Raw genomic sequence first — 68,800 nt, forward strand, 5'->3', positions numbered from 1 at the left:
TCACAAGCTGCACAGATTTTGGTAGAATATGAAAGTGGTGTAAAGTGATTCTCAGAGTTTTTATATATATGTTTCCCAGTAATTTGAGAGTTTAAGAGGAAGCGTGCAGCTCAGAAACAGATACTGTCAAATGTCGGCTGTGTGGTAGACGGGGTCAGATCCAAGTGCAGGACAGGGAGACAGGACTGAACTCAAAACAGCTTTAATGCTGAAACTTCTTGCAAGGTTCCAAAAACACGATAAATACAATATCCCAGAGCCAAGGTAGGAAATAGTCCATAATACAAAACCCTTGGCAAACAAAAGGGAAACTCCAAAGGAATACACGCATACACACAGACTGCAGAGAACGCAGACAACACAACAAGGGACAAGGGAAAACGCACATACACAAGAGATAACGAGGACAAGTGGAAACAGCTGGGAAGAGAACACAGGATGCAAAACTAAACATAATGCGTACTGAACAGGGGACTAGGAAAATAAAACAGGAAGTGAGAGAAGAAATAAACAGAAACACAGACAAGACAACACTGGGAATAAAACTAAATATAGAACACACAAGACAAGGGACAATGACACAGAGGGACAAAACAGACACTGGAACACAGAGACGCGGGGAAGATAAGAAGAACAAACTTTAACTAATAACAGGATTCAGAAAACTATAACAAACTAAGAATCTAAACTGTAAGCAAATTTATAAAACACAACAAAAACAGAACCTCAAGGAAAAACTACAAAACACTGGGCTAACAGCCCAGGACCATGACAAATATGGCAGTTGATGAAGGCATCTGAATGGAAACCCAAAATATGGCAAGACAAAATAGCAACCAAAATAACAATTAATGACAGTTTTAATGTTTTGGGGACAAGAGTACTGGTTTTAACACACACCCCACAGTGCAACCTAGACACATCATCAGTAATGTAACCTGGGGTCATCGGTTGTTTTGGATCTTTCAACATCATACACCCTCACCCAGGCAAACCAGCCAGGGGTGATAAGTCCCCAGCTTGAGTCTAGGTAGCTTGTGGAATCCACGGGTCGCCCCTTTTGATCCACAGCTACCTTGATGTCATCTCAGCTGCATCAGTGATGTGCCTGATGGCTTTCTTGCTGTGCAGTCCCCTGATCCTCAGCAACATGAGAGCTCGGTACAGTGACTGTCCAGCAAAACCTCAGCAGAAGATCTCAGTGGGGTAGCAATGGGTCTTCCATGCCTTGTTTCAGCATTTGCCGGTGAGCTCATTGTACTTGGCTCTCTTCCTCTCAAACGCCTCTCCCATCTGGTCCTCTCAGGGAACGGTCAACTCCAGCAGGACCACCTGCCTCGATAACTCTTACATTAGAATCATGTCAGGCCTGAGGGTGGACATGGCTATGGTGAGGTCAACCTTCATCTGCCAGTCACAGATTGTTGCAAGAAGACCTCCGGCTCAGTTTGTGTGCTGATATAGCTTCTCTCTATCTTCGACAAAAGCACTTTCTTGATTGTTGCTGCCTGCTGAGAGAGATCCCTGTGCTGATAGCCTCTGCAGTAACTCTCAGCACCTGATTGTGGTGCCACCGATAACGCCCTCCTCCCAGGGCTTGTGGGGAACTGTTTAAGATGTGTTCTAGTGATCCTCTCCCTGGCACAGCGGGCATGTGGAAATTTCTGCTAGGCCCCAGAAGAAGAGATTATTTGGGCTGGGGAGGACTTTGTGGACTGACTGGATAAGGAACTTGATCCAGTGTGGCTGGGCCTTCCACAACTCTGACCACAAGATCTTCTGGCCCACTGCCTGCTCCCATCGAGTCCACGCCCCTTACTGTTGCACCCCAACCATCCTGGAGCAGGGTTCCTCCACCCCTGCTCGGATCTCTTCCTTACCCGACTGGTTTCTTTCCTTCCCCTGGGTCTTGTTATACAGAGGTCTTGGGGTACTGTCAAGTCCTGCCTGACCAACTGCAAATGTCCCCACCAACAAACTACATTAGTAATGTGCACCACATTGTTGCTCACAAACATAGGCCTATTTTTTGTCCTGCATTTAGTTTGCTGAGATCTTGTCACCTTATCAAAGAATCATGTGCAATTTCACCAATGTCTTTTCCATATTCAGCCAATTTACTGTCACAAGAAAGAAAGACAACTACCTTAACTCAAATATTCTTCACTGTAAAGTGTGGTATAGCAGACCACTGGTGATGATAAAAATTCTGTCCCTGATCAGAATAGTTATGACATACACAATTATTATAATGTCACATAATAATTGTGTATGTCATAACTATTCTGTCCCTGATCAGAATAGTTATGACATACACAATTATTATGTGACATTGGTTGCACCACAATACTTCCTGGTGCAAAATGCAATGCAAAATCCAACCTGTTCTCACACTTTGCAAAGCTATCCAGTGAATCAGACTGGAATTTTTGGCAGACCTGTCCTGGCTTGCACCCCTGCACTAGTTTTAAGTTACTGGCTTCAGATGGACAGATTAATTTTGAGGGGAAAAAAACAAAACAAAACAAAAAAAAAAAAGCTTACTAAGGTTTCAAAAAATTAAGTTAACAGTAATCTGAGCATTTGTGATTAACTTCTAATTGACCTATAATTTATTTGTAAATAAAGCTTTATAAATGGTGCCCCGGCCATTTTTATTCAGGCAAAGGTGACCAAAGAAAAACAAAAAACAAACCTGTTCAACTAAATCCATCTCTCCCCTAAAATATGACTTCAAAGCTCCCCTATTTGTGAAGGTTCCACATTTATTTGACTGCGGTTTCAACTATTTGAATCCTACTTTGACAAGCAAATATTATGCACAGACGAGAAGGAACACGGCGTTTGTTTGAAGCGAGGTACTTCTAAAAAAAGAAAGAAGCCAAATGTTGCCTGTAAGTTAGTCTGAATTGATTTTTGTGTCCCTTTAGTCAACGCCAACACCCCCGGCAGAGTCACACACTTAGTACGGACCTGTACGGTTCGCTCGTCCGCTGACGCTTTGGCGTTAACGGTTTATTTTAGGTTCAGTATTTTTCCTACTCCCTTTACGTTTCTCCGCCCCTGATGTAACGCACACTTTTGTTTTTAATTCGGGAGTATGAGCTAGCCTTCCTGTTAGCTGAGTTTGGGTATTAATGTCCGTTTTTTCCCCCTCCCGCATGCCGCTTCTTTGCTCTCTTCACTGTATCTGATGCCTCTTGTTTCCTCCAGTAACCCATGTCTGTGTGCATCCCGCCTCCCTGCGCTCTCAATAGATGGTGCAAGTCAAAATGTCCAAATCGCCCGTAGACCCTCTGTCTGCCGTGGAAACCGGCTCCCAGTCGCACTATTTCCAGGTAAATCCGCTCGCTTTACTCCCCTTCCTCGCACATCTAACTCTATCCTCACCGAGCAAAGAGGAAAATGGTTAATTAGGGTGTCAGATGCTACTTGTTGTTCAATCTGAGGCGTCGCGTTTTTTGGCAGCGAGCTACTTTTTTCTTTTTTTTTTCCACCTCCGTCTTTTCTGAAACTGCAGATTGATCCTTCAGCCACCGGACTATAAAGTATGCTCACATATTATGGCTTTAACGCACACAGAGACACAGTTTAACACCTCCTTGGGTGTCGATACATTTGCTGTTTTGATCTCAACTCGCAGATCAGGCCTTTGCATTGACGTATTATTATTTATTTCAATGCATTTTCCCCCTGCTACGCTCCATCCACTCCAGTGCAGGAAAACCAGCATACACCAGTACCATCATGGGACTTTTATGCAGGATGTTATTAGTGCAAATGTGCACTGTGGCTCTGGACTCACCTGTAGCCTGAATTTGAAAGGCTTTCTCCTCAGAAGAGGCCCCCTGCATTACCCAAACCTCTATGTGAAGCTGAATAAAGGCAGACCTGAAATGTGTGTGATTCTGGCAAAGTTACAGCTTGCTTTGGTGCAAAGCAGCTATTTTACACTTAATCTCCATAACTGTTGGCTTTTAATTTGTTAAAATGCTAAATGCAAGTCTTATAAACCAGCAGTAGATTTATATTGTATATAAACAATCAATCTGCAAAATAACTACAGTTAGCCCTGCTACAGATATCACTGCTAGAGAGGTTACACCTTGTTATCTATCTATCTGTTCACCTGTGTGCTTCTCTTTCCATCTCGCAGCTGCCCAGGAAGTTGCCTAAACGCAAGAGCCGCTTTAAACGCTCAGATGGCAGCACATCCTCTGACACAACGTCCAGCTTCATCAAACGACAGGTAAAAACTTCATTTGTTCCTGGACTGTCTCAGTGTCTCAGGCCCATTACGCTGATTATTAGTGGATGGGAAAAGCTCTAGTTTCTGTGTGCTCTAAAAGTTGGACTAGTGCAATAAGGGGCTTGAAGTTTGTCATCAGAGCAGATGTCTCTGCAGTGTTTGGCTGGCAGTAGTGCGACTCCTGCATATTTTTTTTTAGGTATAGGCTGTTTTTTGGGGGGAGGCTCAAAAATACCTTTATGGATCTGTACTTATTATGTTCATATCCAGTGTGTGATAGTTTCTGCTCTGCATCTTCATGCACCGTGCTTTCTCTTCAGTTGCAGATGTCGCTTTGCCCAATAGAGGGCAGCAAAATGCTTAATGGTGGAAATAAGTTCAACTAAAATCCCAGCACAGCACACTTTTTTTTAATTAATGTTTTCAGGTCAGGCATGTGTGGAAGACTCAGATGGAGATTTGGTGTTATTTAAGATGGTATCTGTGATTGGAAAAACAGGAGGAATCTCCTCATGATGTTACTGCATGGCTGTGAATGGATTGTAGATACAGACAAGGGGTGGGCTAGATATGACCATATTGACTTTGATAAATTAAGTGAAAGGTCACGAATTGGATGACTGAATTGAAATGTGTGACACACACACAGTGCTGAAATATGTTAAATTCAGTTTATCTGGTAGATAGGGTTTCAGAAATCAGACACTTTGCTGAAAAATTGTGTCTTTTTGTGTCAGTATGGTGTGCTCTGATATGAAAATAAAAAAATCCACCCAAAGGTTCTGTCAACTTCTTTTCATATATTTACACACTTAGATAAATTAATGAAGAAAACAGAAGTACATGGTTATACGGATGAACATGAATTAACAACATTTTCTGCTGTGTTACTACTTGTTCAGCTAACTCAAAAACTAATATTTGAATTTTGGAAAAGTAAGCTTTTTAGTATTTGTGAACGCACTGTCTTATACATAAGCTCGCTCTAATGTAGTGTGACATGCACGGTAGCTGTGTCATTCAGTTTAATGGAAACAACTGAGATGGTCACCTGTCTGCAAGACCGTCAAATACGGCATATGTGATAAATACAGATGTTTAGCTGACATCTGGGATGTGCTGCAGTTCATCACAGAAAAAAAGTTTGTTTGCACAAAATAGAGGAGCGCCCTCTGTTGGAATCAAATTTCTAGAAGTTGAATAAAGAAGTAAATAATGTAAAGTTAAGCTGTTGTTAAGTTTTGCTTTTAGGACATCGAGGGCTGGAATCACATGGTCCATGGGTTGATTCTCCCCATATATAATCAAGACAGTTGTCATTTACATGTCATTTACATTCATGTGCTGTTTCTGAATATGAACTTGATCTGCATGTCAATGTGAAACAGAGCTGGTGTAGTTTCAGTCCACCATTGGTGAGAACATGAACTCTGTAGAAATCCGGTCGTGAGGAGTGAAGAGGGACAGCTACAGAGGTTATTCCAAACTGCTAATCTTCATGGTTGCTTCAAAGAGCGCTTCAAAGAATGAAAGGCAAGAGTCAGGAAGGATTCTCCAATATCCCCTTTTAAACTAAACTACAGGGCTTTTGCTATTTCTAGCGGTTCCTTTTAGATTTAAGAGAAGCTAAAGCCTGTGATGAGAAAAGAGCACAGAATGGATAAGAACAGATAACAGGGTTATAAATTACCTTTGTCTCATCGGCAGTTCATTTAAATTTAAAAAGCAAACATAATAATACTAGTGACAACAGTTGCAGTGTGAAATAGTCAGTTGAATGCTTTAATTGACAAAACTACAACCCCAATTCCAAAAATGTCGGGACGCTGTCTAAAACGTAAATAAAAACAGAATGCAATGATTTGCAATTTTCATAAACCCGTATTTTATTCACAATAGAGCATAGAAAACATATCAAATGTTTAAACTGAGAAAATGTGCCATTATAAGAAAAATACTAGCTCATTTTGAAATTGATGACAGCAACGCTTCTCAAAAGAGTTGGGACCGGACCTTGTTTACCACTGTGTAGCATCTTGTCTTCTTTTAACAACAGCCTGTAGACATGTGGGAACTGAGGAGACCAGTTGCTGGACATTTGGGAGAGGAGAGGCTTGTCATCCCATTCTTGTCTGATAGAGGATTCTAGCTGCTCAACAATCCTGGGTCTTTGTTGTATTTTTCGGTTCATGATGTGCCAGTTGATTTCAGTTGGTGGAAGGTCTGGACTGCAGGCAGGCCAGTTCAGCGCCTTGATTCTTTTACTATAAAGCCATGCTGTTGTAATAGATGCAGTGTGTGGTTTAGCATTGTCTTGCTGAAATATGCAAGGCCTTACTTGAAAAAAGATTTCGTCTGAGTTATTACTTTAGGAGAAGTAGGAATACTTTAACAGTAAAAGTCATGCTTTCATAATCTTATTTACTGTGACCATAAATACAAAAGTATCAGCACACTTAAAATACCAAAAGCTGGTTCTCACATTTAAGAATAATTCATATTATCACGCTTTGGTTTATACACTCGTGTGTGTGTGTATTATCAATGATGTGTTGTGGATTATAAACTTAGAACAGAAAGTAAGGAAATTTGTATTTGGTTGATTATTTCTTTGTTGTAGCAATGCTTCTTGGCAATAAATCTTATACCACTGGGAAGCCTGTTTATTTCCTCTTAAGTGGTGCTGCATTTGTAAGGAAAACACATTTGTGGGTTGAACAGCAGAGCAGAGGATGTGGGTTATGCCCATGAAAAACTTTCCAAATGTTCTCTGCCAAAACAGTTTATTCAGCTATTGACTCTTGATTGGTTTGTTTGGATTGGATAATTGAAGTTTTCATTGCCAAAGAAATAATCAACCAAACACAAATTTCCTTACTTTTTGTGCTGACTTTTATTTTATTTGAACTGCCAGTCCTGACCCCCCCCACCCCCAGATAAAAATAAAATACCATTACCAATAAAACTCACCCTTATCAGAGACATTATAAAGACAGAGAAAATGCACTCAAGGAATCCTGAATAAAAATCTGTGTGTGAATTTTGCAAGATGGTCTCAGAAGATCCAAACAGCAGCTGTAACAGGAAACATATGAGCCAATCATGTTGTTGCACTCATGCAGGTTCACAACAGTTTCAGCAGTGCTGTGGCTTATCTAAAACTTATTTGTAAAGATGTAGGCAAGTGTATTTATTTTTGCTGGCTAACACATGGTCCATCTCAGAAGCCATGACAAATAGTAGGAGAGTTTCAAAACTGGTGTACAAATGTATTAATTAAAATAGGCCAACACCATACTTGGCAATATGAGGTGTGTTAGTCAGTATTATCAGTGTGTCAGCAGTGGGATGAGTGTTTGAATGATGAGTGGAAGGTGTTGTTTAGTATAAAACCTGAGCTAACAAGGCTAAAGCAGACCAAATAAGAAGCATGGGAGTGGGAACATTGTAAATGTTCCTGGGAGACTGGCCAGGCGCTCCCTGTTACACTCATTAACTCCTCCTACACATGACCTTTTAAAGGGAAGCATAACAGGCTTGGAAAAAGTCAGGTAAACTACAGTTGAAAAAAAGAGGGTTTTTAAATATTATTCTGACAAAGTCACCAAGCTTTTTAACAGTTTATTTTATCAGAATTGAGTGGTAATTCTATACTTGAAGTTTTTATGTCCTGATGAGGATTAATTTAGATGGGGGATGTAAAATATCTGCCCAGATAACTGCCTGGGGATGTCATCAAGATGGCAGCTGAGTGGCGCGATGTGTTTCTATAAGAATTTTGCATATACTCAGGTGTTTGCTCCATTCTGGATCCAGTATAACCAGCACCTTGTAGACACTAATGTTAATGAATATTGATATACACAACAAATGACTCTTTATAGTCTTGAGAATGATTGTCACAGTTTCATAGGCACATTGTGACAATATGAAGATTGACTGATTGTAATTTTCTTGGCCAATTTTAACTTCAGATTTTTTTTTTTAAGTGTGACCTGCCAATACCCTACCAATAATGTATTTTTGCCAGTTCGGATTTTCTTTCTAAGAACTATAATTGACAGCATATACAATCAAATATAAACTTTTCTTTAGTGCAAGATTTAATTTTCATAATAAAATAAATTATTATTAATCAGTGATTCCTTCCCACATTGCACTAAGTTACATGATCTTCTCTCCCCTAAATAACTGAAGATAAAGTGCTCTGCTGCTGGAAAGTAATACAAATAATTAACTGAAAACGAGTTACTGTACACCCACCTTCACCTGACTTACTGTATTTTACCTTGTCAAACAAAAGCAGGTGCAACAGATTGTGTTTTTTTTAATAAAACAAGGTCAGGTACAGACGTCATCATCATCACATCATTTCACTTATCTCCATAAATTTCCTCACAGCTGCTTTGATTCTTTGACTGCTCACACCGAGGCCACTGAGATGTGTTCAAAACAACACATAATGTGTACAGTTTTACCACATTTGCAGCATCAGCCCATGGGCTTCACATTTTGCTTTGAAATTTTGAAATTAATTTTTATGCATTTTTTTTTTACCATGTGTTAAAACTGACAAAAAAATGTGTTACACATGTAACAACACATTTTTTGTGTCATCTTTTAACACATCCTTTCTAAGTGTGTGGCTTGTGGCTGTCTCTGAGCTCTGGATGGCTTTAGCTTTAGCCACTTTCCCTTTGTTAGCTTTTTTTTTTTTATTAAATATCTATTTTTCAGCTGGGTGGAGGTGATTTAAGTGTTGTAACATTTTTGTGGCGGTTCCGCAGATTACTCTGGTGAACTTTGTCTTCCTCACTCATTGTGAATAACTTGCTAATGGCCACAACCATTATTACATGATAGTAACCTGCATCTCTTTTGTGTTTGCAGCAGGGTTTTGTGATGTTTTATAGTCAGATGATCACTGGCCAATCTTCTTCCTCAGAGCACTCTAGGTCCAGGCCATATTTCATATATAACCTTATATATTTTGAAGGTTGCCAAGCATGTTACATCCACTGCCCCATACTATTAATTTAACTGAAATGGATTTAGTATTGTGTTTAATTTCTGTTCAATCAGATTTGATAAATTTGAAGTTGAGGAATTTTAAGAATAGGGTACATAACATAAGTGTAACTCACTCATTATTTTATAGCTGTTGACTTTTACTTACAATATTAAATGAGTGGAAGTCACATTGGCAATAAAATTACACGCTGCATCAAAAGTACGGGGGGGGGGCTCATTCAAGTCTCTCTCATCTGTAGAGTCCAAAGTTGTTGTTTTGAACTTACAGTTTAGCAGCTGTAACTGACTAAACTTGGGGTAGAAATGTCAAACAATGGTCTGTCAGAGGTAAAAATACATGTTAGGTGCATGTAGAGACATTCAAAACTGCTGAGTATTTTCAGCAGTTACAAAGTGGGATGTTACAAAGGACACTTAGTCAGTGCCCAAATTCACATTCTCAAATGACCAGTTATTCCAACTATGCAAAAAATATTGCTATCATCCCGTCCATCGTCCAGTCCTTGTCTGGGTCTAGGTCATGAGGGAAGCATTCTTAACAGAGATGTCCAGACCCTCCCCTCTACAGTCACCTCCTCCAACTCTTGTGGGGCAACACCAAGGTGCTCCCAAGAAAACTGTGATACATAATTTCTCCAGCATGTCCTGGGTCTGCCCCTGGGTCTCTTTCTAATTAGACATGCCTAGAGCACCTCACTTAGGAGATGCCCATGAGGTGTCCTAGTCAGAACCACCTCAACTGGCTCGTTTTGATGTAGAGGAGCAGCAAGCTTCGCACACTTCCTCTAAGGTTGGCCCTAGACACCCTTATGTCCACAATCCTGTTCTTTTGATCACTACCCACAGCTCGTAGATAAGTGTAGGAACTTAGGCAGACCAGTAAATCGACAGCTTTGCTTTTATCCTCAGCTCTCTCTTCACATGCTTTACTATCTCGTATAATACAAATAAGCAGCATGTTCTCAGTTCGAGAGACTAGAAGCAGCAAATATTTGGTAAAGTATCTGAAGCATTTCATCAGCCACTTCTTCCTTAATTTCCACATTATATTTCACTTATAAGGTTTCAAGGACTAAAACCATGATTTTCGTTTCTTACTAGTGTGAATAATCTGCAAACATGAGACTCAGTAAAAAAAAGAAAAACCTTGATTTCACGCACAGCACCATTAGGATGAAGCAATGTGGAGCAGTGTAACTGAGAGGCGTTAGTGAGAAGAAGTAAAAAAAAAAAAAAGGGCTGAGCAGACATCTTCTTCAGGAGGGGACATTAGTTATCCTGATCGGGAGGCTTAATGACAATCTCCAGATTCCCCGAGAATATTGCATGGTTTAAAATATTCATGATTTTCATTTTGAAGGCCTCAGGCGATGTGATGTGTGGGTTCAGTGTTCACACGAGCACCTTTTTGGTTTCTTTTCGATCATTACCTTTTCTCTGCACGCACAACAGGCACCCCGCCTCCTCCTGCTCCCATTGCTGATATGACAAAGTGTTTTATGCAGAAGGAGTAAATTTCACAAACAGAGCAGATAGTTTCTTGTCTGTGATAGGGGTGGGGTGTCTATGTAGGAGCAGTGGAGTATGACTCATTTCTGCAGCAGGATACAATAAGCAGTATGGATGTATGTGTTATATGTAGGATGCGAGGCTTTGAAACGGGAGGAGAAATCTTCAGGGAGTGCATGATAATAAAAGCAGTTTCTTCTGTTTCTCCTCCGTTGAATCGGACCGTAATGGAAATGAGTAAGAGTGTGATGTCAGTTTAAAGAGGTGGTTTGATCAGGTGACGCAAAAGCTGCGTTGGTTGTTGTGTTGTGATGAGGTAAGAACAGAAAAAGAAGGTGTTGTCTGTGTCTGCTCCAGTGCAGGTTGTAGTGAGGTAAGGTGATGGGACACAGTGCGGTCTGTCTGCATGCAGCATGTAGTTTATAGAGAGGGAGGGACTGGCAGCAGCACCATCACCATAACTGAGTAAGTACCAAGACTTATAACACAGTCAGATTCTTCTTCTACTGTCTCCCTAATGTCTCTAAAGGTTCATATCATAGCTGCTTCACCTGTCTCTGATTTCCTTTGTCTTCCTCCTTCACCTTCCTTGTTGCACGCATTCGTTCACCTGTTTGACTTTAATGATTGCCTCACATGCTCTTCACACCTCTGAGTTTTGCAGTTTGACATGCAGTATGCCTGATCTTGACTTCCATATTGATGTAACCACAGACTGATTTATGATTATGATTTATACAGTGTGTTTCAGAGAGCACTGTAGCCCATGTAACTCTCTAACATTGAATTATGATTGCACAGTTAATCAAACAGTTTTTGAAACTAGATATTTGGTTGCTGGATTTCCAAATTGCTGGAGCTTCCAGGGATTTTTTTTTTCCTTTGTTTTTTTTGTTTTGTTTTGTTTTGTTTGCTTGTTTTTTGCTCTAAGGGAAACGTGTTTCTGTATCCTGAATAATGTATTCTGCTGCTCTAGATAATCTGCTTCCTGCAAATAAAACCATAGAAATTTTCATTATTAAATTTCTTTGTATTTTATGACATCTTTTCTACTTCACACAGTGTGTATGTATTACTGGGGACCCAAGAAATTGTAGTGCAGAGTTTTAAATCATTTGGATCAGTGGCTTTTCTATTCAACTCAATGTGGATGTGAAGCTTAGGATATTAATATCTACATTTTTTATTTGTAATTGTCCAAAGAATTTAGTTTTCTAGTTTGTCATTTTGTGGAAGCTTCTGACTGGTCAGAATTAAGATTTGTTAAGATTAGTTTATTATATATACCTACAGTTGTATAATGTATGCAAAAGTTATTATACAGTTGTGTGTGTGTGAATGTATGTATGTATATATATATATATATATATATATATATATATATATATATATATATATATAGCAAATAAAAAAAATAAGGCACAAGACGTGTAGTACTGTCTCAGTGAAGTGGGCAGTGAGGTTCATATATGAATCTGATGTGCAACTGTTCACTTGTCTCTACACTCAGTGTGTTTATTGTCAGTGATTTGGGACCGAGTGTCGGTTACTTTAATCACTCACTTAAAGCCGACATTTTCCACTGTGCTTACTGGCATCATGTCTTTTAGAATAAAGTAGCTTCTTGCGTTTGTGATATTACTTTGTCTCTTCGTTTTTTGTCATAAGGCATGGTACAGGAGAAAGAATCTAGGACTGTAAAGTCTTGCACTGTGCATGCATTGCATTATGCAGGTAAACTGTGAATTGTGCACTGTGTAAGGTTGGTGCTGCTTGTCTGTTCTGTTGTCATTTTCTCTTTCATCTTACTCACACTCCTAAAGTACTGGTATGTATGGCTGTGGTAACCCAAACACTCCTACACTGTGCGTCAACCTAGCCTGATGTCGCTCTAACCCTCTTGCAACCATGATTGGTTTGGTGTGGCGCTTTTCTCATTGTCATTTTGTGTTTGTCAAAACATGGATGAAGTGAGTTCTATTGACTTTATTTTAACTATGTCTCAAATCAAGGAAAAGTTATTTTGTGATAATCATCTTAAGATAATTATCATGAAATCACCCAGCCCTATTTTAGTCAGAACATGGCGTGTCATCTTTATGTGCCAACTAGCTAACTAACTTAGCTCTAACTTGTGAAACCCTATAAATCCTCTTTTTCATAGATCTGCAGCCATTAAACTTTATTGTAACACCTGGAACAGCCACACTGATCATTTTATTAGAGCTGAAAGAATTGGGATCATTTTTAACTCTTGATGGTGCCTCAGTGTTTGTTTGCTTTAGGGAAGAGAAGGAGCATTTGGATCCCTGAAATGGCTAATGATGTAAGACTTAACAAGCAAGGCGTTTAGGGAGCTTTGTTAACTTGTAAATCTCAGCCTGGGGAAAACACTGCAGTTACAGTTTGGACAGTTAAAAAAAAAATTCTCACTGTGTATGACTTGATCTTGATGTGCAGGTGTCGCAGTAACATCGTTCACAATTTTATGCGTTGTGTGACCCTTGCTGAACAGCAGTTCACAAGGTAGCACAACACGTTGATAACAGCTGGGAGTGGCTCTGTCACTATATTCAAGAACAGGAAAGACAGATGAAAGATAAAGAAAAGAGCAAAGATGCTTCAAAATGAGTTGTGATCAAGAAAGAAGCTGTTTTCTGTTTGGAAGATTTTCAGTTTTTCAGTTGACACTGGTTTTGCACACAGTAACAGGAAACCAGGCCAGGCAAGGAACTTATCGTACTCAAGACTAACAGGTGTTTTTTAATGGAGACAGTCATTTGTGTCACAAAGCTTGAAAGTCTGTTAATAGTAAAAAAACAAAAAGTAACATCAAATCAAACCTAAAAACATAACAAGCAGGCATTTAATTTGTTTTTTAAATTTTTTATGATGACCTTAAAATGTTTTTATAGTCGATACACTCCTGACAGAAGTATGAGTCAATAGAAACCCATAAATAAAAGCCCACTCAAATAAATATTGATAGTATTATGATTTACTGTGAAAGTACTGTTGTCAGCAAAAACAGAGGGTTGGCATGCATTGTTTTTTGCTGTGCAAGCCACATTTCACCAGGGATAGATGCCAGTCTGCTGATTTCCTGGATTTACTCAATAGCTATTCAATGGATTTTGCCCACACTTTAAGAGGATGAGCACTACTAACCCATTAATCAGATCAAATTTTCAGCTTGTCTAATACTTATTACCAAGTAACTACAAAATTAAATCTCAGCTGCAGTCTTTGTTTTCGATGTTCAGGCTGAAAAGGACATGTGAGTGGTTCTCCATGTTGATGCTTTTAATGTAACAGTGAGTGTGTATCTACTGATTTACTGGTTGACTCATAACCTTAAGCAGGTGAAATCACATTGGAGAAAAGGATTTCCCAAAGTGTGACATTGCTGCTGGTGAAATATGAACCTTCATGTCTGCAGTTTCACATTGAAATCAAACTTAGGAAAGCAAGTGAATGATAAATTACGTCAACCCAAACATGTCAGTGGAGTGGGAAAAGGGTCACATTTAATTCAGGAGGGTTGATGCTTTCTTTGAATGTCCAGTCAATAACTTTGCATCTGATTTTTGGAGATGAATTCAGGTGTTCCAATCACTTCTATGGTCACAGGTTTATAAAATCAAGCACCTTGGCATGCAGACTCCTTCTACAGACATTTTTGACAGAATGGGTCGCTCTCAGGAGCTCCATAAATTCCAGCGTGTCACCGTGATAGGAAGCTACCTGTGCAACAAGCCCAGTTGGGAAATTTCCTCTTTACTAAATATTTCACTGTCAACTGTTAGTGGTGTTATAAGTGGAAGCAACTGGCAACTCAGCCACGATGTGGTAGGCCATGTAAAATCAGAACCAAAACATTTTGGACAATTTCATGCTCCCAACTATATGGGTACATTTTGAGGATGGCCCCTTCCTGTTCCAAGATGACAGCTCACCAGTGCACAAAGCAAGGTCTATAAAGACATGGATGAACGAGTGATGTCACTCAAGTTCATATGCGTGTGAAGGCAGACGAGCGAATACCTTTGGCAATATAGTGTACAAGCCCCATTTTTATATTAACAGCAGGTCAAATTACTACATATAATATGAAATAAGTCACTCATAGGGATGAACTCACAGATAATTTAACCCAAAGCTGCAGCTTTCTCATGAACACCTTCCTTCTTGTGGTGTCTAATATCTAATTAACTCAGTTTATGCCATCTTCTCAGGCGCCCAGGATATTTAGTGGCCAGATTTTTCTCCTAATAAGATTTATTAACATCAGAAAGCAATATTAAACAGTTTTTTTTTGTTATGTTATGGGGTCATTCTTCTTTAAAGTTGCTCTAGTTATTTTATCCACACTACCATGGCTAAGTAGTTCATTAGTCTTGAGCCAGTGGTAAAGGAATCTCTACATTTCTTATCAGAAGGAGAAAAAAGAACAGAACAGTATCAGTGAAATCCTCCTAATCAAATTAGTGTGGAAATCCTCTGTTGTTCAGTCCCTAGCCTGTAGGATGACTTGGCCCTCTAAGGACTCGACTAGTTAGATGACACACTTCCCTGTTGGCCCCTCCCTGTGGAGTTGGGGCCATCAGTGTTGCAGTGTGTGAAGAATAATCACAGAAGCAGAGTAGGAAGGAACGGAGTTAAATTTAGTCTGCAGACAGGGACATTAGCAGCAAAAAAAAAAAAGCTGTGCGTCCTTAGAAAACACGTTAAGGATGTTCTTATATTGTTACACTCTGCAATGCAGCTAAGCTTCATCTAAAAGACGTTGGTGGTAAAGCTGCTCTTTGGAGAATTTAACAGTTGGTAAGTTAGTGTGTGTGCAGAAAAGGTGCACACTTCCTTGTCTAAACATTATTAACGAATAGCTCTCCATGTTCTAACATCATTAAAAGGCACTCTGACATAACACCTTTCCTCTGCGCCCACCACCATATTTTTTCCGCTTTTATGTCTCTGTGTGTTTGTGAGCGTTCCCAGTGAAGACAGGGATGCCGTTAGAGTGAGAAAATTCACATTCATGTCTTTATCAGACTCTAGCGCCGTCCTCCTAATCAGCCAGGTATGCAACTCTCTCCGGTATATCTGTGTGTGTCTGTCTCGTGTGGTCACGGTCCCCCCACCACTACCACCCTCTGTTTCCCATCTTTTCTTGTATCTGCAGTAAGGAAAAATATGTGGGTCTCACTCCAGTCCTTCACAGCATTTTATTCTGTCCTAATCTCATCTTCCCTTTTAGATAGCCTCTCTTTGTCGTTGCATAAAACCCCTCTCATCTCCATCACTCACTCATAAACATCCTCTTTTCAGTATATCTTGTCAACAGTATTCGCCCCCCTTCTCTCTCTTCCTCCCCTTTCTCTCTCTCTCTCTTTTTCTACCCGTTCCTTCTCACCCTCCTTTTTTCTGTCGGTGCTGCTCTCTGGCACTGGTGCAGTGTTGCCTTGCAGAGCTTGTGAGTGCTAGAAATCAGATCTAGTTATCTAACAGACACCACCACACCAAAAAAAGAAACGAGGAGAGGTGTTCGCGTGCAGTGGTACTGTAGATGATGATTTATTTTGGATTGCATGCATGCATTTTGAAGTGCAGAGAAAGCAAAGGTGCTGGTTGTTCTTTATGTCTGGGCACTTTTGTGTGTGTGTGTGTGTGTGTCTGTATTATGTGGCTGTACTTCTTTTTGTTTTGCTGTTGCTAATTGGTCCTCCAGAGGATCTGTTTGTATATGTGGGCAAGATGGATGGTCGGGACTGAGTCGCTGCACTGTGGAGGAGAGGAAAACCAAAGTGAACTGCATTACTGCTGTTTTTTTTGTTTTTTTGTTTGTTTGTTTTTTTTAGTTTCTTAACATTTTTGTTTTATTCACGAGAATATGGCTGATCATGTCAGTTTGACTCCTGCAGATACCTGTGAGAGGTTTACCTGAGCATTTTCCTGTCCATCACACCTGATTTTTCTCTCTGTTTTTTTACCCCTTTTGTATTTTGTCTCATCTGACTTGGTTTTGTTTTTGCTGGCAGATTCAGGACTGAGTTCCTTCAGAGAAGCCAAATATAGGAGAACTCACACACACACACACACACACACACGGACACGCAGTTACCAAACTATCGCTTTAGAAGTCAATTTGCACATTATATACAAGCTGCAACAATTATTATTATTATTGATTGACTCTGTGGTGTTATTTTGGAAAGCATTTTTTCCATTAACAGTTCAGAACCTGTATATTAACTTTACTCCCACAAAAGATCAAGAAAAAGAGGAAAACGTCGCACTTGAGATACTGGAATCAGATTTAAATGATTACTTAAATAGTTGCTTGTTCATTTTCAGTTGATTGACTGATTGATTAATTGACTAATGGTTACAGCTTTTTTTAGAAAAGGAGAGGTTTCTGTTTCTGAATAAAAAAGCAATTATGAAGCTGTTTTCACTATTTTACTTATTGTGTAAAATGTCTTTGTTTGCTTTATCTCTTGCCCTCAGCATAAAATGCTAGCCATCCTTGGGATGTGTCCTTAAAGCACTTACAATGAAAAATGATAACCAGCATATATTTTGCTAATGAGGAGATGTCCTTGGAGAATAAACAGGGGAATAAAGGATGTATATGTGCTGCACTGTGGGGGATGATGGAATGGATTGGGGCCAAGCAGGAGAGAAGAGGAAGCTCTTGCCTCCTTTGTGCTATATTTGGCCTCTCAGAAGATGGCTGGTGTGGGAGAGCAATGCATTGTGTTGTAGATGCACACACATGAATGTGTCCACGTTAATACAGGCACATATTTGCATGCACACCTGCGCTCAAACAGAGGCTAGAAGAGAGTAACAGATGAAAGAATACACAAACAGTAATACAGACTAAGTAATCTTAACATGAATGGATGATCTTCATGTGAGTCATGAAATTATTAAACACCCGGTCACCAATATTTTGCCACTCTCTCCCGTCAGGGGTCGGCTGATTCGTACACCAGTAGACCGTCTGATTCAGACCTGTCAGCAGAGGAGGACCGCGAGGCGTATCGGCGTGAAGCCGAGCGCCAGGCACAACAGCAGCTCGACAGAGCTAAGGTATGCCATACAGTCATTATTGTAGCTACATACTGATGTGTTTATACTCTTTATGAACTCAAATATGTAAGAATCATTTGACTCTATTGCTCCTGGTGAATTTTGTTGTAGAAGAGTCTGGGTTGCAGGTGCAAGTCGGCGAAAGCTTTATGAATGTGGGCATTATTGCAAAGAAATCCCAAAATAGAGTCATTTGCCATGCAAAATCAAGTTTTAATATACAAAACTCACGCCTTTAAACTGGGACGGTACAAGTTCGGATATTTGTTTATTTGGCTGACACAGACTGTCCAGGTAGCAGACAAGTGAGAAAGGGACAGGCAAAAGGCTGAGTCTAAAAACACTCCAAATATCCAAAAAGTCACAGGGATAAAGCAAAAACTGTTGTCACAAAATTGGCAGGATGTCATACATGAGAGATTCACTAAAACACTGGAAAAAGCTCAACAAAGTGCTTGCTTTTGCCTCGTTTGCTTGCTTGTTTGTTTGCTGCTTTAGCTTTGTTTGGTGTTGATTACCACTGAAGCTTCTGAGCCCTAAAAATGGCATCAGGGTCAGCTGTCTTCAACAAGTGTAGTGGTATTTTAACAGACATCTGCTCTCTTGCTCTTATCGGCTGCTCGAGCAGGAAACTTTAACTTTGAAAAAGCTGATAGTAAAAAAAAATTGTAAATCTCTAGTAAATCATGTCTCAAGGCCTTTCTAGTCCTTATTCTGAGGAACCATTAAAGATGGAGCAATCTGGTTAGAGAGGGTTTCCTAAAAAAAAACAAAAAAAAAAAAAAACCCTGTAATTCCTGTTGTATTCAGTAACATACCATTGTTCTATACAGTACTTGTTATTTTCACCAAGCCAACATCAGGATCAATGCCAGTCAAGTGCTCTTTAGAGAAGAGAACACCAACTGGGATTAACTGAAACATCTCTGCCTCCGAGGTCAGCATAAATATGTTCGGTGACACACTGTTTTTGGGGTAATATAAAAATATAACCCCCAGATATTTGTTACCAGACCACACATCATCAGATCCTCCAAAAGAAAAAAAAGAAAGTTCATTTTCACTCCACAGGATTGGAAGGTTTAACAGCCACAGACGACTGACAGATATCAGATATTTCTGATTGTTTAGACCACAAAATTTAGGCTTCAAAGATTTCATTACCACAGTGCTTCTGCTGAGGGATCCTTAATTTCCTGGTCTTAAGGTCCCATTATTAGTAGACTATCACTGCACAAAGAGTGGTTACACTGCTCTCAACCTCTTTGTAAACTCAAATTTTAAACAAAGTTTGCCGTGTCTCCATCTGCGATATTGTAACCTAGGATGCACTGATCCAAAATTTTCCATGTCTGATGTGATGGTGATGCCTTGGCTTGCGGTCTCTGTTGATACCAATTACGGATCCAATACACTGTTAAGTTATCAAGCTTTATTCCTCACTATGAGGAAGATCTGTCATGTGTAAGGAAGCATCAGAATTGATTTTAAACATTGTTTCCCTAACTTTGTCACAAATAAATCAATCCAGGAATTTACTTTTACTGAGTAGGTATTTATTAGTAAAATAATAAACAACAATAAGCCCAAGATAAATACAGTATTCACCAAATTTAATTAGAGTAGTCGAGTACCTTTGTCCTTTACAGTTGCACTAGTTTACTTTTCAGGAGAAAGGTGAAGTGAAATAATATTAATTGACATGTTATGTTACCATAAGCATGATAAAAGCTTTCCAATAGGTTTTGCACCAAACCAGTGTCCTTTTAGCTCCTACCTTATGTCTTTCTGACTGAACATAAGTGAAAGCGAGAAAGCATTGTGCTGTCTGAGCCTTGCTTTAAGTAAACAACTTTATCTTTTATTACAAAGTAGTGCTGTTGAGACATAAAATACCTCCAAACTGCTGACCCTTTGCTGTTAGCTCTCCTGCTGTCTGCCGCTGTTGTGTGGTGAAGCAAATACAGAGCAACATAGAACTTACAGTGAATGAGCCGGCTACCCGTGAAAGGTGACAATGTGCCGACAGATCTGCACATTGTCACAGATACCCAATCTAGATTTCTGAATCAGGATCTGACCGTTATCCAGTTTAAATACTGGATTTGTGTGTTCCTATTTGAGCCGCATGTTTGGCATATTACCGCGCAGTCACACGCTCCGATAATCTGCTACTCTGGGCAGCTTCTTTTTGTGCTGTATGATTGGCTGCTGATTGAATCGAGGTAAGTTTGTTGTCTGGTAACAAGGGGTTGATCTGTTGCACTCTTTTCTTAACCTCAAGTCTCCGCTGTTGGCAGAGCATTTCCATCACTGACAAGTCTCCGTGTTGTTCTTCTTTGTCGATGCCACAGTCCAAACCTGTAGCGTTTGCAGTAAAGACGAATGTGAGTTACTGTGGAGCTCTGGATGAGGACTGTCCTGTCCAAGGAGCTGCAGTCAACTTTGATGCCAAAGACTTCTTGCACATCAAAGAAGTGAGATTATCTGTTTTAAATAATAATACACCCTTTCATTACATAAAAACAAGACATGCTGTATGTAACCTAGTGCTGCTGTGGTACTGAATTTAACAGAAGTACAATAATGACTGGTGGATCGGCCGGCTAGTAAAAGAGGGAGCAGACATCACTTTTATCCCCAGCCCTCTACGACTGGAGGCAATGCGACTCAAACAGGAGCAGAAACAAAGGTAAGCTATTTAATTTAATCTCAGGTGATCCACTTCCACAACACAGCTGTGGTAATTCAGTGTGTTTTTGCTGCTGCAGGAAAACAGGAGGTAACTCCTCGAGTCTGGGCGACATGGTGACAGGGAGCTGGAGGACCACACCACCATCTGCAGGTGAATGTAAGTACTACAAACCTTCTTCTGGTCCTGGAACAGAAAGCAGCTTCTGCTGCCTTTAATCATTTTCCTTCACTGAATGTTATTTTCTTGTTTTCACAAGCTAAACAGAAGCAAAAACAGGTAGGTTTTGATACAAAATTTGCTCATAATTCATGTTTTTCTTTTTTTGTTTTGTTTTTTTCACTCTAAGCAGCAGAGTGTTTGTAGAAGTTAACTTTGAATTCCCTAAAATAAAAGAGGCTTAGGAAAATAGGTTATACAATTAGAAACTAAGTGGGACTGGTGTAGTATTGTCTGTGTGGGAGGCTGTTCAATTGTTTTTTTTTTTGGAGTTAATATTAAAATAATCATTGCAATAGTACATTGGAAGCTCCTCAACTTATAATGGTTGATTTTAGCAAAACCTTTAAATATTTTACATGTAGTTAACCCATCTATTTTCTACCACCTGCCTGAGTTTCGGGTTAATTAACTCGTAATGCACAGCTCTAAAATAAAAATGGTTTAAGTGCCTTTAAGTGACTCTCCCTAAATAGCTTCAGGTCTTCTTGCTGTTTTTTTCTGTCATTCTTTGGCTGAACTGGGGGGGGGGGCTTTTTCTTTTTATTGTTTCACAACAAACAGGCCCAACCCCCATCAATTCTCACCCTTGTTTTCTCTGTTCTTTCTCCCTTTATTCCATCGTCCTCCCCTGTTTCTGGTAGGAACATGTCCCTCCCTATGATGTGGTGCCCTCTATGAGGCCGGTGGTTCTCGTGGGACCGTCACTGAAGGGCTATGAGGTCAGCCTCTCCCCATTTCACCTCCAGCAGACAGAACAACTGCTTTACTCTGCACTATTTGCTTTGTTCACACTGCTTCTGCACTGCTGCATTCATTATTAGCTCGTGTGAATTTATCCTTTGAATAACTTTAATAGACAAGTACGTTTAAATTTACAGGAAGGTATTCAAGCGTTAAATGATTTTAACTGGATATAGTGCTACTTAGTCTACTTCCATAATGATTAAGTGGCACCATGATTTCACATTTACAAAAATACTCAGATCCTGAATTTATACTTTGTTGAAGACCCTTTGGCAGCCATTACAGCTTTTGGAAATGTGGATGAACTTGCAGTCTGTAATTAACACTACTGACTACTATTAGCAAATTGTGATAGAGAATTTCAATATTGACTATTAATACAGCTGTAGGTTTACTTTGCTTTTTTTACTCAATTTATTTTTCACTACACAGTTTCATGCTCTTGCACAAGTAAATGTTTTCATGACTCCTGTACTGGAGCTCTTGTCTTCGTGAAGTAACTGTACTTTCACTCAAGTGGACTTTCTGCCTGCTTTAACCGCATGGCATATCCAACAAAAGCTCTGAAAAATGTGTATATACTGGCATTTTAACATCCATATGTCATTTTCATGGTTATAAAAATGACATATGAATAGACTTTGTCTAAAAAATTTTACATTTTCAAGAACATACACTCATGGACATGGTCAGCAGCAATACTCAGCTAGGTTGTGGTGTTTTAAGTCATGTTCAGCTGGTTCTAAGAGGCCCAAAGTGTTCTAAAAAAAAAAAATTATCCTACAGCCATTACACAACCACCAGCAGCCTGAGCTGTTGTTATAAGGCACAATGGATCCATGTTTTTATGTTGTTTATGCCAAATTCTGACCCTGCCATTCGAAAGTTGCGGCAGAAATCAAGACTCATCAGACCGGGCAACATTTTTCAATCTTGTGTTGTCCAATTTTGGTGAGCCTGTGTGAACTGTAACCTCAGCTTCCTGTTCTTAGCTGAAGAGAGTGGCACCCAATGTGTTTTTTCTGCTGCTACTGTATAGCCCATTTGCATCAAGCTTTGATTTGTTGTGCATAAATCACCTTTCTTCCTCATTCTGATACTTGGTTTGAACTTCAGCAGGTTATCTCGACCAATGCTTACATGTACTGAGTTTCTGCCATCTGATTGGCTGATACATCAATAGTTGAACAGTTGAACAGGTGTAATTCTGCAGATATGAGTACAATAATACAGCTCTGCCATGCATAGTTCACAATTCATAAAGGTAGAAAAACCTTTTCTTGTGTCTGTTTGTTTTGATATACACTCTACTAGCCTATGTACTTTTCATTGTATGCTTGTGTACAATGATAATAAAGTTGAATCTAATCTAATCTAATCTAACCTACTGTATTGTACCAAATCATAATACATTTTTTAAACTATTTTGCTCATTTCCAGACCCTTACTGATTACTTACTTATTATTCTTTGACTTCACTAAAAGAGCTTTGTGTGATTCACAGATTAAAATAATCCTTATTTGTGTTTCTCTGTTAGTGCTAAGTATAGTTTATTCATTGCCTGAAACAAGCTATTTTAGGTCCTCCCTTCAAAACAGCTTTCTTCTGATTGGCTGATTTGGAGATGAATGGGTGGGAATCCACTTTCACTTACATCATAACAAGCCAAGAATTGAAAAAACTGTCTAAAACCAAGTGTTTAAAGCAGTCTAATGCATGACATTTTGGCTGATAGGGATTACTTGTGCATATTCTGACTCATTATTTGATACTTTGACCATATTTAATACAAGCATGAACAACTGTAGCAGTATAAAGATGATAAACAATAAGGAAATTATCTTTTAGCCCTTTAGTTTTATAATGTATGTATAATTGTTTTTGGTTTTTTTCTCATCCTCTCAAATGTGACAGGTGACAGATATGATGCAGAAAGCTCTGTTTGACTTTCTGAAACACAGATTTGAAGGAAGGTCAGTAAAATGGAGAGATTGTGTAATAAATTGAGTAGTTGTTGAAAGTCAGACCTTTAATAGATCTGGACAAAAAGTTAACTTTGCATTTTTCCCCTCTGTATTTTGTAACTTTGTCCACAGAATCTCAATCACCCGCGTAACTGCCGACCTGTCCTTAGCCAAGAGATCTGTCCTCAACAAAAGGCCCATAATGGAGCGATCCAACACTCGCTCCAGCCTAGGTAACTGTGCTAATTCCACAGTCTTTCTATGGAAGCACCTTTAATCTTAAAATGTGTCTTGTTTGTGCAGCTGAGGTTCAGAGTGAGATTGAGAGGATATTTGAGCTTGCCAAAACACTGCAGCTGGTTGTTCTGGACGCAGACACCATCAACCATCCCACACAGCTCGCCAAAACTTCCCTGGCACCCATCATTGTCTATGTTAAAGTTTCCTCACCAAAGGTACACCTTGCTCATGAACACTGGATTTGGGCAGCCTTATCTTTCTTGATCTCTTACACCATCTTTTTCTTTTTGTCAGGTGCTCCAGAGGCTGATCAAATCCAGGGGAAAGTCTCAGAGCAAGCACCTGAATGTGCAGATGATGGCTGCAGACAAACTCTCTCAGTGCCCCCCTGTGAGTGCTACGATCTGTAATCAGTCCATACAGTCTGAACATTTTATATGATAAAGTTGTTGTACAGTTTAAAAAAAAAAAACACGCCAATTTGTGGCACTCTGTCCTTCAGTACTAACAATCCCCGACTCTGTGATTTATCCCCACATTAAATGTGCAACTGTTTTAATACTCATTTGTTTGAACTATAGCTACTACAAACAACTACAGCAACAGCTGTTCTGCTTAACCTCTTAACATCCACCAGGCTACAGGAAACCCAACTAACCATCCATTTTTTTCCACTTATCCAGTGGTACAGCGTGGACAAGTCGCCAGTCTGTCGCAGGGCTAACTTATTAAGACAGAATACCATTCACACTTATGGTCAGTTTCAAATCACCAGTTAACCTAACCTGTGGGTGGAAGCCAGAATACCCGGAGAGAACACATCCAAACATGGGAAGATAGAAAGACCCCAGGCTGGATTCGAACCCAGGACCTTCTTGCTTTGAGGCAACTGTGTTAACCACTGGGCAGGGCAAAAAAACTCCTGCTCCTATTGTATAACCTGGGCCAATTTGATTGATAGGCATGTTGGCTTTGGCAGCTGTAGTGCCAGTTGTCTGAAACAGTAGTACCCATTAGACCAATCACAGCTAATGTGGGCTAGGGAGGCGCGAGTCAGGTCACAGCGTAAGTCACAGTGTAGGGTAACTAATGTAGCGTAAGTGTGACTCTTGTGTAAGTCAGATTTATCATGTTTTTCACTTGCAGGATATGTTTGATGTCATTTTGGATGAGAACCAGCTGGAAGATGCTTGTGAGCATTTGGCCGAATACTTGGAGGTCTACTGGCGTGCCACCCACCTCCCAGGAAACACCCCTCTTAATCCACTATTGGAGCAGAGCCTGATGACCCCACCTTCTGCCATCTCTAGCCTACAGGTAAGTTTGTCTTCATGCGTGTGTAAATCAGGAGAGCGTAAAAAATACGCTTTTAAAACTATTCTAAGACTTTTGAGAAGGAGTCTTGTTTTTTGAACACATTGTATGTTGTCACTGTCTTTACCAGCTCTTCCCATCTCAGGCTTCACTCCTGTGTTTTGTTTACTGGTCTCCAGTTGTCTTGTCTGTCCTCTCACTCATCCATGCTTAACATCTTTGCAGTTTTCTGAAACACAGGAATTAATTGAATGATCGCTTACAAACTGGGGTGAGTAGTAGGGTTTATATAATATGTATATATATTTGCACTCTCCCCTCTCTTGCGCACCTCCGACACCCGAACACGACGCTGCGGCTGAGACAGTGAATGAAAAGCATTCAGACTTATTCATTCAAATCTCAGAAAAGATGAGACCTGGTGTGTTTTGTTTATTTATTTATTTATTTATTTATTTTTATTTACTGCATCCTGCCTCCTTTCTTTTACTTGATGATCTCAGGTGAAGTGCTGCTCCACAAGCTTTATCCACAAAGCAGTTAAGCTCCATCTTCATTTTAACACTACAATTGAAATACATTGGTTGTGTTAAATCTAACTTTCCCTACTGCGTTCAGTTTTATTCCAAGCATGCTTTGTGAATGCTGTTCCTGCTCACTGTGGCACATGAAGCTGCCTGAATGATGCTAATTAAAGGCAAATGATGGGTGCTTAAATGATGCTTTCACCTGAACTAAATGCAAATTTACACAAAAGACCACGGCATCAGCACAAGAACTTCTCACATCCAAGAGTAACCTCCTGAACATCCATTCAGCCGTTTCACATGCATTTTTTTTTTTTGGTTAAGTGTCTGTTGTATTAATCTACACACACCGACAAAACAAAGGACTTTGAAGATACCAAAACTGCTGCACTTCTGCATGCCACTTATTAACACTATCAGCCTTTTATATCGCTCAGCTCTGTCTTATTTCTGCTGTTTATTTACCTGCAGATTATGACAACAAATGCAGTTTGATTGTAGAACCAACTGTCCCAATTTTCTACAACTTGATATTTTGGAAACTGTCAGTTCCTCGGCTCACGTTTGCTGTTTTTTGCAACTTTGAAAACTGGAAGTAAAAATAGGATTTTATTGTCAGTATAAAGTCTTTTTTAATGTTACGTACAGTTGTGGTCATAAGTTTACATACGCTCATCGTGGGCGTGACTTTCATGGTAATTTTTGGCCACAATGACAAGAGGTATGTTTGGAGGAGTAAATAAATCATTAAAAGCTCCAAATCACCATAACCTTCACGCCCATAATGAGTGGATGTAAAATTCTGACCACAGCTGTATTTCTGGAGATCTGTTTCACACAATTAAGCTATTGAGTTATGGTAGTATTTAGCTTATTTTACATGAGAATATCCATCCATTCATCCATTTTTTTTTTTTTTAGCACTTATCCATTTCAGGGTGGTGGGGGTGGGGGTGGGGTGTCTGGAGTTACATGAGAATATATAAACATTATCCAGCATCACAACAGCTACGCATTACCAGCAGTGAAGGATGTGCTTAGATCTTTTATCTCTAGTGCACTGTAATGGTTACATTTTATATGACGTTCTATCTGACAAAATACTAATATTCATAATTACTTTCTATGATAAATTCATAAAAACTCAGGAGTTCCCAGGGTGCAAAGAGACACCATCCAATGCTTGTTTTGTTAAAATAATAGTCCTAATTAATACTATTACTGCAGGATTAATTTTCTGTGTTTATTCCGCTCATGCTGTTTGGTGTGGTTTTGTGCCACAATCAAAATCAAAACAAATCAAAACCTGTACTTCTTTTATTATATTTTTTATTATAAGTTAGTGGTCATTTCCACGTATAGCCTCAGTCAGACAGGTGCTGAAGCAAAGATTTATTATTACTAAGACCTGATTTATAGTTGACCTATAAATAAAAATTTTTTTTCAGTGTTTATAATCATGACGGCTGTTTAAGGGTCAAAGGACAGGTTCAGGGTTTTTTTTTTATCAGGTGTGTTTTCAGACAGTAATCAACTAGTGTTGGTCCCTCTGGTTTTACTCTCTGTAAAGAGATTTGTTCTTAATGTGATTCCAGTGTAGGAGAGGGGTTACAGAGTCTACAGTCTCTGTTCTGGAGAAAGACTCATTGCAGGGGTGTCCCACATATGGCGTGGGAATCAGAACTGGCCCACCAAATGGTCCAATCTGGCCCGCTAGATGGCTGTGCACACTGTGAAAACTGCAGACAAACAGAGCATCATTTTTGTGACTTTTGTGTTTTGTACCGTGAACTCTAGTAGGGTTATGAATTTCATCTGAGCGAGAGGTCTGAACTGTCATCAGTTTTACAGCGTTTTTACTGACACGGCTACACCAAATGGCCCATTTGCTTGATTTACACTATTTTTTTTTTTTGCACCTCTTTTTCTTAAAACATCTGAGGCCTTTTCTCATCTGATTGTAAATGGATGGTTTATTAAAAGTGAATGTTTTCAAGCACTAAAACAAAGCAAAAACATTGACATGTTGTTTTATTGGTAATTATTCAATGGTTTTATTGACCCGGCCCATTTTTAGATCAAATCAGAATAGACACGACTTTTCAGCTAAAATAAGTTTGACACCCTTGCCCTTTTTACTCATTTACTACTCACCCTTATAAGCGCATAGCTGCACAGAAGAAAGACTGTGGACTCATCTGTACCTAATCTCTTATATTAGGCATTACTTTGTGTTCAGTGCAGAACTGATTAGACCAACAACCACTAGCTTTTAAAGGCACATGTGGGTACTGTATGTGAGTTATCTGCCATATTTTCTTTTAATGTTTCTATTGTGTCTCTGAGGGTCATGCTAACTTTGCTAACGTTCAGTGAACAACAACAAACAAAAAAAGCTTTTTACCGGAATCATTTTAAAGTCTTATTTTCAAATATGCCAAAAATAAGCACAAAAATTGCCCATTGAGAACAACTGTTGTGTAGGGATCTGATTACATTGCATATTGATCTATTTCCCTTGATGTGAGGACAGAGATGGATAACTCAATGCCGCCTATAGGTACACAATAGTCAGTGGGAAATAAATCAGAATTATCCTTTCAGGCAGACTTCCACAATTCCTTCAAAGTCCTTCTTGATGTACTCTTTGCATTATTTTGTGTTTTTCCTTTGAGATGATGTCCTGAGCCCAAGCTTTCATATGACTCTGTCTTTTCCATGACTCGTCCAATCATCCAGAACAAGAACCAACCGCAGCCTCGCGAAGCAGCAGGCTTGGAGGGTGATGAGGAAGAGGAGGTCGGCGAGGAAGCCCACTCCCCCCTGGAGCAGGACAGCCTTATGCCATCTGATGAGGCCAGCGACTCCCTGTCTCGTGGCCGGAGGGGGAGCCCCTGCCTCAGGGGGGGCGAAGAGGATGAAGAGGAGGAAGAGGAAGAAGAAGAGGAGGAGGAGGAGGAGGATGAATACGCGTCTCCCTGCCATGCTCGCACATACAGGGACATGTACCCTTCCCACCGCGGGCATGCACGCGGTGCCCACAGTGCCAATGGGCACGAGTCACAAGACAGGCTGCTCCAGCGCGAAGCTCAGCAAGGTCACAACCAGAGGAACCGTCAGCGCAGCCGCCCCTGGCCCCGAGACACCTACTGAGACGAGGGGCCCCCTCCCAGCCTCCAGCCCCACCCCGAGCCCTCCGCCTACCGCGTAGTCCCAAAATAACAACTTAGAGATGAAAAAAATGTTCCCAGATTCACATCAAACTTTAGTGTCAATTGGAAATAAACTCAGACAGATGCACAGTTTATCGACCAATCACAATCTTCCAGACTCTTGCTCAGAGGGGATCACCCTTAGATTGAGTCATTCAGATTAACATCAAGGGGGCTACTCACCTCTGCCACAGAAAGGTTTCAGGCTACCAGCTGTACGCAAACTCAAACTTTAGCTGCTTTGCCTAAGGTTTCTCTATTGTAGGATGTCTCGTTTACTGGCCTTAAAATTCCTAAGACTTTTAACGATCTTTACTATTGCATGTATAATTTTAAGACTATTTGCACATTAACATCAGAACAGGAAGTGAATGACCTTTACGGATAAACTAATGTAGGAATGTCTACTGTTGAATCAATTATGGAAAATAGTAATGCATTTAATTCCAATGTATATACTGAATGGGCACTGCTATTTTATTTGTTTGGTTTTGTTTATATGGATTTGTTTGTTGCCATCCATGTGTTTAGTGAATGGCATTTTTTGGGAGACATACATGTACAGTCTCTAAACAGTCACAAAGTAGTCGATATGAAGCTGCAGTACAGCATCAGCGTCACCTACAGTGCAGTACATTCTGGGCATCACTCGTCTTTGCTGTTGCACAATCACTCTCTTAAAAAAAAAAAAAAAAAAAAAAAAAAAAAAAGAATATTGTAAAATGGGCACAGAGAATGTAAACAGAACCATGAAAGGGAATGTTTTAAATCTTTTAAAGAACAAATTTCTTGCCAAAAAAAAAAAAAAGAAAACCAAAACAAACAAACAAACAAAAAAAAAAAGCTTGTTTACATCCACTCATACACATATTTCAAGCACATGCTGCAAAGCTGCAGCTCCTCTTCGAATCCAGGCTTCAGAGAATGTAAGCTTGCATGCCTTTTGCACCTCCAGCACCACTTGGTTGCACAACCAATCGCCCCGTAATTCGATTGTAGCACGTTATTGATTGTAGCATCCACAGTATCTACACTGATCTCACCTCCCCCACCCCCACCCCCTTTTTTGTGTGTGTGTGTCGAACATTTGCGTACTGCAGTTTTACGGCTGGTTTTTACCAAGGCGGATCCTCAGGTGTATGTCCTACAATACTCATCTCGTTCAGCTTCATGTAACGAACGTGTCGTGCTCCTCAAGGACTCGTAGCACTCATGACACGTCATTCTGTTCCTGCGCCATTTCTAGTCCATGAGCCGACGACGAGGTGGACACAGCGCTGATGAGCGGTGACCCGCCTCTCTGTTCGTTACACAGGGTGGATTGGTGTCACAGCCGGCTGATAGAAAAACCCTGATTTACTGCTTCCATGTCTCAAAAGTATCTCTATCTATTGTTCTGTATATTTTAAAGAGAAAAAAAATCAGCATGATTGAAGAAAAAAAAAGAAGAAAAAAATCTATGCAAGTGTTGCATGAAATCTGATTGTTTCTTTTGAAGTATTTTAGTAATGCATCGACTCTGACTCTCCTTGTTGTCTTGTAGTGATAGTCTTGTCTTTGGGGCTACTCACTCCTCACACCACTAACAACACGATTACTAAAAATTTGTTTATTTCTCCACACAACTTTAACACTGGGGACGTTCTTCCACGATAAAGTCACTCACTGAGAAAAAAAAAAGTTGCCCCAGATCAGGCCTTTGATTTTTGTTAATTTGTGATCAAATGAGAGGATTATATAAGCCCTGCATGTCTTAGCTCAACAATTAGCTCCTTTCGTTATATTTTGGCAGAGTATGTTTTTTCAAAGCGGACCAATTTAGCAACTGATAAAACAGTTGAAGGTTTTTCGATTTATGAAGCACAATTTTTACAAGAGTGATACTTCAGTTTCCTCTGTCTTATTCTGTATGCAATACAAAGCCTGACATTGAAAAACTTTAAACGCCTTAGACCATCTGGACTTCCTCTTTGTGTGAGTAGAAAAAAAATTGCACTACTTTCTTTTTTTTGGGATGGTTGCTTTGTAATGCAATAACTGCACTAAATATAACCATATATCCACCAGACTACCACAGCGTGCTAGCGTGACCTGACACGCCTCTTCCCTCTATTTATCAAAAGAGACAGCAAATGTGTAAAAAGTGAGACATTTCCTGCCTGATGCTGTATAGAATGCTTTCTATTTGAAAATAGATTTACAATGTTCAGTAAAATATGACTTAAACAAAATAAACATGACATTTTATGTACTTTTAATGGTCTCTAGTTTCTGTCTTTCACTGTCATATACTCGCTAATACATTTCTGCTCTATGTACAGCAACACCAGTCTGTCTGCCATAAAAATGAAACTTCTCCAAGTGGATTAAAAATTGTTACCGGGTGATTTTAAAAAAATTTAAATTTTATTCCCATCCTAGTGTCCTCTCTAGAGCTAGACCTTATTGCAGCATTCAATACTGATGACCATAATATTTTACTGCAGAGATTAGATCATGCTGTAGGTATTGAAGGTACTGCACTGCAGTGGTTTGAATCATATCTAACAGACTCCAATTTGATTATATAAATGGGGAATCTTCTTCACACACTAAGGTTAATTATGGAGTTCCACAGGGTTCCGTGCTAGGACCAGTTTACATTATACATGCTTCCCTTAGACAGTATTATTAGAAGGCACAGCATGCACATCTATGAAACCAGAAGACACACACACCAATTAAACTACAGGACTGTCATAAAGACACGAAGGCCGGGATGACCTCTAATTTCCTGTTTCTAAATCCAGATAAAATTTAGGCTTTTATCTGAAAATAAAACCTCACCATGTTTCTAAAAATCTTAGAAACATGATATCTAACCAGAGACTTTGGATGGCATTACCTTGGCCTCCAGTAACACTGTGAGAAATCTTGGAGTCATCTCTCTCTTTCAGTGTGCATATTAAACAAATAGGACTGCTTTTTGCACAAGAGTGATGCTGAAAAACTAGTTCATGCATTTATTATTTCTAGGCTGGATTGCTGTAATTCATTATTATCAGGTTGAACTACCAGCAGAACACTTCAGTGAGAGCACTTCACACTCAGACTACGATACTAGGATACTTAAGAGTAGAATGGGAGGCTGAGCTTTCAGCTTTCAGGACCCTCTTCCGTGGATCCACCTCCCAGTTTGGATCTGGAAGACAGACACTCTCTATTTTTAAGATTAGGCTCAAAACTTCTTTTTGATCAAGCTTATAATTATGGCTGGATCAGGTGACCCTGAACCATTCCTTAGTCAACCTGCAATAGGCCTAGGCTGCTGGGGGGGGGGGGGTTCCATCATATAATGAGCGTGCGTTTTCCACTCTCCTCTTTTCACTGTGTGTGTTTATACACCACTCTGCATTTAATCATTAGTTATTATTAATCTCTGGCTCTCTTCCATAGTGTGTCTTTTGTCTCCCTCTCCTCTCTTTTCTTTCCCTTCACCCCCAGTGATGGCTGCCCCTTCCTGGGCCTGGTTCTGCCACAGGTTTTTTCCTGTTAAAAGGGACTTTTTTTCATCCCACTGTTGCCAAGTGCTTGCTCATAGGGAGTCATTTGATTGTTGGAGTTTCTATTATCGTAGGGTCTTTACCTTACAATATAAAGCATCTTGAGGCAACAGCAAATGAAACTGAATTGAAGGCCACACTTTGAACAAAATTAAAATATGATGCACACAGCTCTGAATTATGCCAAACTACATGACTTTTGGTAAATATAACACATAAGAATAAGTCCTAGTCTTAAAAACAAAGAACTACCTACAGCACTTTAATTTACAGCTCAGTAATAGTGCAGTAGTGGTAGAACAGGTACCCTGTAATCCCATTTAATCATCATGTAATTACCAAGTTAATGATAAGGCAATAGCTTGGTATTCCTTCATTTTCAACTGTATGACATACTATTGTGAAATCTAATAGAAACAGGCAGTTTTGAATTATTGTCTATTATTATTATAACTACTACAAGTCCCAAAAGCCTGTCTCAACAGCTGGGAATCAGACCACCAGGTCTGTTAAATTCCAAATACTGAACTGAAATTTTTTTTTGCTCAGTTATTACATTACATATTGTTACCAAAATAAACTATTACAAAGTGGATTTGCCCTGTAGGTATTGTTAGTTTTCCCAACATTATTGCCCCATTACTTAAAATTTTAGCGTAACATTACTCAGCTAAAACCACAGTTGATATCAACTTGGTCATCTCGGTAATTTCATTATAATTAAAAGGATATTACAGCTCTATTATTACTTTATTCCAACACTATTACAGTGCTGTAATATCAAGTGTTACCAAACTTTCTTTTAGAAAGACTTAAGATAAAAAGAATCCTATCAAATGCAATATCAACTTTTAAATTTTTTTTTCTTTGTACCATTACAGTGAAGGTATTTTAGTTAATCACAGAAAATCTGGAGTGCAATCTGTTGAAATTTTTCATGAGAGGCTCGGGTAGATTAAGGGGAGCTGGAGATGGTTCAGCATTTTAGACAATCTGTCACAGATAAAGGAAACAATACAGATATTATAAACACAAACAGAACCTATAAAAAAATAAAATCCTATATAAAAAACTGGTAGGAAATGACAGGAGGAGAACAGAATTAAAGGAATGAAGAAAATAAGAGGCAGTCTATTGATGGTCTGTGTTGTGTTGCTAATGGCATGTTGAACTCATGAAACACTACTTGGCTTGTGAAACTCCACATTTCAAGAAAAATCACAATGGGAGGGGGAAAAAAAGAAAATCATTATGACAGTTAAGAAGCAGATGTCACTCAAATTTGCTGTATTCACATTTATTTAAAACAGCTGGTTCCATTTTAATCAAAGGATACAACTAAAGCAAAGAAAACTGGTGTCACTTGCGGTAAAGGTTTCTTACATAGAAAACTCAAATTATGACTAAAAACACAGCACTGACTGCTCATCTATGCTCGCATCCCGCCTGTTATTTGTTGATGTGGCATTTATTCAGCGTAGATCAGATTGGGGCCCTGCTCACTGATCCTGGCTCTGGTTTACAGACGCAAAACGAAGTTATCTTAAAATCCACCCACACTGTTGAGAACCAGTGTGCCGATGATTTCTGCACCACTTAATGTGTCCTTCTGTATGCACAGATGGGACGAAAATACAAAGACAAGGTGAGAAAGAACAAAAAAATGGGTGTGAATAACCTGGAGAGCAGATCTTGAATGTAAAAAGACAGAAAAATAAACAGTCAGTGCATTTTTTTTTTCCTCTTTTTTTTTTTTTTCAGTTGATGAAGGTCATTTTAGGCAAAGATGGTCTCCTCGCGTCTCTTCTTGGTCAGGATGGTTCCAGGTTTGTGCTGAGCATCTGGGTGGTTTGCCAGTTCTGGAGGGCAGGTGGAGACGGGGCTCTCGAGGATGGCCTGCTTCAGGTCGTAAAACACCGCAGAGTCCTCTTTAGTGAGGAAAGTCATGGCCACACCACTCTTGCCAGCACGACCCGTACGACCGATACGATGGATGTAGTCTGCAAGAGGAGAAAGAGTGAAACGACTCAGTGAATCCTTTTATTGAGAGATTCCTACAACAAAAATAACATTTCAGCAATAAAGAGACACTGCACACCAGATGAGGCCTCTTACCTTCAATATTCTTTGCCATGTCGTAGTTAATGACCATGGAGACGTCCTGGATATCGATACCTCGACCAGCAACGTCTGTGGCCACCAGGATATCCTTGGCTCCCGCCTTGAGATTGGAGAGCGCAAACTCTCTCTGCTCCTGGCCTTTGCCACCGTGCAGTGTGCAAGCATTGTACTGTGAGGAGGAACAGTGGAGGTTAAACTTTGCTCAAAAGTTTCACAATTTTAGGAAATCAGGTTAGGTGACAGGAAATTAAACCCTAAACCAAGATTTATTGGTCTTTTTTTTTTGTATATTTCTGATTAACGTTTACCACAGTTAAAAAAAAAAAAAAAAGACTGAAACTTGGTAGCACAATGTCATGATGTAACACTAGCACTGAACACAAAGTACAGCTGAGGCTCATGAGAATGTAATGCCAGCTCTTCATATCTTTAGAAAGCCATGTTAAAATTAACATTAAAAAGCATGTTTACAGCCTGGTCAAAAAAATATATACTTATTGAGCTATTTCACTAACAAATAACATGGCAGCATTTACATTACCTACATGATTGTTACTTTTTTCAAAGCATGAAACCAGGAAAAAAAATTGTGACGTTGAACTGAGGAAGATTGTGGTCCAGTGTACAGCGACTTACCCCCATCTTCTCCAGAGATTTGGCCAGCACGTCGCAACCCTTCTTCTGGTTGACAAAGATAATGATGGGAGGCTCAAAACCATGCGCCAAAACCTCCAGCAGCTTCTTCCTGCAAAGCACACCGTACAAAACATTTAGCACTTTGATGTAAGTTAGATTTTTCATGTTTAAGTTTGGTGTTCGCATCCATCTCACCTTTTCTCTCCCTCAGACATAAGCAGGACCTTCTGTTCGACTCTCTCGTGAGGCTTTCCAGCAGACCCGATGTACACCACAGCAGGACGTCTCAGGTAGCTTCTGGCCAGTCTCTCCACAGCGGGAGGCATTGTAGCTGTGAACATGACTGTCTGCAAAGTGCAATCAGACACGCAGTCAGTGAAAACACTCATCAGATAATCATGCGGTGCATTGAGAAGAGTCCAGCTCCTAAAGATAAACATACTTGTCTGTATTTATGTTTCCCAGATTCAAAGTTCATCGTCATTTTCTCAGGGTCCTCTGCTTCCTCTGTGTCTGGTTTCTGATTGGTCACTGGGATATACTCAAGAATCTTTTGGACATCAGGCTCAAAGCCCATGTCAATCATACGATCAGCCTCATCGAGGACCACGTAGGTGCAGCGGCTCAGCACCAAGTAGCGGTTCTCCAGCACGTCGATCAGACGACCGGGTGTGGCGATCACGATCTGTTAGATGAGGTAAACAAATATAAAGGTGGTGAATGCATGTTTTTTCAGCAAGTAGAATCATAACCTCATGGATGAAATGGCAGGATGGACTTCCTGTCAAGAAACAACGTATGGAAAGTCTGTGTGTATTTACACTGCTGAGCTACCAGCATCTGAGAATCAGCCACATGGCCGCTTTGTACCACTATTTGTAACACCCCCCCAAATCCAGTTATGTATACACGTTTACAGAATCACTACACATCATAACCACACACAAAACATAAAGACTGTTTTCAGAAAAGACATCAAGACTGCACCCTGATGCCGGGTCTACTATTGCTCTGTTATTGTCAGAAATTTTCCGCTTGCACAACAAGTTCTAATAACATTTTAATGAATAAGAATAGTGTTATGCAAATTGCAGAATAATTTGACTTTTATTACATGTATAATCTCAGGTTTTCACCACAAGACAAACTGCACACTAAACGGCCAATTTGTTACGTACGCTTACCCAACACTAATACAGCCTGCTGTTTGGGTCATTCCATGAACAGGCAGAAAAATGTTTCGATACTTAAGGAATCACGGCTAGAAGAGGAGCCTGGTATCAAAGTGTAGGTAAAAAGAAGATCCTTCGTACTCTTTAACTTGCTTTGACCAGCCACCGATCTCACATGGTGATACAAATGTAAACAGATAAAACATCCAGAGTACTGATGCTCTTTTCTAGTACTCTGTTATAGACATGAAATTGATGCAGTTTTACTACTGAAACTATTACGCATCTATCCCATGATACTGATGCTCAAAATTGGTTATAGAAAATATCGTCTTGAACAAAAAAAACAAAAAAACAAAAACAAACAAATAAAAGCTTGGAAATTATAAGGGCTTAAAAAGGCTGAAAAAACAACACAAATTAAAAAATAGCCAATCAGGACCCACCCGTATGTTCTGCAAGCATGAAGATACAATATTTCATGCCTTCAAACATATTAGAGGTATTGTGCATAAAGACTAAAATAGCTAGTTTTGAGCTTTTACACAGGATGAATTTAACAGTCTGATCATTGTAAAGGACATAGTTTGTGGTGCTGTCGATACATGCGGGAAAATAACTCTTAAATTTTATGTTCTACATTTCTGAAGCACAATCCCGATCACACTTAAGGGAAATACACTCCGTTACTTGGGGTTAATGAGGTCGAATGGCAGATTTGCATCACGAATGTGCAGCCTACAAATCTGCAGCAACTGTGTGACGCTATCATGTCAATATGGACCAAAATATGGAATCTATGGCACAAAAAATATCATAGAAGACAACAGGGGGTCCAGCAAGGTGTGTCTAATGAAGTGGCTGATACATGTTTCCATGGATTCAGTGAGTTAGCACACAGCCAGCTGTACTTTTCATCTCTTTTTTTTATTTTAATTTATTTACAATTTGGCAAAAGTGCAAAGTTTAAGTCCTGTTGAATTTGCTCAGTAGCATGTTCTGTTTTCAGTCGGTGTCTTGCACATGCACAAAACTATCGAGAGTTTACACTGAAAACAAAGAAAGCAGCTTCTAAACACAAAGTATGTGTGTATTATATCTGCGTTCCCACTTAGGTCTTAATGTCGGAAACACCATCACTTTCCCCAATTTTTTTTTTTTCTCCCGTTCATTGGTTACATTCAACTTCCTCATTGTTTTACCTCACAACCCATCCTGAGTCGGAAGCCTTGGTCCTCCCTGGAGATTCCTCCAATCACAGCCACTGTTCGAATGCCGAGTGGTTTACCAAACTTGATGGTTTCTTCCTCAATCTGCTGGGCCAACTCACGAGTCGGAGCCAAGATCACAGCATAAGGACCCTGGTCTGAGTCTTCAATCCTACATCCAGCCATACAGAGAGCAAAATAATATGAGACACAGTAGAAGTACAGTAAGACAGAGTGAGATATTACTACTGAAATTATTAGAGATTACTGAAGTGCTAACCTGTCGATCTTTGGCAGCGTGGTGATCCAGACCAGCAGCGGAATCAGGAAAGCAGCAGTTTTACCGCTACCGGTCTCGGCCACACCAATAATGTCACGGTTCTGTAAACCAATGGGAATGGCCTGCCTCTGAATCGGTGTTGGATCCTGGAGAGGAAAAAAGTCATTACTAGAGACTGAATTCAACACAGTGAATAAAAAAAAAGATAAAAACAAAATAATTTCAGCTCTTTAATGACAAATTACAAACATGGACCCAAATAACTTGAACACCATCTGACCTTGTAGCCACATTTGTCGATGACCTCCAGAATGTGTGCAGGCAGTGGGTACTCCTTCCAGTTCCTGATGGGATTAGGGATTTTTCCTCCCTTGGTGGTAATGCTGTAATCCTCTCTGAAGATTCGCCAGTCTCTGTCCGTCATCTCGTCCAGCTTCTTCTGAGACCAGTGTCTGTCGTCCCAGCGCTGCTTGGCTTCCTTCTTACGCATCTTCTTCAGTCTTGTCCTGAGTTAAAGAGCAAAGATTAAAAGAGGCAAGAAGCTGAAGGTCAAACTATGGATACTGTATAAATTTCCATTATACATACACAAGATTTTAGACTGACTGCGCTGTTACTTTTTTAAATAAAAGTAGACAAAAATAAATACAGACTAACCAACTAAAAGTAAAAAACGGTATAAATTGAGGAAAATCCAACAGACAAGGTCACACACTGTATTATAATGGCTGTGTGTGTATTTAAGAGCCATTTGAAACTGATAATCACATTCTTCAGTAGTTAAAATCATATTTTAGATGTTATTTAAATGTGTGACACTGTGTAGCATGCATAGCATTGCACTCCTAAGATGCCAAATTAGTTTGTCTTAGAGTCTGAGTTAAGTAAGGTTACAGACTCTTTTCTCAACTACATGCACCCCAATCATGCTTAGGCCTCAGTCAGGCAAGCCTAGAGAGCAGTTGGTGGCCCCGTCAACCACTGGCCGCTAAGGAAAAATTTGCATTCCCTGTCAGCAAGCAATTACTGTGAAATCAGTCGCTAAAGCCCCAATCATTCAGGCCTAGAGAACTGTCAGCGAAAAAAAAAAAAAAACAGATTTTGTGTAGAATGTTATTTGCAGCTTACACTGAACTTAGGTATTAAATTTTGACTATTTTCTGAGTGCTTTATTCTAATCAACTTATTTTTTCTCCGGTTTAACTGATTATAATGAAGTGATTTTAAATTGAAATCATGCAAAGCTACTCTAGTAAAGTATAAAAATACTGAGCTGGAAATGAGAGTGTCCCCTTTATTATAACCTGAGCTATATGCTTTAGATTAGACTATATGCTTTTACACAGCACTGATCAGTTCACAGCTGTACTCACTCCTCCTGCTCCTTCTCTTCCAGTGTGCGCCTTTTCTCCATCAGGTCACCATAGAAGCGTGACTGTTCCCTTTTCTGCTGCTTTAAGTCGATGCCAGCGATGAAGCCTCGTCCGTACAGCTGCACCTGATGCTTCTCTTTGTAACTGGACAGACAGATCATAGAGTTCAGCCAGGACATGCAAAGACCTGATCCGAGGGTATATTTTGTGCTCACGGTCCACTTACATTGGGTTGTAGTCGACTGAAGTGTCTTCAGAAGCATCCCACTCAAACACAAACTTCCTGTCATTCAGGTGGCGAGTTCGTCGCCGTTTTTTGATCCCACCAAGATAACGCTCCTGTAAATTACATCATTCGTAAACATCAGTGCAAATATCTTTATCAAATTCTGCCTCCCATTTTCTCCTGGGAAACTCAGAATTTGCAAGACCCTCAAAACAATAACTGGAATACAACAATTATTAAGTCTATTGTTACCCAAGTTGACAGATTGTCTATGAAAAACAGTGCACACTCACAGACCACACACTAACTAAAGTTTCTACCTGTCAGCCCAACCTAGCAACACAGAAATGATGCAATGGTAGTCGAGAAACAGATTTTTTCATGCAGCAGAAAAATGTAACAACTTTTTATCCCAATGAAATGTACCGAAATCTCTATGAAAACAAAAAGGACAATTTATACACCAGTCTGCTTGGACTGTGTTTCAAACTGTACACAACTGTAATCTTAACTCTTTCTCGTGAGACTAACCTTGATGGCCTGGAGTTCTTTGCTTTTATCTTTCTCCTCTCTGAGCTTCTGTCGTTCATCGTCATCTTCATTCCCATTGTTCTCTCGCTCCATTCGTTCCCTTCGCTCCCGTCTCTCCCTTTCCTGAGGGTCCTCTGTAACAAACAATCTTAGTCACTATCAACGTGTTTCTATCGTTTCATAAAATGCAAACTATTTAGAGATTAGAGGCTGAAACACACCCAGCATTTTTCTCCCCATGTCCTGAAACATCCTTCTCTTCTTTCTCTCCTCTTCCACAAACCTCCTTCTCTCTTCTGTCTCTTGCTCTCTGCGCTTCAGAGCCTCGGCTTCTCGCTCTGCTTTTGACAGAAACTTGGGCTGAAAAAGACAAATCAAACAAAGAATTTAAGGAAAAGAACAATCTTACGTTGGAAAGAGAAAAGAAAGAGAAATTCTCCCAGATGAACAGCGATTCACAAAACCCAGATCAAGCAAACACTAAAGGATTAGTTCACCCTGTGCAGGACAGGGTTATCAGGGCCTTGGGAGGGAGTTCAAGGGAGAACACCTGATAGCTGGGCCTTAATGGGGCTCGGTCAGAGCCCCATTAAGGCCAAAGAGGCGATATGGCCCTGCCCTCCTGGGCACTCACCACCTACAAGAGATGCCATAGAGGTTGAGTGCAATATGTGCTGGGGAGCAGTCAAGGGGAAACAGTTTCCTGGAAAGGGGCTGAATTCTGTTCCAAACCTGTTACCCTCAGTGACAGGCAGTGGACAACGGTAGGTATACTTTTACCCTACACCTAGTGACTCCATTGTCCTACCGGGAGACTTCAACACTCACGTGGGCAACGAAGGCGAGACCTGGAGAGGTGTGACTGGGAGGAATGGCCTGCCTGATCTGAACCAGAGTGGTGTTTGCTGAGGTGTCTGCACAGAGCTGCGCCCACAAGGTGGTTGGGGAAAGTGGTGCTCTACTCATGCTGTGTACAGTGGGATTAAACTACCCGGCCTCCCTGTTAAGGTCTAAGCCAGTGGAGGTGGTTCAGGGGGCATCCTCGTCAGCTGAGGTGTTCTAGGCATGTGCTACCTGGAGGAGGCCCCAGGACATGCTAGAGAGATTACATCTCTCAGCTGGCCTGGGAATGGCTTGGTCTTCCAGTGGATAAGCTGGAGGAGGTGGCTGGGGAGAGGGAGGTCTGGGCACCTCTGCTTAGACTGCAGCTCCCTGCTACTAGGCCCCAGATAAGCAGTAGTCAATAGATGGATGAATGGCTGGCTGTCTGGATAGATGGATGAATGTTCGCACCTTTGCCTCAGCATCCTCCTCTGCCTTCTTCTTGGCCAGAAGCTCCTCCAAAGACAGCGGCTGGACCTGAACAACAGCACAGGTCAAACACCCAAAATAACAACTGAAGATAGAAAGTTACACAAACACCAAACCAGATTCTTACCTTTTCTTTCTTCTTTTTTTCATCCTCCTCCTCTTCTGCTTTTATATCCTTCTCTTTCTTTATCTTGCTATCCTTTGATTTTGGAGAAGTGCTTCTGTAAATGACATAATTTTAAAATGGCAAAATAGAAATTTAGCCAAAATGTTCATTATAACAAAACCTTCCAAATGTGTGTAGGTGCTTGATAAAGAGTTTAGTTAACAAAATTGCACACATCATAACTGCCTTCTCAGAAGACCGTTGGCTTAAAGGAAGAGGAGGTAAAACAGCTTCTTTCAGACACAGGATGAACTAACAAGCTGCATCAAGGTTTACCATACGATAAACAATTCATATTTTTAAACCTTGAACTAAAAAAAAAAAAAAAACAACTCAGTACTAAAAGTTAGTCTTTGCATTTTCTAATGTGCCACAACATTAATGTCAGTGGGAGCATGGACCAGTGATGGGAAAGACAGCAAAGTGGCTGCATCATTGCAAGGTTGGTCAGGTGAGTGTCAAAAATACTGTGCACTAACAATATTTGCACTTAAATTGAGTTTAATTATTTTGAACAAAAGATTTTTGGCCAGATTTTCAGCAAAACACGGATTCCTCATATCACAAAAGTTTTATATTAATTTATGAAGGATAGTTTACTTTCAGCACATAATTACAATTAAAACAATCAGCTACAGGGGCCATTTCTAATTTAGATACCAGAATAACTCCACTATAATGGAAACTTTCATCACAACTTAAGATTACAAAAATTATGACTAAAAACCTTTGACGAAAAGAAGCTTAATCAGTCACATGATCCTTCTCAGTGTCACATACCTTGACCTCCTGCTGCGATCTTTATCGCGTCGATGGCTGTCTCTATCCTTACGGTTCCTGTCTCTGTCCTTATCTCTGTCTCGGTCCTTGTCTCTGTCCTTGTCTTTCATGCGTCGATCTCTATCATAATGACACAAATCACAAAGACACAGACAACTTTAAGCTTGGACGCATCGGAAAAAATAATCCAAGTACACAACAAGGCTCATAGCTAGAAATCAGTTTAGTGTTCCTGATGGGCTCTCTTTGTGTAGCATTTACCTTTCAGGGGATTTGGAGCGGTTTCGTTCACGGGAACGATGGCGCTTCCGTGAAGGTGAGACTTTACGATCTCTGTCTCGTGAACGGCTGCGTTTTCTCTCTCGGTCTTTGGTCCCTGAAGAGTCTGCATCCTTCTTGTCTGTGGAGTCAGCTGCCATCTGCACAAAGAGACAAAGAGCAACATGAAATTTTACTTTCACTGCATTTACAAAAGTGAAAACTGTTATGAGACTGTAATGGCAGGGCATATATTAATAATCAGCCTACAGCTATGCCACTGCAACAGGAATATTACATTATATTTGCTTCCTTTCAACAGTCAATATAGATCATGCATACTGCCATCTGATGTACTTTATCGCTGTTACTATATTGCACCATGTCAACATCCCTAAATCCACCATATTTTTTCCCTCTGATTTAACTATGCTTGAGTATATAAAAATACTTCATAGAGAAATAAAGGCATACATTTCCAGCACAAGTTAGAGAGAGAAAACTTAATGGAAAGTGGTACGATTGATTGAATGAAAGTTAATAACCATTTTTCTTTTTAGAAGAAAAATGATTACTAACTAGCACTTTATTTTTAAAGGTAAAAAAGTTCACTTTAAATGTGGATTAATTCACCAATTATCTGCATAAAATTTATATGGAAATTCTACCTTTAAAAAAAAAAAAAATGTCTGAAGTTTGGGAATTTGCCTCCTCCATTTCCACACAGCTGTAGATATGACACAGATTTTACATGACTTATGTACTCGAGTGATGCCAAGATAGAGTCTGACTGATGGAGGCATTTATCTTCTCAAATACAGGGATGTATGCGAGAACGCACGTGAAAACTACAATGCAGGAATAGCGCGAAACGCCAATGCATGAATCAATTTTGCTGATAGGATATGTGACGTTTACCTAGGGTGTCTAAAGCAGCATTTGCTCAAGCCCTAACTGGCTTTATTTCAGGAGGAGGATCATCCTCCGTAGCCGGAAATGCTCAGCAAGATCAGAGTAGGGTGGATGACTGAGAATGCTTCTTTTGAATTGTTGATCACAAACCTCCATAATTGTAGAGTCTTGCCTGCTTGCATGGGGTCAGATTTTGAATTTCATAAATGAACATGTATGGACTTATGTTTTACTTGTGTCAGTTTTATGGGCTGACTGTCTGGGTTATTGCCTAAAAATTGGTATTAGGAAGTGTCCCAGAAGTCCTGTAATTTGGAGGACAAAAAGTTAAAATAACGTATTTGACAATAATTTTCTGTAGAAAACGCGATTACACTTTCAGTGCAACAAATCACAGCAGCGTTAGGTACGAGTAACCAATAATTAAAACTAACTTGTTAAACGGTTAGAGATACTGAATTACCTTGATATCCTCTGCAGAATAAATGCAGTGAGCCAGCTAGCCCCTTACGTTAGCTACCAAAAAGGCTAATCATCTCCAAAGAAACTGCTCAAACACATCTCAATTAAACCGCATTAAAAACAGCTTCTCGCGGGGAGTTAAACACAATTAGAGGATCTGTGACTTACAAACATTTACCGCTTACCTTAATCGCTTGTCAACAAAACAGTTGCAATTTATCTACGCTTCAAGAAGACGCCATGTCGCCCACAACACGAGCTGAAGCGCGCGAGGAATTGTGGGAGCTGTAGTACTTGCTGTAACCAAAAAAAGTGGAAACTGGCGGGTGAGTGGCACTGTTTAAAACTACTTTTCCCAGAAAACAAAGGTGAATTTACGTCAGAGCCCTGATTGTTTAGAACACGAACGCCTAAATGCCTGAGCAAAATTAACTTTTTCAGTCGGACTGTATTTTTGTCATTTTGGGCACGAGGTGGCGGCAGTTTTACAAGTTAGCACGTTAAATAGATAATGTATGATTTTATGATCTATCTATCTATCTATCTATCTATCTATCTATCTATCTATCTATCTATCTATCTATCTATCTATCTATCTATCTATCTATCTATCTATCTATCTATCTAGTAGATTAAAATTCAAGAAGTGCTGTCCTATTAGTGCTAGACTATGTTCTTCCCTGTAATCTAAGTCATCCTCTTTTGTGTGAGTATATATGTATATACTCCTGCAGATAGATGAAAGACATTTTAGATGCTGTTTTGCTTGACTACAGTCTGGATTGGCTCGATGCTGATTCATATTCTGGACGTGGATTTTCTTCCAAGGCGAGATCAAAAGAGATTTATGGAGCCCTTCTGAAGGTGAACAGTTTCAGTAGGAACAGATCAAAGAATGGTATAAAAATAAAGAAAAAACACACAGATACATTAAAGGAGGAGAAAACAATAGACTAGTAAGACAGTAAAAGTCAGGCTTCATCCAGTGACCTTCTGTTCATTTAGATATGTTTTTGCTTTGCTGGTTTGCTTTGTTTGGATGGCTCTAAACAAAAACAACTTGTATCAGTGGTTGAGGATGAAAGTTGCAGTTGGGCTTTACTGTGTTTAACTGTCTCAGTCATGGCCCTTAAACCCCTGAATGTCATGTAACAGTGTTTAATATTGTTATTAGCAGTTTAACTCTTCCTGAAATCCTGCTATGACAAAAATCGGGCCCAACCTTTAAATTATCTGCTAATCTTTTCTCCTTCCTTTACCAGGAAAAACGTATTGCCTTTTGCATTCAAAACTAACATAAGAGATAAGATAAGATAAGATAAGATAAGATAAGATAATGTTTATTTGTCACATGCACAGTTATACACAGTACAATGCACAGTGAAATGTATTTTGTACCTGCAGCCGATAATAAGTAGTAAAAAATATATATAAATAAGAAGAATAAAAATAAGTAATTCACACTATACACACTATACATAGAATAATAGAATCATTTACATTGTGCATAATAGTCCAGTTAAGGGCTCAGAGTTGAGCAGACGGATGGCTTGTGGATAAAAACTTCTTCAACCTTTCAGTCTTAGGCAGCGGTAATGCCGGCCTAATGGGAGCAGGGAGAAGAGCGCGTGTCTGGGGTGGCTGGGCTGTTTTAGGATCTTCATAGCCCTTAACCTGCACTGCTTGGTATAGGGCGCCAAGCAGTGCAGGGTGGGCAGGGTGGTTCTGATGGTCCATTCAGCTGAACAAACCACCCTTTTAGGGCCATGAAGTCCTGTTTGGTGCAGTTTCCCATCCAGGTGGTGATGCTCCCACGCATGATGCTCTCAGTGGTGCAGGTGTAAAAGTTTCTGAGCACCTTGAGTGGGAGCTTGAAGTCTCAATCACCTGAGGAGGTAGAGACGCTGTCTGGACTTCTTCACAGTGATGTTAATGTGATGGGTCCAGGACAGGTCCCGTGAGATGGTCACTCCCAGGTATTTCAAAGTGTCCACTCTTTCCACCTCAGCACCACTGAGGAAAAGTGGATGGTAGTCCCTCTGCTGCTTCCTGCTGAAGTCCACGATCAGTTTCTTTGTTTTGCTGACGTTAAGCAGAAGGTGGTTCTCCCGGAACCAGTTCTCCAGGCGGGAGACCGCCCTCCTGTAGGCTGTCTCTTCATTGTGGGCGATCAGTCCCACAACAGCCGTGTCGTCAGCAAACTTTATGATGACGCTGGATTCTGATATGGCCTCGCAGTCGTGGGTGTACAGCGAGTACAGCAGAGGGCTGAGCACACAGCCCTCAGGCGATCCAGTGTTGAGGGTGAGGGAGGATGAGGCGAGGTGACCCATGCATGCCACCTGTGGTCTGCTGGGCAGGAAGCTGTAAACCCACCTGCACAGGTATGGGTCCGGGCCCAGGTCCAACAGCTTAGAGACCAGCCTGGAGGGGACTATGTTGACTGTGTCAGCCCAGAGGTGTGCTGATGTATCTCACAAAACAGCTGGAATAAACCAGTCTTCTTTTATTGAGTAACATAAAGATATACAGGCTAAGAAAACAAATCAAGTAGACCTTTTTATTCCATTAGAGTGCAAAAAGAACTGCCGAAATTAGACTCAGCAATAAGCTTAATTCTTTTTGCACAAAAGAATTCTAAACATCACAAATGAAACACTTTACATTTTGTAGTGAAATGTGAAACAGTGTTTTCTTTTTAACATGACTACACATCACTGTTACTCACGTACAAAGACACTGTTTTTCTGCACTTTGTTTGCCATTAGGAACTTGACTTCTATACATCAATCCCAGTGAGCGCTGCACAGAGTAAAGATTTAGCAGAAGAGAAAAATAAGCTTGCTATTATTTTCCTAACAAGCAGCAGTTTTGCTTTTGATGCTTCTACTGTAATGGCAGACGAGCAGTGACAAGAGGTGGGAAGATGAAAACACATGACATGAGATGAATAAATGCCTGCATGAGTAACAGACAAACAGCAGAAAAGAGAAGAAGCACTTTTAACTGTTTGGTTTTGTTGTATAAATTTGTCTTACAAAGAATTACAGTTACAGGCAGAAAAATACCCTTATTCTACATTTATATCTACAAATATCTTTACATTTTTTACACTTTGTGTGTGTCACAACTTAATAATTCTTTAAGTGAGGAAGCTGAACTGCTCTTGACCAACATTGTGTAATGTTGACTGTTACTCAGTTCTTATCACCAACAGCTGATGATTGATTAGTTAAGCTTTACTTGAGAAAAAAATCAATATCAGAGTGGTGAAGCTGTTTAGGTCAGTTTTTACAGGTATAACGTGGAAAGGGCTTCACTGATTAGTGATTATTTACCACCTTTGAAGCCCTGTAAACAGGATTCTGTCACATGATTGGATGCACATGATTGTGTTTAACTGTTCTCCAGAACATGATCATCTCCTACATCTCCCCCCAACTCCTAACTACAGTCAACCCCCATCCCAGGCACCTCATGTACCCCAGCCTTTGCTCCCTTCCCCCATATTCCCCACTGCCAGGCGCAGTTGTCTAATTAAAGTGCTAGAAAAGCATTCACTCTTGACATGCCCTAAGGGTGAGCCAAACGGGGCAGGAAGGGGGTTCAAACTGGTGAAGGTGAGCAGCATGGGTGAATGGATTAGATAAAGGGGGCAAAAGATAGTCATAGCAGGGGAGGTTATTTACCCCAAGCGGGGACACAAAGGGTCTTATCATTCCAGCAGATGAGCTGAGTGTTGTCAGTGTGAACCTCACTCACCTTTCTGCACTTGGGAAACAGAGCAGACACATTAAACTGCTTAGTATACACAGCACACCCTGACGCACATTCATACACCAGTTCACATGTACATGATCACGCATGGCTGCCTGAAGCTGCAGATATTGTGCCCACAGATAGACAAATGAACTTGCTCGCATGGGTATAATTGATAGCTGCCTAATGACATCCAGCCTATATTTATTGACCGCTGTATTTGGTTTTCATCCCATTATGCATTGCATGCAAATGCTAAAACAGCGTAATGTGGTTAATATTAAAAAGAATGAATCCTCAGGGTTTGGGGCTATAAAACAGCTGTGCTGTGTAGTGATGTTTGTATGCCTCATTAAATAGCCAAAAGCTCACTGACAAACAGGCTGAGAACTGCATGAAGCCATCACATCAGAGCAGCTCTGGTTTCAAAAATCAGACACAGAGAGACAGATTGATTACATGGAACTTCATGTCACAAAGTCCAGTACAATCAGAAAAAATCAGCTCTGATTTTTCTCATATTTGTGGCAATGTCAGGGCTTCTAGTTTGCTTTTTTGTTCAGAGTAGAGATGACAGAAATAAACATATCTGTGATGTGAATTGCTTTGGCAGGCTCACAAACTGTGTTTGAAACAGGATGAGCAAGATGTTTAAAGGAATAGTTTGCCATTTTTTGGAAGTACTGTATTTGTATTTATTCATTTTTATTTAAACAAACAATATATAATGTGCTGATTTGTTAACTTTTGCTGAGAGTGATTTTCATCTTTCCAAGCATGAAACTATTGCTTACAGTTCATGGATCATGCAGACATACAGACAGAGTAGTGTGTGTTAGTTTGAAACACAGAGTTGGTCATATAGGACAGTTGTTCCTCTTCTCCTCGTCCAGCTGAGCCTTCGACTGCAACCTCATTTTCCATCCAGAGACAGGAATTACGACACTGTCAGAGCAGCTGTGGCAAAGCTCGCTGCATAGAGAGAGCATAACCTACATGTCAGTGTGCAGATAGTTCATCAGCAAGCAGGCAGCATAGCTTTGCCAACCCCCTATTCTCTCATCAGCTTCCTTTTCTGTTGCTGCGGTGTAAGACATGTCTAATGGTTTGACTGTGTCTGTGAACCTGCAACATGTGTGTGTGTTTCATGTGAGTCTGCACTGCCATGTCTGATAGATGATGTGCTCATGTAGTAATGAGATGCACTGCACAAGCAACCATTTTCTCTAACTTCTCAAGAGGGTTTCAGATGGCAGCACTCTTCCCTCAATCATCCTCCCTCTGGATCCTGATCCCAGTCCTCAGCAGTCTCACCGTCTGTGCTGCAGGCTCCTATCCATCATAAGAGGAAGGGACAAATGTCTAGACTGCACAGATCACTTGCTGCTGACCTGTTCATTAGTTTACATCAGATATGTCAGTGCCAGATGTGTCTCTGTTGGGCTGAACAAATCTGTTTGTTTTTCTGGATTGTTTTTCAGAAGCTAGAGGACACAGTTAATTCTATCAATAAATCAGCATTTTTGTGATTTTATCCACTGCCAAGTAAAAAGAAATGAAAACGTCAATATTCTGGGACTCCACTAGAATGGCTTTGCATGATTCCTACTGAAAATGTCCTAACTTGTCCTTAAACAGGCCTTTCAAGCAGCTTCTCAGTTCATTTTTTTTTATATATATCTTTAACCATCTCTCTCTGGCTTGACTTGAGAGCAAAGATTAGGAAGGGTGTTTTCCACATCTGCTCCAGGCCCTCTGGTGGCTGACGAGTCCTATCCTTGACAGGCAGGCTCAGCTGCAGAGTCTGCAAAGTCTGTGCCTCTCTTCCAGGTTGGCTGTCCTCGTGCTCTCAAAGTTGGCGACCCCTCTGCACACAGTGCTCCGCCAGCACTCATGGTCAGGGGCCGAAGGTGACCAGTGTTAGGAGTCAGTGTCACAGGCATTTAGTGAGGACTTCAGTTGATCCTTGTACCTCTTCCTGGGTGCCCTTCTGCTGCTGTGTCAGGAGGAAAGCTCACTATAAAATGTGATTTTTGGCAGGTGGTCATCCTTCATCCTGGAGCCCAACAAAGTTGGTTTCTTGTCAGCATGACCTGAATGCTGGTGACCTGTATGTCTGAGGACCTCCACGTTGGTGACAAAGTTGCTTCAGTGGATGCTAAGAATGGTGTGAAGACAGATGGATGGAAATGCTCTAGGAGTTGCAGGCGATGGATGAGGTTCTTGTTGTTCCACACTCTCCTGTACAGTCTGCCAAAGAAGCTGTTTGCTTGCCTGTTGTCTATCTCCTTGTCAGTGTTGGTGTATCAGAGGAGATGCAGTCCAGGTATGAAAACTGGTTGACTGTTTTCAGTTCAGTCTGGTTGATGGAGATATGGGGAGGGTGGTACTAAGCATGAGGTGCAGGCTGATACAGAACTTCTGTCTTCTTCAGACTGATCTCCAGACCAAAGAGTTGGGCCAACTCTGCAAAACAAGTGATAATGTGCTGCATGGACATCTCAGTGTGAGCTGCAAGTGTGGTGTCATCGACAAACAGCAGGTCTTGGATGAGCTGCTCCAAGGTTTTGGTATAGGCCTTTAGGTGCCTCAGGCTGAACGGGCTGCCGTCCAAAGGATAGCATATGTAGATTCCATCATCTTTGTAAGTGTCTTCCATGGCCTGCTTAAGCATCATGCTGAAGAAGATGGAGAAGAAGGTCGGCCAAAATGCAGCTGTGTTTGATGCCATTGTTTATAGAGAAGGATTCAGAAAGCCCACTGTTGTTTCTGACCTAACCGAGCTGGCCTTCATGGAGTTGGATGACCATGTTCAGGAATCTTGGAGGACAGCCAACCCGTTCCATGACTTTCCTTAGCCCTTGTCTGCTCATTGTATCAAAGCCCTTGATCAGGCTAACAAAAGACACGTACAGCCCTTTGTTTTGTTCACTTCTCCTGAAGCTGGTGCAGAACAAAGACTATGTTGGTGGTGCCTTTGTGTTTCTACAAAGCCACACGGTCTCTATTGCAGGTGCCCTTCTGCAATGGTGGATAGCAATCTGTTAAAAAAGGATTCTGGCCAAAACCCTGCCTGCAATGGAGAGCAAGGTTCTTCCCCTATAGTTGAAGCACTTAGATTTCTCCCCTTTGTTCTTGTACAGGGTTATCATGACTGCGTCCTGTAGGTCTTGTGGAGGCTTGCCTTGTTCCCATCAGAGAGAGAAGAGTTTGTGGAGCTTTGAGTGGAGCACTAGCCTGCCTTCCTTCCATATTTCATCTATTCCTGCTGCTTTGCCTGATTTGAGTTGGGGGATGATTTTGATGGTCTCCAGTAATGTGGGAGCATAGTCTAGTTCAGTCTTTACAGGTTGTTCAGGGATACCGTTGACAGCCGAATCCTGGACTGAGCTCTATAAAAGCTTGCTTCTCACTGATTGCTAAACTTTTTTAACTATAACTATAACTTGGTTATTAGTGAGCTTTGGTGATGTTGTTTTGTAGCTTTGTTTGGCCTTCCCCCAGTGTTTTTCGTCTGGCTTTGTATTTCACAGTCAGATGTGAGAGTACAATCAAAGCTCTCTACAAGAAACCCTGTAGGTGTATTTCCATATATGTTCAGTTATTGCTTAAATGGCAGTCTGCAGCATAACCTGCTCAGGAGCTAAATATCCTCATCCAGAAAGGTGCAGTATTTTTCAAAAGGCCATGCCAGCTGTCACTGTGATCATACACTATAATCATGCCTTGGAGCAAGCTGCCATGGATGACAGGCTCAGTATGCCTTTGTCAGACCGCTATCTGATTTGCGGAGACATGTAATGTACATGGGCAAATTTTTGATAAATGCATTTAGAAAACAAGAGAGACAGAAACTGCAGAAAAAGATAAGAGAGGGAAGTATCGTAGAGAGACAGGCTGGCTGGCAGCCTCGTTTATCCAGAAGATGATCAGACCACTATTCCATTTCTTGCTGTAGAAAATCAATGTTGCAGGGGCCAAGAGATGAAATTTATCTGAAGCTGCTAGCGCAGACAATATTTCCACAATTGCCTTGTCTGTACTGGAAAAGGTAATGCTGTATCCTGTGTGTGATAGCACAGGCATGGCAAACATTCAAACCCTTCATCCATGTCCTATCATCAGTGGGACAGCAGGATGTAGCCAAGGAGATCCTGATAACGACCAATATCAGCCAAATTGAAGACAAAGCAAATTTAGCGATGGAGGTCAGGGAGGATGGTTTGTGTACACAAGGAAAGACAATAGAAAAGGAAACAGCAGAAATAGCATATAAGTGGGATGAGTTAGGGGAAAAATCCTCGATAATTTGAGAAATTACCCCAGTTAAAGCCAAATTTATGACGACACAGGCTCATGTTAGCTAGCAGTACTCCCACCAGTTGAGTAGGTTCAAAATTAGGTTTATTGTTTGTTTTCTAAGTGAAGATTTATGCATCATACAAACTATATTAAATATTTTCAACCAGAAAAAAACAAATCTTAAGGCTTGTTAGCTAACCGAGCTAAACAACGTTATCTTGCTAACTTGTTAATATAGATTGTGACCAATACAATGTGACACTAGTTTATTTATGATTTAAACAGCAGCTTATCTATGTTTCCAGTTCCCCACTTCCCCCAGTTCAATAGACAGTTAAACATTAACACATTAACTTTCCTATTGTGCTGAGAGGAACCTTTCATAAATGCAATCAAGTTATTGGTGTTTTAACAAGGCTCCCTGTAAACAAACCCTAACCCTCCAGTTCCCTTCCAGATGTGGCTCTTAATGTCTAGGCTTATTACAGACAGCACAGCTGGAGAACAGAAGGCCTCTGATGAGTTACAACAGCCAATGTCATCAGTATTTATAGAGTCAGGGAACAGTTTTCAGGTTCCAATCGTGCAGAAGACTTGAGGAACACAGTGACATATGAACCTCGGAATACCCTTAAAACAGGCTACATTTCAAATATCTCAAATTTAAAAAATGTTAACCACCAATGATGGTGAGCCATAAATTCTTAGTGTAAACTGAATGAAAATTATATTACATATATGCTGTGTATTCTTATGAATAAAGCAAATTTTTCCCATAGATATACTTTCTGGCTCCCTTTTGCCTTCAGGCGTGCCTTAATTCTTTGTGGAATAGGTTCAGCAAGGTGCTGGAAACATTCCTCAGAGATTTTGATCCATATTGACATGATATCATCACACAGTTACTGCAGATTTGCCAGCTGCAAATCCATCTCCTGTTCCACAACATCCCAAAGGTGATCTATTGGATTTGAGTAAAGTGAACTTATTGTCATGTTTAAGAAACCAGTTTGACATGATCTAAGCTTTGTGACATGGTATGTTATCCTGTTGGAAGCAGCCATCAGAAGATGGGTACACAGTGGTCATAAAGGGATGGACATGGTCAGCAACAATAGTCAGGTAGGCTGTGGCATTTAAACAATGCTCAACTGGTACCATGGTGCCCAAAATGCACCAAGAAAATATCCTCTGTACTATTACACCACCAGCAGCAGCCTGAACCACTGATTCAAGCCAGGGGTGGCGCCTGCTGTGGTCTTCTACTGTTGTAGTCCATCTGCTTCAGAGTTTTGATATGTTGTGCGATCAGAGATGCTCTTCTGCATATCTTGTTGTTGGTGCCAAATGGGCTGGTTTGCATATTTGTCAGACTAGTCTGTTTGGCACCAACAACCAATGCAATGTTTTCCCCACCATTCTGATGGTTTACACATTACTTTAGTCACTATACCTGCTAGTAGTCATTGGGTTCCTGTGGTGGACTTAATGCTGCATTTGTGTAGGTGTAATAAGCTAAAGCTTCAGAGAAGACCTTTTGTGACAATTTTTTTTCTTTTCCTTTAATTCAGTTCTTTTCTGTCATGTATTTATTTTATTGGCATTTTTGGTTGCTGTCATTAAAAAAAAAAAAAAGCATAAATAATGACAAAAACAAAAAAAAAAATGCATTATATTAGTAAAGGATTTATTGTTTGCTATGCATGCAGAACTGGACGTGTGTATTTAAGGTTGTGATCATGCTTAATTAGTACATCCCCAGGCTTGATTTGACTTGATCATTGTTGTCCACAAATCCTTTTTAACTACAGTCTTGCTATTACTAATTGTAAGGCTTTTCTTTGAATCACAGTGTTACCGATAATGTTGCATTCCTTTGTGCTGACTGTGAAGTAGATTATTTTGTCCTTGACCAGGAAAGTAAGAGTGACTGATACTAACAGATATCTTTAGGACAAAATACACAAAGTGCTGCCAAGCTATCAGTCTTTGAATTTGATTCAAGTACCCAAAATAATAATTTTCTCTAGTTTGGCCAAACCTTGAAAACTGCAGTGTGATGTACTTTGACATAAATAGAGAGATACAGTGAAGGTCAGACAAAGGTGTTTTCTTTTTGATAACTCAAATTTTGAGAACAGTGCATGTGGATTTCCTTATAGTCACTGATCAATGCAAACATTGTAGAGTTTCCACTGAAATGAAAGGTCTAAGGACAGAGTTTTGTGTACTGTATAGACCAGCAGGTTTGTAAAATCAGGCTGCATAAAGAAAAGTGACTTAATGCGTCCATCAAAAATTCAACTTTAATCAGCTTAACACAGAAACACTGACTTAAAATTACTTCAGACATATTTATTTAAGTAAAAGACTTCAAAGTTAGTTTATGGCATCAACAAGTACAGAATTCAGTCAATAATTTAAGCCATAATTGGCAACTTCACATGAATATTTTGTTTTGCTTCACTGATATTCTTTGGGGAATTTCAAAAAGGATATGTACAAACAAAAAAGAGACTGAAATGGTGGCTGTACACTGGACAAAACACAACTTGTTAAGGGTAACAGGATGTTCCAGACAGGACTGAGAAGTGAAGAAAAATGACTGCAGCAGTGCTACAAAGACAAGTTTTAGACAACATGTAACGGCGTGGGACATCTCGAACCGTCCGCTACTCCGTTATGTGCAGCCATCACCTTTGCTGTTCCTTCTGTCTAATGCTACAAATAAAAGGTGAGGCGCCCTCTCTGAGAGAGCCATCCTTCCTCCTCTCTGAGAAACAGGAACTGCCCCTGCTCACACTGTTGCTAGGCAACACGTTAAATTCCAGTGATCTGCACATCGCTGGGCTTCTAGGCGCAGACCTACAAATCATCAAGTCCTCCATTAGCCGAGCTGTCAACAGCAGCTAATGCCAGAAGACTCCAGTGAATACAAGAACAACATCATCAGCTACGAAAACACCAGTGACAGCCACAAGCAAGTAGAAGCATCCAGCGGGAAAATAGGTTGGATTTCACAGGAGGATGATGTAAAGAACACTTTTCATGGTAGCTGCAAAAAAAAAAAAAAAAAAATCCAAATATATCTCATGCATAAAAAAGAGAAGGGAGGAAGGAAAAGACAGGAGCAGCCTGTTCTCTCTCACGGAAATTTATTCAGATTTGTCCTTTTAGAGGAACTCCTCCTATATTACAAATCAGAGGCTGTTAACAGCTTTTGGGACATAATGTTGCTTTAAAAAAGTTGGATACAATCTTTTGTGGCTCCAACAGGAGCTGCACAAAATCAAATATACTGTCGCAAGTGAGTTCACTTGAGTTAGCATCAACTGCAAGAAAGAAAAAGTGAAAATAATTATTGGATGTGGAGTTAAAAAGTTTCAGCTTGCCAAATCTGTATCTGCTCCTAGTCTTTAACTGGAGCCAGCAGACATGGATGCAACAAGAAAGCTGGATAATGTACCGGAAAGCTCGTGAAGCTGGAAAATATTGTGTGGCTGATGCACCAGACAAGTGTCCTTGAAACATCAATGGCAGCAAGGCTCAATTAGACACTACTAGCATGGCTGTATGGAAGGAAAAATAAGTTGATAGGGCCTGATTCATTTGTTGAAATTTGCTCATATGGCACAAAAAAAAAAAAAAACAAACAAAAAAAAAACACCTTTCCAGCCTAGAAAGTCTAATGGAGGTTTCATTATTGAAATAGTAGGTCTGTGTCAAGTTTTGAAAAGGAGCAGAAAAGCATGACCCAATTTCAATCTTCCTTTTTTAACAGTCCATTGTCAATCTGGCAATTTTCTGTTGGGAAAATTGCTAATCAGTGGGATACCCTTTACAATCAGCCCTAAAGCTCATGAACTATGATGAGCACACGTTTACGGCTCCAGAACCTCTAGGACTCCTTGTCTTTAAAAATCTAGCAGGAGGATTTAAAAGGAAAGATTTCTTTTGGTACATTAAAACACACATATCCAGTTTGTGTTGTGTAAAAAGACATCTTAGTGTTTTCGATAAAGACGCAGAAAGAATCACTTCATTTTGATGCTGGAACATATATAAAAACTGATATCCATCAAGTAGGAAAAGGAGATGATTCATCAGTTTAACACTGCTATAATAAAGGCCTATGGTTAGTAATACTCAACAAAAGACTGCTGTGGTGGGTGATGATGGGTAAGGGACAGAATTCACAAAGACATGCACGTTTTTCTTTGTTTTTAAACACAGCATGTTCAACTGTGACTGTTTTGTAGATCATGTGAGTGCTGAGTCACATTGCGCTTGTTCAAATGAGCTCTCAGTTTGTCCTCTCACTGCCTTTGCAAATGAGCACTCTGCTTGCCAAACCCCTCCTTTCCCTCCACCTTTCCTCCACTGTCAGCTTTAATTTCTAAGCGAAATACCGAGAGGGGTCAGCTGGGAGAGGAATTTCTTCAAGGACTGCCATTTTCAATCCCCCGCACCGTATTTCTGTAGATACCAATTCCTGTCAATGTCAGATTTTACATTTCATCTCGTCACTCAGCCCATACAATGACCTTAAACAGACATTCAGACAAAGATGGATTGGGAAAGGGCACTGCTTTCAGAATTTCAAATGGGTCTTATCAGTCTAATGCAGTCAGATGTGGTGTTTACAACCCTTTCCTTTGGTAAAGAAAAGGTGGTGACCTTATTTAAGATGATTCACAGCACCTTAAAGCACATGTTATGCTCTACTGGCACATGATTTAATTGAACCTCAAACAAATTCTCTCTCTCTCTGCAGATACTGTTATGCTGGTGACAAGTCATAATCAAAACTTCAGCACTGGAGTTGAATGTAGAAAGAAATCTTTTTGGAAGTGGTTGACGGGAGTTTGCAGAGGATGCTGCAAAGGAGAGAGAGAGAGAGAGAGCGAGAGAGAGGGGCTTTGCAGAAATCCACATAATTGCTCTCTTTCCCTTGCACATCCGCACCCCTGCTGAGCCAGCTACAATCTCTTTTGTTTGTCCTTTGCCACACTTTTCTTAGTAGTATTCACATGATGGAGCAGCTCTTGGATTTGTCCTTGCTGAAGGTGGAGGAAAGGAGCTCCGTCTTGCTGGGCAGGTGTAGGAGCCTCTTGGAGAGGCGGCGGACAGGGCTGGGCTTATTGGCCGGCTGAAGTTTGTTCATGCAGGCCAGAGCCGCAGTACGAAAAACACTGTGAATACTCTTCTCTGATGTGAAGGCTGAGCACTCCAAGTAAGCCTCAGCTCCAAGCTGCTTGGCCAAGGATGAACCCTACAAAAATGAAAGAAGAGATGAGCGCTGGTCAGAGAAAATCAAAGGACGGGCTTGTAAACAGGATGTGACAAAAATCTAAGCAGACACAGAAGAGAAAAAAGTAGATGGGGAACAAACCTGTTCATGGGAGATTGGAGCCTGTTTCTGATTGGACAGCTCCATGCGGGTACATACGTCTGTGCGCAGGTCTGTCTTGCAGCCTATTAGTAGGATCCGAGTGCTGGGGCAGAAGTCCTGGATCTCTGCTTTCCACTGCAAAAAAAGAGAAATGGGTTTCACTAAGCAAGAACAGATATGAGGAATGGCAGATAAATGATCAATGAGTGCACCACTGAGAGTAAATTGCAGTGATTCACCTTCTTGAGCGCGCTGTCTACCGTGTCTGGTCGGCTGATGTCAAAGCATAAGAGCACTGCATCTGAGTCGCTGTAGCAGAGAGGCCTGACATTGTCATAGTACGGAGAACCTTAAGAGACAGACAAAACAAGACTTTAATTTTCTAAATATGTGGTTTAGGAAGTTGGATGTTTAGGATTCCAGTCTTCTCTCTTCATTCAGTTTATTTTTTGCATTCTCATGATCCACAATCTTGCTTCTTCAGACCAGTACTGCTTTTTCTGCAGTCACCTGGGGCATGTTCACTTTACAAATGTGTGTACCAGTGCACACAATGGATCAGCTGCCATAGGTGCAAAGAATGGGTAACATGCATCTCTGCCTGGACTGTGTGCTTTGTCTGCCTACCTGGATATTGTAACCTTGAACCTATTTTTGTTATTAAAGCTTTTTTTTTTTTTCCTTTTTATAACCTGCTTCTTGTGTTGTGCTCTTTGATCCTCAGAATTGAACTCTTCATAGTTGGACACTCAGCATGAAACATCTTTGAAAACTGAAAGTTTTTTTTCAATTTTGTCAGCGAGCAGAAATAAAAATATGACTGCTCTTTCTCTGGTCTGCCAGCTGACAGTATTATAATGTTCCATCACAGTCATCCTACTCACATTAACACAGTACAAACACAAACAGACACATACACCCCTGCCAAGCTCATGAGAGTTTCACAAAGCCTGAAGCCTTCCCACTGATGGGAACTTTTCCAGAAAAGCAAACTAACTCAGTGAGTCAGGCAGTACAACTATCGTTCAATGATTCAACGGCAAACTTTTCTTACCAGAGTTTTGAATGATAAAATAGAAACCCTGGTTAAATAATGGTCATGTAGACTATTTTTGTTGACTAATAAGGAAATCCACACTGATGACTGTGGAGGCCATTTGAGTACACTGTGACATGGTATGCTATTCTGCTGGGAGGAGCTATCAGAAGATTGGTGTACTGTGATCATGAAGCGATGAACATGGTCAGCAACAATACTCAGGTACATTTTGGAGTTTAAACAATGCCCAGTTGATACTAAGAGGACCAAAGCGTGTCCGGAAAAGATCTCCCACACCTTTACACCGCCACCAACCTGAACTGTTGTTACAAGGCAGGACGGATCCAGGCTTTCATATCATTTACGCCAAATTCTGACCCTACCATCTGCATGTCACAGGAGAAATCAAGTCCCAGACTAGACAGTGTTTTTCAATCTTAATTGTTCAATTTTGGCGAGCCTGTGTGAATTGTAGCCTCAGTTTCCTGTTCTTAGCTGAAAGGAATGGCACCCGGTGTGGTCTTCTGCTGCTGTTAACCCATCTGCTTTGTTCAAAACTGCTCTTCTGCATACCTTTGTTGTAATGAGTGTTTATTTCAGTTACTGTTACCATCCTATCAGCTCAAAGCAGTCCAGCCATTCTCCTCTGACCTCTGCCATCAACAATTAATTTTTGTCCAGAGAACTGTCACTCACTGGATATTTTCTCTGTTTCAGATCATTCTCTGTAAACCTAGAGATGATTGTGTGGGAAAATCCCAGTAGATCAGCAGTTTCTGAAATACTCAGACATCCACCTACTGGCACCAACAACCATGCCATTTTCAAAGTCACTTAAATCACCTTTTTTCCACCTTCTGATGTTTGGTTTGAACTTCACCAGGTCATCTTGACGATTTCTGCATTGAGTTGCTGCCATGTGATTAGCTGATTAGATATTTGCATTAACGAGCAGATGTAGTAGTATGTAGTAGTAGGACAGGTCTACCTAAGAAGTAGCAGAACAGGTCTACCTATGAAAACGGCCTGGGAGAGTATATAACAGCAAAATTAGTATATTAAATTAGCCTCTTTATCAAAAACATCAATTCATACAAGAGTCAGCAAAGCCAACAAAAAGCATATATGTAATATGCCAGGAAAACACTTATTTATCTTTGTACTGCAGAGTTAGATTAATCTGCACTCTGGAGAGAGAGGAATACAGCTGGTTCTGTCCAGCAATTAAAACATGATGAAACATCAATTTGATTTATTTTCAGAATATTTCTCAGTCAAGCACGATAGCTGTTCTTATCCACACTGATTGAGCTGCAGCGGTCAAAGGTAAAACTCTTAAAGATGCATTTGCTTCCTTATTTTTCTAAAACATTTCTCATAGAAACATTGTTCAAAAGCTGAAACATTCAACTTGTTACAAGTTAATTTTACACAGTGGTATTTGTACAGAGAAATAAGATATATTAAGAAGATTTATGTTATGCTTTTAGGTGGATGCTGTTGCTGTTGCTGTTTTTATTTTTTATTTTTTTTACCGAGCTAGGCTAACCATCTGTCTGTTATCCATCTTAACATAACTCTTTTAATTTCCCAAATGTTTCCTTTAAAGTTATTTTCAAACATACCAATTACTCCCAAACTTTATTCCACATTTCAAGATCCACAGTTTCACAGACTCAAAATGATAAAACCAGTGCATAAAAACAGGAATTTAGACTCATCTATGGGAAAATACATCAGATATTATGGAACTGTTATATAGTATCCACATTTTGATTAAAATTGTTTTTTCATTCAAGTTTTTTTTAGCAGCAGACAGTCTACTGAGAGGCTGTGGTGTCCATTTAAACCTCAGTTTCAGTACTAAAGATTCATCTATTTACTTCTAAGCCCTTAAAGATACCTTTACATCACTGAACATTTTTGACAGTGTAGTTGAAGGCTTCCCCCGCCCCCCCATGACATTTATCCTGATTACTGTCACATAAATATAACACCTTGTTTGTTAGGGAAACATTAAGGAAACATATTTTGCATACAATTCCAAAAACAGAAACTTTTTTTTTCTTTTTTTAAATAAATCTCAGGAAGGTTCCTGTGCTAAAAACAGACTGACAGGATGTCCGCTGTCTATTGTCTTCCCTCACTCCTCACACACTCACACTAAAATGTAATTTCCTTCTCCTGTCCTCAGAGGTTAATATGAAGCCTTCTCTGAAAATATAATAGGACATAATTATAGCAAAAATAGATATTTCTATTGAGCTCCAAGTGGGACTAACTAACAATCAGGTTATCTTGATGAGTTTTACATTCCCCTGATACATTAACTAAATGTTTAACAACAACATTCTTGTCACAAAGCAAAGATATTCAAAGTAACTCTTGGTTCGTTCTTCCTGTCTAAATTTTTGGACTCAAAGCTGGAAAATAGGTCACCTTACACAACGGCTATCTATCAATACCATTTCTTTTAGAGTGAATCAAAGCGGCCGTCACATAACTATCCAGGGTGATGTAAGGCTTGAGAAAGAAGAGGCAGACACATCTAAAGAGGACACAACTTCTAGCACCTACCACCTCCCACACATTAGCAGCCCCCTGCTTGGACACACAAACAGACAAGACACACACATACACACACACACACACACACACTCACTCACTCACTCACAAAACCCTTTTAGCTGAGCAAACTGGAGCTGATCTGTTGCACTGTCTGCTCTACTCTCACGGAAAAAAAGCAAATGGTGGGAGCTGCACTCATCTTTGTACACCAAGAGAACTATAAGATTTAAGTCTTAACATAAGCCAGAATAAACAGCCTTTCATATGGAAAGAAGCTTGAGATGCACATAGAAATTGGGTGAAAATTTAAGCTGTTTTTTTTTTCTCTTCTTAAGTAGTGATTATAAATCTGAAATCTGAAAATCAGTTTAGAAGGAAAACACTCCCCAGCTTCTCAATCTTATGGTTGTACACTTAATAGCTTTAGATTTTAGACTGGACTCAGTATGACATGTAAAGAAGCCAATTTGTGCTCCAGGAAGTTATAACGCTCACACTTCAGTTATCTACCAAGTAGTTCGCTGGTTAAATGTGAAAATATTGATAATCATAACCAAAAAATCATCTTTTGTTGTAGCTCTAAATGTTACAATAAAGACTATAAGGAAGGGGAATAAAAAGCAAAATAAAGAGAGATGGAAAACTTGTGTTTATGTATGTTTGTGCTCTAAATGTAAATCGGTCTTATGCAACGTTTCCTCTGGAAAGGGTGACTGTCCAGAAAGTTTTCACTTCGTGGGAGACAAACACACAAACCTACATTAGTTCAGTGCTGCTTTCAGTTACATAAGATCTTTTTTTTTTTTTTAAAAGCAACACACACCATAAGGCAGAGAGGAGGTCATGCTTCTCTTTTCTCTCAGTATCCCTCACTGGTGCCTTCTGTTCACAGCGACTGTACGCCGCGCACACACGGTTACACACATAGTAAAGGCAGGACACACATAACCACAGGCTTGTCCACACTCTTGCAGACTTCCACCCCCTGCATGGACGAGGCATCCCCCTCTCCCCATGTGAAACAACCCCACTGCAGGCCAACTGGCACCGCTCAGCTTCCTCTGAACACAAAACCTCAGCCAGTGCTGTTATGAAATAAATCTGTAGTGCACCGGATGGCTTTGCTTATTGATCCTATTTACATCATTTCTATGTATATTCAAAGGTCAGCCAGCTACTGAAATTAACACATTAACCCAGAGGCACATAGCACATGAAACATTTTGATCCAAAAACTGAAAAAGAAGAGACAAATGATTATTTTGATTATTGATTATCTGCAGATATTTTTTAGTTCTCCCAGTGGTGATGGTGACATCTTCTAAGACTTTGATTTTTTCAACCTGCAATCAAAAACTCGAGCATCAGCCCAAGCATAAATTGTCTATGTTTGCCTTTTTGTGACATTGATAACTTTATTTTGTCCACATTGAGGCCAGAGGTCAGTAAAATTAGGCTTGATTGATCAGCTAAGTCTGTTGAAATTGAATCAGCTGCTGAACTGATTAGTTACTTAAGGCAATTTTCAAATACAAATGGTAAATACCAGGAAGAAAGGATAAAACAAAACAAAACAAAAACAACCAAGGGCTTTGTGTTATGTGTCTACCAGCCCCCAGGATTATTTATTCCTGATGATAGCTTCATAGTTTTTCAAACTGGGGGCCTTGTTTTAATCTAGATTTGGCTCATTAGGGTTCAAAAGTGGATTCTGGGCTCCAGATGTTCTGAAGGTAATCCAGGCAAGCTTGCTGCCTGTCGATCACTGATCTCTCAGCAGATCTCACACCACTGAAAAAGCTGCTTAACTGCATCAAAACAGGATTGACAGATAGTGAAGACTGGGTAAACAGCAACAAAACTGTAAGCCACACAATGCACGAGACGTGGTTTGATTCACAATCAGTACCCGACTCCAGGCTGGCTGAGTCTCCTAATAATGACACACTATCCCAGCACTGAACCTGATTACCTTAACTTGCTGCTCAACCTAAGCAATGAGAGATAAAATGGCACTGAGTTGAAGACAGACAGGACAGGAGCTCACCTGATGTGTCCCAAAGGCTGAGCTCCACACGCTGGTCTTCAAGCTCCAGACAGGCTGTGTAGTTCTCAAACACAGTAGGGACATAAGTCTAGAAACAATTAAAGGACGGGATTAGGAAGCGCCGGCATGAAAAATTATTAACTATTTGATGAGGGAGAGTTATCCCCCCCCCCCCCCCCCCCCCCCCCCCCCCCCCCCCACACACACACACACCACCACCCCACAAACACACAGAGAACTTAATGAATCAGTATCAAGAGGTATGAAAACATATCTTCGCGTTATTCTATACTCAAACTAAATCAACACATCAGTTCATAACTACAAGCTCAAATGTCCCAGTTTAGCAGTATTTTATATAGAGCTGTGTAGTGAGTAAAGCTAAAAATACCCTTTATTACATGTTCTTTCTAACAATACTGTGGGTTATACACTATTTACGATTGTCCCAATATGTATTAAACATGTGGATCTAGTTGCACCGACATAATTTTTAAATGCCAATATTAATAAATGTACAATAATGTATAAATGAATTGCAACGAGGCAGGCACAAACGGTACATTTAAAGTGATTTTTCTCAGTATTGATCCTAAAATGACTGCAGACACATGAGACGTGTGCAGAAATCTCATACCTCTGGATAGCAGTCCTTCACCAAGACTTGTAACATCGCTGTTTTACCGCATTGGACGTCCCCAACCAGCACCAGCTTACACCTCCCTACAAACGGCTGCGTGAGTCTTCTTTCCTTCATCTTGGAATAAAACAGGGAGACCTTCAAAGGAAGCCGGAGTACAAATAGGGGAAAGTTTGTTAAATCCTCCCGGTCGCCGGGTGCAGTATGCAGAGTCCCTCCTGCGGTGAGTGAGTGAGGCTGAGCGGCAGTCAGTGAAGGAGTCACTGCGGAACTTTATATTGTCGCGCCAACCAATGGGCGCTGCGCAGTGCGCGAGCCGCGAGAGGAGGGCCCGTGCACGAGAGCTCATCCTCTAATGGGGTTGGAGGAGCAGGTTATTCAGACCCATGTCTGGAGTACAAGTATCCTGCAACATAACAGTACAAAAGAATATTTTTCTGCATTTTATTTTGGATACTTTGTAAACCTATTTTTACTGTTTATGTGGGATAATAATACAGAACACATTAGGCCAGGGATGTCAAAAATAAGGCTAGTGGGCCACCACATAATAGGGTCTAATCCAGCCCACTGGATGGCTTGGCAAAATGTGAAAATTAAAAAGAAGGAGTGCATAAATTTGAAACATTTCACTGTGTTATGTGCCAAGAATGGGCCATATACATAACTGTGAACTGCTGATTTTATGAATCAGTTTTCTTACTGACAGAACTCACCCATGGTCTGCCACACTAGACCAAAGAAAGCAAGAGAGAAATAAAAAATAAGGTGTGTTTTTTGTATTGTTTTATTCCAATAAATAACAGAAAAGTTGCTGGGGTTTTTTTAGGGGTTTTTTTAATTTATTTTTTTTATTTAAATGAACCATTAGACACAAAAAAAAACAGGACATTTTCTGTGAATTAACCAATGCACTATAGTGTGCACAAAAGTATTGGGCAACACCTCATAATCTGTGAATTCAGATGTTTTCAGTCCCATTGCCACAGGTGTATAAAACCAAACACTCAGCCATGCAATCCGCCTTGACTAACATTTTTTAAAGAATCGGTCCTTCTAACTAGCTCACTGAATTCGGGTGTGGCGCTGTAATAGGACATCATCACTGCAAAAAGTCAGTTTATAAAATTCCTTCCTAGATATTCCATGATCAGTTGTAAGTGGTATTCTTGCAAAGTGGAAGCCTTTAGGAAGTCTAACCACAGCAACTCAGTCATTTATGTGGCAGACCATAAAGTCACAGAGCAGGATAGCTGAGTACTGAGGCACAAAGTATGTAAAAGTCGCCAACGCTCTGCTGCCTCAATATCTGCAGAGTCATCTTCACAGCTCCGTTTGCCTGTTGGACCCTGAAAAATTGATGGCTTTCCCAACAGCCTCTTTAGATTCAGTGATAATTATCATGCCAATGTGCTGAGGTAGAATCGTGTCTGTCATAAAGATTATACTTTCTAAAGGGCCTTTCTACTCAAAAAATGTGATTTAGTCATTTTTACATCACTTACATCTCTATACAAATGTATACCTGTGTGATGTGGAACCAAAAGCCTGGATAACAGAAACTTATAATATGTGGTTAAACCTCTGAAATAAAAATATTTACATTGAGATTCTAAATCTTCTGCTTTTTCTTGTTCTGTCTTTGTTGAAGGAATTGTTGGTTTGTGAAATAGGTATATCAAGTGTTAAAGAAGGACCTTCTCAAAGGATGCAGAAAGAAACAAAAAGCCCGTCTGTGTCATGCCGCCTCCAAATTTCACTAATCACTATAGATATTGTTTATTTAACATATTAAAACAGAGTAAAATTTATGATTTTAGAGCAGGTTTCTGTGCCAAGCTACTTCTTGGCATGCAGGTGTGTTTAGGTTGTAGGGGCATCGAGCAGTTAATCCAGATGTTTTTGTGCCCATCCATCAGTATTTCTAAAACATAAACAGATTAAAGATAAATATTGAAATATTATATGGTGAACTCTTAGAAATGCTGCTAAGCAGATTTTTATTACCTTTGGGCAAACCCAGGCTAGCTGCCCCCCCCCCCCCCCCCCCCCCACACCAACCCCAAAGTAAACACAATCATGACTCAAGGTTAACAGACAAAAATGAAAGATGTATCTATTTTGTCATCAAATTCCCAAATTAACAGAGCAAATAAGCATCAGCAGGGCTCACTTTACGCTATCACTTTAAGTAAACACACACACACACGCATGCACGCACACACGCACGCACGCACACACACACAAAAAAAAACCCAATGACAGCAAATCCCCAAATTTAAGGGGATTTTCATTGCCTCAAGTCTTCGTGGAAAACTTTGTGCATCTCTGGCTAAAAATCTAATTTTGTTCACAGCTGCTATAAAAATAGACACTCACAAGGGAATATTTATAAACTTAATGGGAAAATGTGATTAATGTCAATCAAATATAGTGCAAATTCCTCTTCTGCCAGGCTGTGTTTCTGTATATGCAACCAGGAATCATCAGAAAGCAACTCATCTTTTATGTGACTTGTGTCAGCGATGGTTGTGTGCGCAGTGTGACAACAAAGCCCTCAGTGAGTGCAAAACGTCTGAACAATAACAGAACCAGAGAAAACTGTAACCATAAGCGCACATACACACACACACACACACACACACACACACACACACACACACACACACGCACACACACACACACACACACACAATTTTTACACAAGTAAAAATTCAACAGTTTACTTGACTAAAAATGAAGTTATTGGTTATTTTTGCTTGATTTTATATATTTTATACTTCTATGGGCATTCTGTACTCAAAACCTGGCCATACCTCAGGTCAAAGGTCAGTTTGTCATGAAAAGGCTCAACTGAAAAGGATTAAAGCGTGACATCACACAGAAACCTGGCTAATCTGAACGTGGTGGTAGGTATAGCATGACAGACTGTTAATTGAATTTATGTGTCACGGGCATGTAAGGATGCAGTTATTTTCACACAACATACGAGTGACTGTGTGTGCGCACGTGTTTGTGTGACATACAGTGTGTAGCATACAGGGCAGAGCGCTGCCTGCCAAATCAAACAGATGACAGATGGCTTTATCAGTCTGAACGATAACGGAGAATTCAAGAGTGCGAGCCGTGAGGTGGAGAGGAAATGGAGCAAGGTGTGTTATGCACAATATAAATGGGAACAAAAAGCCAGCAGAGGGCTTTATATGAGAATAATGTAGAGAGTGAAAATATGAATGTACCAAAACCTGTTGCCCAATAGAAAAAGCAGGTAAATGTGTCCCATTGTCTGGCTTCATTGAAATTTCTGTCTATATGCTCTGTTCCCTCGCCTCCTTATGCTCCATTTTTCCCCGTTAGCGTCCTCACTCTATCTTTATGTGAAACACTTTCCATACTACAAACACTTTGGTGGCCTGTCTGCTTGAAATGAGTTTGCAGGAATTGATAAATGACTCAATCATGAGGTCAGTCCCCTCAGATGAACCTTTCCCTGTTTGTGAAATTTAGGAAAAGCCACGACTGACTGTTTGACTGTCATTTCTGTGAAATTTTAGGATTCTGTCTTTTTCCACACTGTTATTCTGTCCAGTGTCATATCATTTTATTTAGACTCAAATCAAACCTAAATAAAGATACTATTAATATTATTATTACTGCAAATACAACTCATGCTACAGTAGCCTATTGTTTGGTCTGTTTGGTGCTGTTGGCAAACTGAAATACTTAATCATGTTAAGAGAAGTTTTAAAAAAAGGGGCTGGTGAATGCTGTTTATATAAATCAATAGAAGATAAATATGTTTGTTTATACACAGCAAAATTTATTTACAACTATCCATTGCCTAACAAATAAATGTACTACTACACACATCAACCAGACACTGTTCACCAAAATGAAGTTTATAAAGAAAAAGTGGAATGCAAGATTTTGTTCAAACAAATATGAACCCATGTAGCAAGAAGAAACTTAACTTTCATTATGATTGATTATTTACATGCCAACACATCTCAGTAACACACACGTAACTAAAATGCGTATAATGACATAGTCGACAAAAACTTGATTTTGCAGGCCGGGCTAATTCACATGCCTTCAAATCCCATTGCCTTAAGACAGACACAGATTTGATGTATCAGTAGTAGTAGTAGGAGAAGGGAAAATATCACAAAAAATATAAACTACTTCACATTAACACAGTGTATGTTAATTGTAATACTGAAAGTTTTTTTTCACCAAGTTGTTATCACAGGGATCATTAGATAAAAACATATCTTCTTTAAAAATTCATTGTTTATGTAGGATAGATATGAAGGATTTAAGTGAGATTCATATCTGGCTTTAGCAGTGGCGCTACAGCTAGAGATGCTGAGCTTAGCATAAAAACTGGAAGCAAGGGGAAACAGCCAGTCTCTGTCCAAAGGTAAAAAATACACCAAACAACTCTAAACCTCCCAAACTGTAATGAAGTTCTCTGCAGGATATACTTATAGAAGTGGAGATACAACACCTGTATAGAGATTTATGGTATTTCATTGATTGTTGTTTCCCTCTGGGGTTCTCATGCTGGCAGCCTCCCAGCTGGTAGAGGTGAAGGCCTGTCCTAGATTTAAATATAAAGTATTATGGCAAGCATGTTATGCCAGAGCAAAATGATTACTTTTAATTAGTATCTGAAGACATGCGCAAGAAGGCTTAAGTTTGTAAGTCAAAATTTACAGGTGGCACCAAGTGAAAAAAAGGCAACTGGACTTCTTTAAGTTTTCAAGACATTTCGATTCTCATCCGAGAGGCTTCTTCAGTTCCTAAACCAAAAGGTGGAGAGTCCCAGGTATTTAAACCCTAGTGGGGGCTGTCCCCTTTGGAGGTGGTTGTTGACCAATGAGCCAAGGCGTGAAAAAAAGGCATGGGTCATTTTTTTCCTACTCCTCTCTGGCTACTAGTACCTTCCACCTGTGATCATCGGTCATTTTAATTTGTTTAATTGTATTTGGTGTAATATTTAATGTTGGTCTGCACCTCATGTCTGTCACAAGCCTCCTGCTTTAATCCAGCAGCTTGAAGCCATTCTACACAGTATCTATAAACATACCTATGTCAGACAAAAGCAGACCAGGAAGAAAAGCAAGCAGTTGGGTCCGAAATGAACGTTTCCACAGGATTTGTGGAAGCTGAATCCTGTGGAAAGGTTACTGTATCTTTGGACATGCGTTTTTGTGTCACTGCAGACTGTTTTTAAGTTTACTATTGGCTTGTCTCACCAGTGTTTTCCTGATGA

General features: G+C 40.1%; 3 protein-coding genes across 5 annotated transcripts; 1 reads left to right on the forward strand and 2 right to left on the reverse strand.

The window, feature by feature from the left end:
* Positions 1-2,742: 2,742 nt before the first annotated feature.
* LOC115782759 (voltage-dependent L-type calcium channel subunit beta-3-like) lies at positions 2,743-29,106 on the forward strand. 3 transcript variants are annotated; one of them, XM_030733161.1, is made up of 15 exons: positions 2,743-2,858; positions 3,214-3,338; positions 4,157-4,249; positions 17,765-17,884; positions 20,239-20,361; positions 20,461-20,576; positions 20,656-20,735; positions 20,836-20,855; positions 21,440-21,517; positions 23,458-23,516; positions 23,640-23,740; positions 23,811-23,962; positions 24,042-24,137; positions 24,894-25,064; positions 28,328-29,106. In XM_030733161.1, the coding sequence occupies exons 2-15, from the start codon at positions 3,258-3,260 to the stop codon at positions 28,739-28,741; spliced, it is 1,704 nt and encodes a 567-aa protein (XP_030589021.1). In that variant the 5' UTR covers positions 2,743-2,858; positions 3,214-3,257; the 3' UTR covers positions 28,742-29,106. The 3 variants fall into 3 exon arrangements, with proteins under 3 accessions (XP_030589021.1, XP_030589019.1, XP_030589020.1); XM_030733159.1 differs by having other exon boundaries at positions 2,761-2,894; XM_030733160.1 differs by lacking the exon at positions 2,743-2,858 and adding an exon at positions 3,005-3,131.
* A 4,958-nt stretch (positions 29,107-34,064) lies between these two features.
* Positions 34,065-44,115, reverse strand: ddx23 (DEAD (Asp-Glu-Ala-Asp) box polypeptide 23). Its single transcript, XM_030734255.1, has 17 exons — positions 43,964-44,115; positions 42,408-42,565; positions 42,147-42,266; positions 41,328-41,421; positions 41,183-41,248; positions 40,111-40,249; positions 39,890-40,023; positions 39,359-39,471; positions 39,133-39,276; positions 38,040-38,265; positions 37,760-37,905; positions 37,474-37,651; positions 35,542-35,784; positions 35,295-35,446; positions 35,100-35,208; positions 34,458-34,632; positions 34,065-34,342 (listed from the first exon to the last, which is right to left on the reverse strand). The coding sequence occupies exons 2-17, from the start codon at positions 42,563-42,565 to the stop codon at positions 34,119-34,121; spliced, it is 2,421 nt and encodes an 806-aa protein (XP_030590115.1). The 5' UTR covers positions 43,964-44,115; the 3' UTR covers positions 34,065-34,118.
* A 10,049-nt stretch (positions 44,116-54,164) lies between these two features.
* Positions 54,165-63,767, reverse strand: LOC115783293 (rho-related GTP-binding protein Rho6). The gene is made up of 5 exons (XM_030734053.1): positions 63,523-63,767; positions 62,886-62,973; positions 57,471-57,580; positions 57,232-57,366; positions 54,165-57,111 (listed from the first exon to the last, which is right to left on the reverse strand). The coding sequence occupies exons 1-5, from the start codon at positions 63,640-63,642 to the stop codon at positions 56,866-56,868; spliced, it is 699 nt and encodes a 232-aa protein (XP_030589913.1). The 5' UTR covers positions 63,643-63,767; the 3' UTR covers positions 54,165-56,865.
* Positions 63,768-68,800: the final 5,033 nt, after the last annotated feature.

This window comes from Archocentrus centrarchus, chromosome 7 (assembly GCF_007364275.1).
Source record: "Archocentrus centrarchus isolate MPI-CPG fArcCen1 chromosome 7, fArcCen1, whole genome shotgun sequence".
NCBI lineage: Eukaryota > Metazoa > Chordata > Actinopteri > Cichliformes > Cichlidae > Archocentrus > Archocentrus centrarchus.

Excerpts from the sequence above, each read along its gene's own strand:
- LOC115782759 (XM_030733161.1), top strand. The coding sequence starts at position 3,258 with ATGGTGCAAGTCAAAATGTCCAAATCGCCCGTAGACCCTCTGTCTGCC. Across the intron at positions 3,339-4,156 it reads CCCAGTCGCACTATTTCCAG|CTGCCCAGGAAGTTGCCTAA; the intron begins GTAAATCCGCTC and ends TCCATCTCGCAG. Across the intron at positions 20,736-20,835 it reads ACCACCATCTGCAGGTGAAT|CTAAACAGAAGCAAAAACAG; the intron begins GTAAGTACTACA and ends TGTTTTCACAAG.
- ddx23 (XM_030734255.1), bottom strand. The coding sequence starts at position 42,565 with ATGGCAGCTGACTCCACAGACAAGAAGGATGCAGACTCTTCAGGGACC. Across the intron at positions 39,472-39,889 it reads AAGAACTCCAGGCCATCAAG|GAGCGTTATCTTGGTGGGAT; the intron begins GTTAGTCTCACG and ends TGTAATTTACAG. Across the intron at positions 38,266-39,132 it reads GAAGAGAAGGAGCAGGAGGA|GACAAGACTGAAGAAGATGC; the intron begins GTGAGTACAGCT and ends TCTTTAACTCAG.
- LOC115783293 (XM_030734053.1), bottom strand. The coding sequence starts at position 63,642 with ATGAAGGAAAGAAGACTCACGCAGCCGTTTGTAGGGAGGTGTAAGCTG. Across the intron at positions 57,581-62,885 it reads CAGCCTTTGGGACACATCAG|GTTCTCCGTACTATGACAAT; the intron begins GTGAGCTCCTGT and ends CTGTCTCTTAAG. Across the intron at positions 57,112-57,231 it reads CTCCAATCTCCCATGAACAG|GGTTCATCCTTGGCCAAGCA; the intron begins GTTTGTTCCCCA and ends TCATTTTTGTAG.